This window comes from Salmo trutta, chromosome 34, assembly GCF_901001165.1.
Source record: "Salmo trutta chromosome 34, fSalTru1.1, whole genome shotgun sequence".
Lineage (NCBI taxonomy): Eukaryota > Metazoa > Chordata > Actinopteri > Salmoniformes > Salmonidae > Salmo > Salmo trutta.
The window spans coordinates 4,064,123-4,126,761 of record NC_042990.1 but is presented as its reverse complement, the minus strand read 5'-3'; the positions used below and the strand labels follow the sequence as shown (position 1 = coordinate 4,126,761).

Genomic DNA, 62,639 nt, shown 5'->3' with positions numbered 1-62,639 from the left:
TTGATGCGGTGAAGTTGTCCTGTCCCCTTAGCAGAAAAACACCCCCAAAGCATAATGTTTCCACCTCCATGTTTGAAGGTGGGGATGGTGCTCTTGGGGTCATAGGCAGCATTCCTCCTCCTCCAAACACGGCGAGTTGAGTTGATGCCAAAGAGCTCCATTTTGGTCTCATCTGACCACAACACTTTCACCCAGTTGTCCTCTGAATCATTCAGATGTTCATTGGCAAACTTCAGACGGGCATGTATATGTGCTTTCTTGAGCAGGGGGACCTTGCGGGCGCTGCAGGATTTCAGTCCTTCACGGCGTAGTGTGTTACCAATTGTTTTCTTGGTGACTATGGTCCCAGCTGCCTTGAGATCATTGACAAGATCCTCCTGTGTAGTTCTGGGCTGATTCCTCACCGTTCTCATGATCATTGCAACTCCACGAGGTGAGATCTTGCATGGAGCCCCAGGCCGAGGGAGATTGACAGTTCTTTTGTGTTTCTTCCATTTGCGAATAATCGCACCAACTGTTGTCACATTCTCACCAAGCTGCTTGACGATGGTCTTGTAGCCCATTCCAGCCTTGTGTAGGTCTACAATCTTGTCCCTGACATCCTTGGAGAGCTCTTTGGTCTTGGCCATGGTGGAGAGTTTGGAATCTGATTGATTGATTGCTTCTGTGGACAGGTGTCTTTTATACAGGTAACAAGGTGAGATTAGGAGCACTCCCTTTAAGAGTGTGCTCCTAATCTCAGCTCGTTACCTGTATAAAAGACACCTGGTAGCCAGAAATCGTTCTGACTGAGAGGGGGTCAAATACTTATTTCCCTATTTAAAATGCAAATCAATTTATAACATTTTTGACATGCGTTTTTCTGGATATTTTTGTTGTTATTCTGTATCTCACTGTTCAAATAAACCTACTATTAAAATTATAGACTGATCATTTCTTTGTCAGTGGGCAAACGTACAAAATCAGCAGGGGATCAAATACTTTTTCCCCTCACTGTATAGGTTTGTCTTATTCCAGAATACACCCATAATTGTTATCCACACAGTAGGGTTCTATGTTTTCCACTCTGTGATTAAAAGTAGTTCTCAGAATAGAGCATTTTTGAATTGCTAATTATGTTTGTTATTATGTAATATAAGGGGCATGCATCAAGATCTAAAGCATGGCAGATTGAGCTGCTGTGGAGTGTTGTGCTACTTGGGCCTCTAGTTCCTATGCAGGCTACAACATGTTACCAGAAGAATACGTTCAGGAAATGTAGTATTCTTATATTTTATAGAGTACATTTACAGTGCAAAACCAGTGGCATGTCGTCAGTAAAGATTGAAAAAGGTAAGGGGCCTAAACAGCTACCCTGGGAAATTCCTGATTCTACCTTGATTATGTTTGAGAGGCTTCCATTAAAGAACACCCTCTGTTTTATGTTAGACAAGTAACTGTTTATCCACATTATAGCATGAGTGGCTTTGTTTCTACCATAAAGGCCTGATTGGTGGAGTGCTGTAGAGATGGTTGTCCTTCTGGAAGGTTCTCACACCTCCACAGAGGAAGTCCGGATCTCAGAGTGACCATCAGGTTCTTGGTCACCTCTCAGACCAAAGCCCTTCTCCCCCAATTGCTCAGTTTGGCCTGGCGGCCAGCTCTAGGAAGAGTCTTGGTGGTTCCAAACTTCTTCCGTTTAAGAATGATGGAGGCCATTGTGTTCTTGGGGACCTTCAATATTGCAGAAATGTTTTGGTACCCTTCACCAGATCTGTGCCTTGACACAATCATGTCTCTGAGCTCTACGGACAATTCCTTCGACTTCATGGCTTGGTTTTTGCTCTGACATACACTCTCAACTGCTGGAGCTTATATATTCAACATACAGAAAACATCTCAGAGGGTTGATCTAGCTGCAGATAGCTAATTCTCCTCTATGTGTTTTCCCCTTGCTGCTAATAAGCTCTTATCAATCTAAGTAAATTAATAGAGAACATCTGGTTATCTGACGGTCTATGCAGCAACTATTGTATTAGAGACAAGCTCTGGTTATTTGATTTATTTTACAAGACAAGTTGTTAAGAACAAATTCTTATTTACAGTGGCAGCCTAGGAACAGTGGGTTAACTGCCTTGTTCAGGGGCAGAACAACAGATTTTTACCTTGTCAGCTCAGGGATTTGATCTAGCAACCTCTCGGTTGCTGCTCTAACCACAAGGCTATCTGCCGCCCCAAGTCCTGCCAACTCAAAAACTGCACAATAAATGTGTAACCAAGGGGGAACTAGTGCATTTCTCTGAGAAAAGCTGCTTCGGTGCTACCAATCATCCAAAACACTTGAAACTCTTGTAAAATAATTTGCATTTATTTGATCAAATAGACTTTGAAAGGGTAGACATGCAGAAATTCCTCTTGTCAAAACACTTGCTGTTACAAAAGTAGTTCTTCATGCAGCGTAACAGGTTACAGGTTCTTCTTGGTGAAGCGCCTGAATGGCTTCATCATTGCTGAAAAGACCCTGACAATCAAGGATTGTTTTTTGATAGGCTGAGATATGGAGGGAGAAACCTCTCCAGCTGGAGATTCAGCACCATGAGCCTCAATGTGTGGAGCTAGAAACACAAGAGAAATGGATGGGGAGAGAGAGAGAGAGAGAGAGAGAGAGAGAGAGAGAGAGAGAGAAATACAGTATAATAACTTTGATAAATAACAGTGCAATGAGTTTGGTAGGCATACTCTATGTTTCTAACACACACCTAAACAAAACTACAAGCTATAGCAGAGCTCTAAAACATCCTTACCTATGCAATGTCCATCAGTAGAGGTAATCTCAGTCTGTTCCTGGACTGAATGGCAGTCCTTTTTGTTTCCTCTCTTGGAACGCTAACAGGAGAAAGGTAAAGAAAATGGTACAGAGAATATATAAAGAAATGGAACACTTCTGAATCCAAGGCAACAATTTAATGATGAATAAAAACATATTTATCTCATATATTTGTCTTATCATAGCCACATCAATAACATCAGCACCTAACTGGAACAAAAAACAAATGCTAACTCCCTGCTATACCTTGAAGTTGATCCTGAGTTTGGTCATTGAAAAGCAAAGGAAGCTCCTTCTTGCTTTCTGCTCAGCCCCCCTCTCTGTCTCAGCCTGGTCTGCTGGGTTTGTTGCAGCAGAAGCTGGTCTTGACGCCTCCTTGCGTCCCTGTACCAGCTGCTGGGTCAAGGACTTTACCAGGACTCTGTCAAATGCAGGGTCCTGGGAGGAAATAGCTGCTTGCAGGGTGTTATAAGAGCCAAACTCCTCCATCAAGTTTTTATGTACACCTCTGAACACCCTGTGGATGTGCAGGTTCTGGGAATATTCCTGTGTCCTGGAGAATCTGGATGCAGCACAGAACTCAGACAGGACTTGTCTGATGAGTTGCTGAGATGTTTCTGTCATGTCTGGTGCCTGTTGGAAGGGTCCATCTAGGGCTGAGGGTCTGATCTTCGATAGCAACCTTATCACCAGTACGGTGACCAAACAGATGACATCATCTTTGCTGGAGTCCATCAAGTACTGCAGTGGGAATGCAGTGGCACTGCTGATGTCTGGGCTGATTAAGAGCTCCCTCAGATGGCCAGAGCTGCTGGGGATGCTCACCTCCTTCTCTTCAATGTCAATCCCATCTCCCTTTGGTACCAAAGAGGTTCCCTTGCTGGTGAAAGATGGAGTAGTGGAGGATCGAAAAGAGGCTTTAGCACTCGGTGGTCGGCTGCTGTCAGTCATTGGACTGTTACGATGCAGGGGTTCATCTGTGTGTGCCATCATCTTTGTCCTTAGGTCACTTGTAGAAATCTCTGGCATTTTAGAGTCCCTGGTGTCGATGCAGGAGCTCCTGACGATGGGGCAGGTCAGATCAAAAGGCACTTCGTCAGGGATGGGAGTGCCAGGGAGGTTGATCTCTAACTCACACTCTGACCTAGGACCCTTTGAAGAGCTAGACAAGGAACTACGACCCTTTAAAGAAGTGGACAAAGATGAACAGGTTCTAGGGATGTCTTGGCAGACTTGTTCACTGTCATCCTCACTTTTCTCAACCTCCTTCAGCATAGTTCCTACCATATCGTTGATCTGAAGGAGCTCCCTGGAATCCTTAATTCGCCCTAAGTTTGAGATTTCACTCTGGATAGCAACCAGGATTTCCCCAAGGGTCTCTTTGGAAGAAGCATTTTCTGTCCTTTCGGATCCGGATGGCTTCAGCCCTGTGAAGAAATCCTTAAGTATGTTCTTCATATTGACGCAGATGGTCTTAGCTGTTGACCAAAGCTTCTCTTCTGATATTTGAACACTCAATTCAGTATCATCCAGTTGGGAGCCCCCGTGGGAGCACTGCAAAACTCTCCCACTTCTTTCCAGGAGCACAGTGTCAGTGGACTCATTTTTCTGGAAAATAGTCGCCATTCCTTTGACAAAGGTTTCCACTAATCCAGGGGCTGTATTCTGAGAGGACATGGAGGCAATCTCTGATGGCGAGCTAGATGATAAGCCAGCCTGCAGACTTTTCTGAAGACCAGTATGGCTGATCTGTGTGATAAAGGAATGACTGGATCTCATCAGCACTTTACTCACTGCCTCTTCTGCCTGAGTCTGAAAGTCATTGCTAGAGAGCTTCTTAATGCTCTGAATCAGACTAGTAGAGGACTGTGTGATTCTGACACTCTCTTCTGAGCTCAGTTGAGAACATTGAGTACTCACACTCAAGTCTTCATTGGGTGAGGGTGACTGGGAAATAGTATAGTCATCAAGCTTTGATAGGACACCATCAACAAGCCAACAAGCATCTAGGGACTCATCAGATGAACTGACAACGGCCAAGCATTTACTCTCCACTTTTGATAACTCTGACTTGTAGATGGAAAAAACACTGCTAAGAACTTCTTGAGTGCTGTTATCCAGATTGGAGAGACAGAGAGCTGGTATTGGTTGGCTCTCACTGGGAACTCTACTAAGTTTGGTGCTGGGTAACTGGACCTCAACAGTTGAAACAGTTGCCTTTTCCAGGGTGTCTGAAGACTCCTGAAGAGAAGCATCCTTAGCCACACCTTCTTCTCGAGCGGATAGAGTTAAAAGGTCCCTCAGCTTTGCTCGTATAAGGCCATAGAGTGTGCGGGCTGGAGAGAAGGTTATCTTCTGTGAAAACCCTGTTTTGTGGTCATTTACAGGAACTGGCCAATCAATTGCTTCACATTTGCCTTCAAATGATGCTATCGTCTCCATGCCTCCCACAAATGCCTTAACAATCACTGCGGCAGTGGAGCTTACAGATGTCAGGGCTGTGCAGCTGGTATTCAGGGGAGCTTCAGTAAGGCTAGGAGCAGCACTAGAAGGCCTAGAGGAAGGAGCCACGCCAGAAGAGCTGCTGACTTTCCTTGTAAGGATGGTGCTCACCGCCTTGAGGGCTTTAGACTGAAAGTCGGGGCTAGAGAGGGTCTGAAGCTTTCTGGACACCACACTGCTAGAGGATCCAGTCTCTTTGAGAGAGTGAGTGGTCCCTTCTTTCCCAGATGGACACTCAACATCAAGGTCACATTGAAGATTGGTCAGAAATTTAGACCCCAAGATTGTCATCTTCTTGGCCAGATCCAATAGGATGTTGTAGTCCTGTGCCATTTTGTCCATTGTGCCGACAATGGCATTCAGCACATCATCGGTCACAGGGTCCATGAGGGGCTCGATAAACCCTACCCACTCTGGCTCAGACGTTTGGCTCTGTAGCTCGGCCAGGATCTGCACCGAGGCTACCCGAATGACCTCCTTGCCTGCTGCTATGTCCTGACTGTCCATAGGGGGGCAACTCCCCGAGCTGGCCTGAATGGCCACTGAGAGGCCAGAGTTAAGCTGGTGTACTACCTCCCCCGCGATAGCATAGCTCAACTCTGAAGAGCTGGAGGAGGTGGGGTTGGAGTGACCCTCAACCAGGGATATCAGGAGGCTCTCTTGCGTTACCCCAAAGAGAGCTTTCAGAGGCTCCTCCATGAGGGGAGCCTCTCTAGTTGCTGGCAAACTCTGCAATGAGGTCTGGGAACTTGAAGATAAACACACAATCACCACATATGCCATGAAAATGTGACCAGCCAGCTGGTATCTAATCTGGGTCATTAGTGAGCTTGAAAATCAAATGAGAGCAATGATGGTTTACTTCTCATACCACCGTAGTTCTAGAAGCCTAAAGCCAACTGACATGAGTTTTGCCAGATTTTGTTGTTTGTACGACATCAGAATATGATTAATTCTGAAAGGCATGTACCTACCTGATCTATGTATTCATAGATTACTTTACATTTACATTAGATTTAAGTCATTTAGCAGACGCTCTTTTCCAGAGCGACTTACAAATTGGATGAAAGGGAGATACCTATTCAGTTGTAAAGGGAAAGGGGGATACCTAGTCAGTTGTAAAGGGGGATACCTAGTCAGTTGTAAAGGGGGATACCTAGTCAGTTGTACAGGGAAAGGGGGATACCTAGTCAGTTGTACAGAGAAAGGGGGATACCTAGTCAGTTGTATAAGGAAAGGGGGATACCTAGTCAGCTGTAAAGGGAAAGGGGGATACCTAGTCAGTTGTACATTTACATTTAAGTCATTTAGCATTTATTTTACTTTATGGCTAACCCAGTTAAAAATTACTTTCACCTGGACCCACCCCCTCAGGGGCAACATTTCTGACCAGAACTTCAAACTACAAGGTATGAATTCCAAGTTAATAATTTATGATAAGTATGGGTCAGGTCTTGCAATTATTAAGTTGAAATATTGCTGTGAACATACCTCTTAGGCGACCAGCATGGTGATGAGGTTCTGCGAGTGGATTTTTGGCGGCACCCTGCACTGCCATTCCTCCTCCTCTCCTTAGTCCAGTAGTTCATCTCACTGATCAGCAGCCTTTTCTCTCGCTCATCCAGACTGCCTAAGGAATCCTCAGACCCTGTCAGAGAGCACTGGGATTCTGGGGAGGCTGCCCCACTCCTCAGGTCCACACCCATGATACGAGCTAGCGCTGGTAGGAGAATGCGGAGGGCTGTCTGGGTCACGACCTTAACAATCTTCAGACACAGCATGGAGAGCTGCTCGAATGTGAGCTATGGCCAACAAACAGAGTAATGTTTTTGTCAATCAAGCAATTCCATGACACCATTCCCTATATAGCGCACTACTTTTGACCAGAACCTTATGTGGAGAGACTTACGTTATTTTTCATGCCATGCTGAATCACTCTCCATTGGCTAGAGAAAAGAAAAGAAAGGAAACATATTTTAGCTGCACACTGGTGTTGAGTTAGTGGAGTCACTAGATAGCCATGTTAGGGAAAATAAAAGTGTATTTAATTAAGCTATTAGCAAGTACATGAGCCATTTTGTTCTTGATTTACAGGAAGAGTTAGGGGTGTGGTTACGGTGATGTTAGGGTTAGGTGTAGTGTTTGAAATCGCATTTGTGGTTAGAAGGTGCACTATGACTATAAATTCAGAGTTGTTGTATGTGAGGTTGGAGAAAGACATGGGACTTGCTCATCAGTTAGACTCCTCAGGAAGGAGAGGAGGATTGGGGCACAGCATGTCCCAATCTTGAGAGAAGGCATTAGAGTCCTCTGAGCCTCCTTCTCCAGCTGCTCAATGATAGATCCCCTTTCCCGGAAACCACACCCGGGTGTCTGAGAAGACTCTGGGAATCCGCAAAGAGAAATCTAAAGTTGAATCTGAACTTTATATCTAATTTCCTTCACCTTTAGTGATTTGATTGCACTGGACAGGTAAAAGCACATCTCTCTGCGGGCCTCCACTATATTGCTTTCACCTATATAGATACTATCTTCTCAGATCAGTGCTGATGAATTTGAACACAACCTGCACCCAACATGAAGTAATCTCGGACCTGCACCAATGCTGCTGTCCTCCTCCACGGAAGTCTTCTTGGCACTGCCACTGGACTTACGTTTAGCCTACATGACAACAGATTATAGGTCTCAAAGCAGATCTAAGGTCAGTGTAGCGTCTCCTCCTAATGCTTTAAGGTTAGGATTTAGTGATAGTAAACTAATCCTAGATCTGTGCCTAAGTAGGCAGAGGATGTGTAAAGGACAGCATATTTCTTACCTTGCCTCCAGTCCTGTTCTTGTTGTTCTCATGTGTCTCTGTTTCATCCTTCATATTCTCCACAACTTTATTTTGATCATCCGGGGAATCCTCCCATTTCACGCTCTGGTGGATAAATGAGAGGTCAATAGCAGTCTTAGGTTGTGACTTCATAAAACAACTTATTCGCTCCTATTTTAAACAAAATGGCAATAGTGGTCAGATTTCAGTCCATGGATCAAACCAGTGAGACCTATTGCTGTGGTAGTGACCTACTATACTGTTAGTAATTTCTCCTCTAAACTCAAAATAGGCTAAATGAACCATACCTTGCTGTTGTCTGACATGATGTGTAGCTTATTGTTGTAGGCTATTTATAGGCAATACTAATATCTCCTTTGAAAAAACGTCAGTGAACCATCGGCAGACAACTGAAGTGAATATGAACGTCCTTGAATTATGCCAAAGCATTGTTGAGTACTCGATTCCGATTGGCTGAAGCAAGGGCATTCCTCAAAGATGTCATACACACATGATGTCACAATTAGGCCTAAGTCTAATGTCTATATGAATTGTCAAATGTCATTAGAAAACAGATCATAGCTTGTCAAAGTTCTGCCAAACGAAAATATTTGTAAGTGCACGTTTTTGCGTTTAATTTATGGTTTATCAAGCATCCTCATTCATCACCATGCACAAAAACGTAACTCGCTGCAATCCATTAGCTATAATTCTGAGGTTGCAAAGCTGCAAAACTAGGACATGCAATAAATTATAACCACTTGCACTTAGAATAATTTAAAATCAATGACGTTCTAAGGGGCTTTAACTATTTCAGCATTATGGAGCTGTCCGCTGCATAGAGCTGACACCATTCTAGGCGTCAGGGGAACGTGCCATGGTGCTGAAATGTTTCGAGTCTGGGCAGCACCTGAGACCGCGACATGGTGCTGAAAGGGAGCAGGGCTTAGTTCTATGGGTATCTCATGTGGATTTTCCTGCAAATACTTATTTCCCTATACTTATTTCCCTCATTAAAATGCAAATCAATTTATAACATTTTTGACATGCGTTTTCCTGGATTTTTTGTTGTTGTTATTCTGTCTCTCACTGTTCAAATAAACCTACTATTAAAATTATAGACATAATTTCTTCATCAGTGGGCAGACATACAAAATCAGCAGGGGATCAAATCCTTTTTCCCTCACTGTAAATAGAGTTGGAGTCTAAGTGTGTGTGCACACAGCCACCTCTTTAACCACTCTTCAAAATATTTGGCAGCCTTTGAGATGGAGAGGCAGGAGAATGAGTGACAGAAGAAGAGTCTAATAAAAGCATGGCTTCTCTCCCACTCCTGCTCACAGCAGCAGTGCAGTGGAGTAGCTTCAACAGCCATAGGCCCAGGGATTTCACATCACATTCCATGATGCAATGCAGAATACGGCTTCACACAGAACAATCACCAAACCCATTAGATAACACTTCGCACATCACAGCCAAACATCATGTATCACATGAAGAGGCATGTGTGTTCTCCGGACGTGATACTTTGTCATGGACCTTCAGTTTCGATCTTCGCTCTCTCTCTCTCCGTCTCCCCCACCTCTCTCTCTCCCTCTCTCTCTCTCTCTACCAAACCTGCTGTCTCGACCTCTGAATGTTCGGCTATGAAAAGCCAACTGACATTTACTCCTGAGGTGCTGACCTGTTTTACCCTGTATAACCACATTATTATTTGACCCTGCTGGTCATCTATGAAGAACGTTTGAACTACAGTACTTGAAGAACAATCTGGCCTTAATGGCCATGTACCCTTATAATCTCCACCGGCACAGCCAGAAGAGGACTAGCCACCCCTCAGAGCCTGGTTCCTCTCTAGGTTTCTTCCTAGGTTCCTGCCTTTCTAGGGAGTTTTTCTAGCCACCGTGCTTCTATATCTGCATTGCATGCTATTTGGGGTTTTAGGCTGGGTGTCTAAATAAGCACTTTGTGACATCTGCTGATGTAAAAAGGGCTTTATAAATAAATTGTACTGATTGATTGACGATTGATTGTATGAAATGGAGTAGCATATATCCATCATGTAAAATGAACAATGAGCACTGTCTCCATGGAGTATAGCACTGCAGCCTTAGGCAATGTATATTTGTGTGGTGCATAACATTATCTCATATCACATGCATGGCAAGACATGATTGATGTAATTAGATGCTCTGGAGAGATCCCACCCTCCTTCCCCAACACATGTAGAATGCTTACAAACCACCAGAAACCTGTGAAATGGATCAACAGATGTTGTTTATCTCCTCAAGGTCTGTTGATTTACAGTATCTCAGAATCAGGAACTGTCATATCCCATGTGATATGAGATAATGTTATGCACCACGCAAATATACATTGCCTAAGGCTGCAGTGCTATACTCCATGGAGACAGTGCTCATTGTTCATTTAACATGATGGATATATGCTACTCCATTTCATACACAATCAATCAATCAATCAATCAGTACAATTTATTTATAAAGCCCTTTTTACATCAACACATGTCACAAAGTGCTTATTTAGACACCCAGCCTAAAACCCCAAATAGCATGCAATGCAGATTTAGAAGCACGGTGGCTAGGAAAAACTCCCTAGAAAAGCAGGAACCTAGGAAGAAACCTAGAGAGGAACCAGGCTCTGAGGGGTGGCTAGTCCTCTTCTGGCTGTGCCGGTGGAGATTACAAGGGTACATGGCCATTAACCCCTGGTCGGGGACGGACATCCAGCGAAAAATCCTATCGCCATTTGCATAACAAAATGTCTTTTTTTTTTTTTTCAAATATAGGACTATATTATATCGTTTTAGAGATAAACCTCTCCTGAATCGACCCACGTTGTCCGATTTCAAAAAGGCTTTACAGCAAAAGCACAACATTAGATTATGTTAGAGGAGTACATCGTAAAAGTATTCACATAGCCATTTTCCGACCAACCACATGCATCACAAATAACCAAAAAACAGCTAAATGCAGCACTAACCTTTGGCAATCTTCATCAGATGACACACCTAGGACATCATGTTACACAATACATGCATTCTTTTGTTCGATAAAGTTCATATTAATATATAATAACAGCATTTTACATCGGCGCGTGACGTTGACTAACTATTTTTCCTCAAATGCATCAGGTGAAACAGCGCTTCAATTTACTAAATTATTTGAAAACATTTTTAAAATGTAATATTGTCATTCTAAGATTTATAGATGAATATCTCTTGAAATCACCTGTAATGCCAGATTTAAAAATAACTTTACTGGGTAATCATACTTTGCGATGAAAGGGGGTGCGATACTCTGAAAAATAGGCTAACGTTACAGGTCAGCGTCATCTTGGAACAATCGCATATCAAATCTAGTCTTGTATATTTTTGAAAATATTTCCTTACCTTATTATCTTCATCAGAATGCACTTCCAGGAATCCCAGGTCCACAAGAAATGTATTTTTGTTCGAAAAAGTTATTCCTTTATGTCCCAATAGCTTGTTCTGGTTAGGGCGTCCTGAAGGCTGCAACAAAAGTACCGTTGTGCGCGAAACCTCTCTTACCAAAAGTGATTTTTTTTACATTTAGGTTCGTTCAAACATGTCAAACGTTGTATAACATAAATCTTTCGGGCCTTTTACAACCACAGATCCTATAACATTCAAGGGGGACAATTTCATTGTCTTTCAAAACGTTTCGAAAGGTGGGGGTAGCCAGGGGCGCTGGCGTCATAATGCGTTCCATAGCCTCTCTTTCAGGCATTTTTCACAGTAGGAGACCCAAACCACTTTGTAAAGACTGGGGACATCTAGTGGAAGCAATAGGAAGTGCTCAATGAACCATAGCTCACAGTGTGAGTTATAGGCACAGCGCTGAAGTTGAGTCCGCAATTCAGAATTCCACATCCTGTTACGATCGGTCTCGGGGTTTTGACTGCCATATGAGTTCTGTTATACTCACAGACACCATTCAAACAGTTTTAGAAACTTTAGGGTGTTTTCTATCCACATATATTAATTACATGCATATCCTAGCCTCTGAGTTTGAGTAGAGGCCGTTGAAAATGGTGTAGCGCCCCCTATCCTAGGCGACCGTCAAGAGGTTAAGGCCAGATTGTTCTTCAAGTACTGTAGTTCAAACGTTCTTCATAGATGACCAGCAGGGTCAAATAATAATGTGGTTATACAGGGTAAAACAGGTCAGCACCTCAGGAGTAAATGTCAGTTGGCTTTTCATAGCTGAACATTCAGAGGTAGAGAGGTAGAGAGGTAGAGAGAGAGAGGATCGAAACTGAAGGTCCATGACAAAGTATCACGTCCGGAGAAACACATGCCTCTTCATGTGATACATGATGTTTGGCTGTGATGTGCGAAGTGTTATCTAATGGTTTGGTGATTGTTCTGTGTGAAGCCGTATTCTGCATTGCATCATGGAATGTGATGTGAAATCCCTGGGCCTATGGCTGTTGAAGCTACTCCACTGCACTGCTGCTGTGAGCAGGAGTGGGAGAGAAGCCATGCTTTTATTAGACTCTTCTTCTGTGACTCATTCTCCTGCCTCTCCATCTCAAAGGCTGCCAAATATTTTGAAGAGTGGTTAAAGAGGTGGCTGTGTGCACACACACTTCGACTCCAACTCTATTTACAGTGAGGGAAAAAGTATTTGATCCCCTGCTGATTTTGTACGTTTGCCCACTGACAAAGAAATGATCGGTCTATAATTTTAATAGTAGGTTTATTTGAACAGTGAGAGACAGAAAAACAACAAAACTATCCAGAAAAACGCATGTCAAAAATGTTATAAATTGATTTGCATTTTAAATAGGGAAAATTACTCAGATCAAACAAATCAAACCGTTGTAATATAATGAAGTGTAATATTACCTGTGGAGCGAAGCGAAGTGCGACTGCTCGCTCCAACTAGCAACATGACAGTCAGTCACCTCTAAGCAGGACTCAGTAGAAACGCTATGTGTTGGATTTGTCCATGTCTCGCTAAATTAACCTAGCTACCATAACAGCTGTGGAGAATTTATTCTGCAGTTTTAAGGGATCTCTCTGAAGGTTTTAGATGATACAGTGGAACTTCGTCCTCTGGATGAAGAACTATACATCTCGGCTTGGCTTCATTGCATTATTGCTTGGGAAACGTTGACATGCCCTTTTTGTTGACGGATGGATGAAAATAATGTAATTATAGTATCGTTATACATAGGCTAGCAAGAAAATCCGCATGGGATACCCATAGAACTGAGCCCTGCTCCATTTCAGCACCAGGTGCTGCCCAGACTCGAAACATTTCAGCACCATGGCACGTTCCCCTGACGCCTAGAATGGTGTCAGCTCTATGCAGCGGACAGCTCCATAATGCTGAAATAGTTAAAGCCCCTTAGAACGTCATTGATTTTAAATTATTCTAAGTGCAAGTGGTTATAATTTATTGCATGTCCTAGTTTTGCAGCTTTGCAACCTCAGAATTATAGCTAATGGATTGCAGCGAGTTACGTTTTTGTGCATGGTGATGAATGAGGATGCTTGATAAACCATAAATTAAACGCAAAAACGTGCACTTACAAATATTTTCGTTTGGCAGAACTTTGACAAGCTATGATCTGTTTTCTAATGACATTTGACAATTCATATAGACATTAGACTTAGGCCTAATTGTGACATCATGTGGTATGACATCTTTGAGGAATGCCCTGCTTCAGCCAATCGGAATCGAGTACTTCAACACTGCTTTGGCATAATTCAAGGACGTTCATATTCACTTCAGTTGTTCTGCCGATGGTTCACTGACGTTTTTTCAAAGGAGATATTAGTATTACCTATAAATAGCCTACAACAATAAGCTACACATCATGTCAGACAACAGCAAGGTATGGTTCATTTAGCCGATTTTGAGTTTAGAGGAGAAATTACTAACAGTATAGTAGGTCACTACCACAAGCAATAGGTCTCACTGGTTTGATCCATGGACTGAAATCTGACCACTATTGCCATTTTGTTTAAAATAGGAGCGAATAAGTTGTTTTATGAAGTCACAACCTAAGACTGCTATTGACCTCTCATTTATCCACCAGAGCGTGAAATGGGAGGATTCCCCGGATGATCAAAATAAAGTTGTGGAGAATATGAAGGATGAAACAGAGACACATGAGAACAACAAGAACAGGACTGGAGGCAAGGTAAGAAATATGCTGTCCTTTACACATCCTCTGCCTACTTAGGCACAGATCTAGGATTAGTTTACTATCACTAAATCCTAACCTTAAAGCATTAGGAGGAGACGCTACACTGACCTTAGATCTGCTATGAGACCTATAATCTGTTGTCATGTAGGCTAAACGTAAGTCCAGTGGCAGTGCCAAGAAGACTTCCGTGGAGGAGGACAGCAGCATTGGTGCAGGTCCGAGATTACTTCATGTTGGGTGCAGGTTGTGTTCAAATTCATCAGCACTGATCTGAGAAGATAGTATCTATATAGGTGAAAGCAATATAGTGGAGGCCCGCAGAGAGATGTGCTTTTACCTGTCCAGTGCAATCAAATCACTAAAGGTGAAGGAAATTAGATATAAAGTTCAGATTCAACTTTAGATTTCTCTTTGCGGATTCCCAGAGTCTTCTCAGACACCCGGGTGTGGTTTCCGGGAAAGGGGATCTATCATTGAGCAGCTGGAGAAGGAGGCTCAGAGGACTCTAATGCCTTCTCTCAAGATTGGGACATGCTGTGCCCCAATCCTCCTCTCCTTCCTGAGGAGTCTAACTGATGAGCAAGTCCCATGTCTTTCTCCAACCTCACATACAACAACTCTGAATTTATAGTCATAGTGCACCTTCTAACCACAAATGCGATTTCAAACACTACACCTAACCCTAACATCACCGTAACCACACCCCTAACTCTTCCTGTAAATCAAGAACAAAATGGCTCATGTACTTGCTAATAGCTTAATTAAATACACTTTTATTTTCCCTAACATGGCTATCTAGTGACTCCACTAACTCAACACCAGTGTGCAGCTAAAATATGTTTCCTTTCTTATCTTTTCTCTAGCCAATGGAGAGTGATTCAGCATGGCATGAAAAATAACGTAAGTCTCTCCACATAAGGTTCTGGTCAAAAGTAGTGCGCTATATAGGGAATGGTGTCATGGAATTGCTTGATTGACAAAAACATTACTCTGTTTGTTGGCCATAGCTCACATTCGAGCAGCTCTCCATGCTGTGTCTGAAGATTGTTAAGGTCGTGACCCAGACAGCCCTCCGCATTCTCCTACCAGCGCTAGCTCGTATCATGGGTGTGGACCTGAGGAGTGGGGCAGCCTCCCCAGAATCCCAGTGCTCTCTGACAGGGTCTGAGGATTCCTTAGGCAGTCTGGATGAGCGAGAGAAAAGGCTGCTGATCAGTGAGATGAACTACTGGACTAAGGAGAGGAGGAGGAATGGCAGTGCAGGGTGCCTCCAAAAATCCACTCGCAGAACCTCATCACCATGCTGGTCGCCTAAGAGGTATGTTCACAGCAATATTTCAACTTAATAATTGCAAGACCTGACCCATACTTATCATAAATTATTAAACTTGGAATTCATACCTTGTAGTTTGAAGTTCTGGTCAGAAATGTTGCCCTTGAGGGGGTGGGTCCAGGTGAAAGTAATTTTTAACTGGGTTAGCCATAAAAGTAATCTATGAATAAATAGTGTCAGTTGGCTTTAGGCTTCTAGAACTACGGTGGTATGAGAAGTAAACCATCATTGCTCTCATTTGATTTTCAAGCTCACTAATGACCCAGATTAGATACCAGCTGGCTGGTCACATTTGCATGGCATAAGTGGTGATTGTGTGTTTATCTTCAAGTTCCCAGACCTCATTGCAGAGTTTGCCAGCAACTAGAGAGGCTCCCCTCATGGAGGAGCCTCTGAAAGCTCTCTTTGGGGTAACGGAAGAGAGCCTCCTGATATCCCTGGTTGAGGGTCACTCCAACCCCACCTCCTCCAGCTCTTCCGAGTTGAGCTATGCTATCGCGGGGGAGGTAGTACACCAGCTTAACTCTGGCCTCTCAGTGGCCATTCAGGCCAGCTCGGGGAGTTGCCCCCCTATGGACAGTCAAGACATAGCAGCAGGCAAGGAGGTCATTCGGGTAGCCTCGGTGCAGATCCTGGCCGAGCTACAGAGCCAAACGTCTGAGCCAGAGTGGGTAGGGTTTATCGAGCCCCTCATGGACCCTGTGACCGATGATGTGCTGAATGCCATTGTCGGCACAATGGACAAAATGGCACAGGACTACAACATCCTATTGGATCTGGCCAAGAAGATGACAATCTTGGGGTCTAAATTTCTGACCAATCTTCAATGTGACCTTGATGTTGAGTGTCCATCTGGGAAAGAAGGGACCACTCACTTTCTCAAAGAGACTGGATCCTCTAGCAGTGTGGTGTCCAGAAAGCTTCAGACCCTCTCTAGCCCCGACTTTCAGTCTAAAGCCCTCAAGGCGGTGAGCACCATCCTTACAAGGAAAGTCAGCAACTCTTCTGGCGTGGCTCCTTCCTCTAGGCCTTCTAGTGCTGCTCCTAGCCTTACTGAAGCTCCCCTGAATACCAGCTGCACAGCCCTGACATCTGTAAGCTCCACTGCCACAGTGATTGTTAAGGCATTTGTGGGAGGCATGGAGACGATAGCATCATTTGAAGGCAAATGTGAAGCAGTTGATTGGCCAGTTCCTGTAAATGACCACAAAACAGGGTTTTCACAGAAGATAACCTTCTCTCCAGCCCGCACACTCTATGGCCTTATACGAGCAAAGCTGAGGGACCTTTTAACTCTATCCGCTCGAGAAGAAGGTGTGGCTAAGGATGCTTCTCTTCAGGAGTCTTCAGACACCCTGGAAAAGGCAACTGTTTCAACTGTTGAGGTCCAGTTACCCAGCACCAAACTTAGTAGAGTTCCCAGTGAGAGCCAACCAATACCAGCTCTCTGTCTCTCCAATCTGGATAACAGCACTCAAGAAGTTCTTAGCAGTGTTTTTTCCATCTACAAGTCAGAGTTATCAAAAGTGGAGAGTAAATGCTTGGCCGTTGTCAGTTCATCTGATGAGTCCCTAGATGCTTGTTGGCTTGTTGATGGTGTCCTATCAAAGCTTGATGACTATACTATTTCCCAGTCACCCTCACCCAATGAAGACTTGAGTGTGAGTACTCAATGTTCTCAACTGAGCTCAGAAGAGAGTGTCAGAATCACACAGTCCTCTACTAGTCTGATTCAGAGCATTAAGAAGCTCTCTAGCAATGACTTTCAGACTCAGGCAGAAGAGGCAGTGAGTAAAGTGCTGATGAGATCCAGTCATTCCTTTATCACACAGATCAGCCATACTGGTCTTCAGAAAAGTCTGCAGGCTGGCTTATCATCTAGCTCGCCATCAGAGATTGCCTCCATGTCCTCTCAGAATACAGCCCCTGGATTAGTGGAAACCTTTGTCAAAGGAATGGCGACTATTTTCCAGAAAAATGAGTCCACTGACACTGTGCTCCTGGAAAGAAGTGGGAGAGTTTTGCAGTGCTCCCACGGGGGCTCCCAACTGGATGATACTGAATTGAGTGTTCAAATATCAGAAGAGAAGCTTTGGTCAACAGCTAAGACCATCTGCGTCAATATGAAGAACATACTTAAGGATTTCTTCACAGGGCTGAAGCCATCCGGATCCGAAAGGACAGAAAATGCTTCTTCCAAAGAGACCCTTGGGGAAATCCTGGTTGCTATCCAGAGTGAAATCTCAAACTTAGGGCGAATTAAGGATTCCAGGGAGCTCCTTCAGATCAACGATATGGTAGGAACTATGCTGAAGGAGGTTGAGAAAAGTGAGGATGACAGTGAACAAGTCTGCCAAGACATCCCTAGAACCTGTTCATCTTTGTCCACTTCTTTAAAGGGTCGTAGTTCCTTGTCTAGCTCTTCAAAGGGTCCTAGGTCAGAGTGTGAGTTAGAGATCAACCTCCCTGGCACTCCCATCCCTGACGAAGTGCCTTTTGATCTGACCTGCCCCATCGTCAGGAGCTCCTGCATCGACACCAGGGACTCTAAAATGCCAGAGATTTCTACAAGTGACCTAAGGACAAAGATGATGGCACACACAGATGAACCCCTGCATCGTAACAGTCCAATGACTGACAGCAGCCGACCACCGAGTGCTAAAGCCTCTTTTCGATCCTCCACTACTCCATCTTTCACCAGCAAGGGAACCTCTTTGGTACCAAAGGGAGATGGGATTGACATTGAAGAGAAGGAGGTGAGCATCCCCAGCAGCTCTGGCCATCTGAGGGAGCTCTTAATCAGCCCAGACATCAGCAGTGCCACTGCATTCCCACTGCAGTACTTGATGGACTCCAGCAAAGATGATGTCATCTGTTGGTCACCGTACTGGTGATAAGGTTGCTATCGAAGATCAGACCCTCAGCCCTAGATGGACCCTTCCAACAGGCACCAGACATGACAGAAACATCTCAGCAACTCATCAGACAAGTCCTGTCTGAGTTCTGTGCTGCATCCAGATTCTCCAGGACACAGGAATATTCCCAGAACCTGCACATCCACAGGGTGTTCAGAGGTGTACATAAAAACTTGATGGAGGAGTTTGGCTCTTATAACACCCTGCAAGCAGCTATTTCCTCCCAGGGCCCTGCATTTGACAGAGTCCTGGTAAAGTCCTTGACCCAGCAGCTGGTACAGGGACGCAAGGAGGCGTCAAGACCAGCTTCTGCTGCAACAAGCCCAGCAGACCAGGCTGAGACAGAGAGGGGGGCTGAGCAGAAAGCAAGAAGGAGCTTCCTTTGCTTTTCAATGACCAAACTCAGGATCAACTTCAAGGTATAGCAGGGAGTTAGCATTTGTTTTTTGTTCCAGTTAGGTGCTGATGTTATTGATGTGGCTATGATAAGACAAATATATGAGATAAATATGTTTTTATTCATCACTAAATTGATGCCTTGGATTCAGAAGTGTTCCATTTATTTATTTATTCATTCTCTGTACCATTCTCTTTACCTTTCTCCTGTTAGCGTTCCAAGAGAAGAAACAAAAAGGACTGCCATTCAGTCCAGGAACAGAATGAGATTCCTTCTACTGATGGACATTGCATAGGTAAGGATGTTTTAGAGCTCTGCTATAGCTTGTAGTTTTGTTTAGGTGTGTGCTAGAAACATAGACTATGCCTACCAAACTCATTGCACTGTTATTTATCAAAGTTATTGTACTGTATTTCTCTCTCTCTCTATCTCTCTCCCCATCCATTTCTCTTGTGTTTCTAGCTCCACACATTGAGGCTCATGGTGCTGAATCTCCAGTTGGAGAGGTTTCTCCCTCCATATCTCAGCCTATCAAAAAACAATCCTTGATTGTCAGGTCTTTTCAGCAATGATGAAGCCATTCAGGCGCTTCACCAAGAAGAACCTGTAACCTGTTACGCTGCATGAAGAACTACTTTTGTAACAGCAAGACTTTTGACAAGAGGAATTTCTGCATGTCTACCCTTTCAAAGTCTATTTGATCAAATAAATGCAAATTGTTTTACAAGTGTTTTGGATGATTGGTAGCACTGAAGCAGCTTTTCTCAGAGAAATGCACTAGTTCCCCCTTGGTTACACATTTATTGTGCAGTTTTTGAGTTGGCAGGACTTGGGGCGGCAGATAGCCTTGTGGTTAGAGTGTTGGGTTAGCAACCGAGAGGTTGCTAGATCAAATCCCTGAGCTGACAAGGTAAAAATCTGTTGTTCTGCCCCTGAACAAGGCAGTTAACCCGCTGTTCCTAGGCTACCACTGTAAATAAGAATTTGTTCTTAACAACTTGTCTTGTAAAATAAATCAAATAACCAGAGCTTGTCTCTAATACAATAGTTGCTGCATAGAATGTCAGATAACCAGATGTTCTCTATTAATTTAGTTAGATTGATAAGGGCTTATTAGCAGCAAGGGGAAAACACATAGAGGAGAATTAGCTATCTGCAGCTAGATCAACCCCCTGAGATGTTTTCTGTATGTTGAATATATAAGCTCCAGCAGTTGAGAGTGTATGTCAGAGCAAAAACCAAGCCATGAAGTCGAAGGAATTGTCCGTAGTGCTCAGAGACATGATTGTGTCAAGGCACAGATCTGGTGAAGGGAACCAAAACATTTCTGCAATATTGAAGGTCCCCAAGAATACAGTGGCCTCCATCATTCTTAATCGGAAGAAGTTTGGAACCACCAAGACTCTTCCTAGAGCTGGCCGCCATGCCAAACTGAGCAATTGGGGGAGAAGGGCTTTGGTCTGAGAGGTGACCAAGAACTTGATGGTCACTCTGAGCTCCGGACTTCCTCTGTGGAGGTGTGAGAACCTTCCAGAAGGACAACCATCTCTACAGCACTCCACCAATCAGGCCTTTATGGTAGAGCGGTCAAACAAAGCCACTCATGCTATAATGTGGATAAACAGTTACTTGTCTAACAGAAAACATAGGGTGTTCTTTAATGGAAGCCTCTCAAACATAATCAAGGTAGAATCAGGAATTTCCCAGGGTAGCTGTTTTGGCCCCTTACCTTTTTCAATCTTTACTGACGACATGCCACTGGCTTTGCACTGTAAATGTACTCTATAAAATATAAGAATACTACATTTCCTGAACGTATTCTTCTGGTAACATGTTGTAGCCTGCATAGGAACTAGAGGCCCAAGTAGCACAACACTCCACAGCAGCTCAATCTGCCATGCTTTAGATCTTGATGCATGCCCCTTATATTACATAATAACAAACATAATTAGCAATTCAAAAATGCTCTATTCTGAGAACTACTTTTAATCACATAGTGGAAAACATAGAACCCTACTGTGTGGATCACAATTATGGGTGTATTCTGGAATAAGACAAACCTATACAGTGAGGGGAAAAAGTATTTGATCCCCTGCTGATTTTGTACGTTTGCCCACTGACAAAGAAATGATCAGTCTATAATTTTAATAGTAGGTTTATTTGAACAGTGAGAGACAGAATAACAACAAAAATATCCAGGAAAACGCATGTCAAAAATTTTATAAATTGATTTGCATTTTAAATAGGGAAATAAGTATTTCACCCCCTCTCAGTCAGAAAGATTTCTGGCTATCAGGTGTCTTTTATACAGGTAACGAGCTGAGATTAGGAGCACACTCTTAAAGGGAGTGCTCCTAATCTCACCTTGTTACCTGTATAAAAGACACCTGTCCACAGAAGCAATCAATCAGATTCCAAACTCTCCACCATGGCCAAGACCAAAGAGCTCTCCAAGGATGTCAGGGACAAGATTGTAGACCTACACAAGGCTGGAATGGGCTACAAGACCATCGTCAAGCAGCTTGGTGAGAATGTGACAACAGTTGGTGCGATTATTCGCAAATGGAAGAAACACAAAAGAACTGTCAATCTCCTTCGGCCTGGGGCTCCATGCAAGATCTCACCTCGTGGAGTTGCAATGATCATGAGAACGGTGAGGAATCAGCCCAGAACTACACGGAAGGATCTTGTCAATGATCTCAAGGCAGCTGGGACCATAGTCACCAAGAAAACAATTGGTAACACACTACGCCGTGAAGGACTGAAATCCTGCAGCGCCCGCAAGGTCCCCCTGCTCAAGAAAGCACATATACATGCCCGTCTGAAGTTTGCCAATGAACATCTGAATGATTCAGAGGACAACTGGGTGAAAGTGTTGTGGTCAGATGAGACCAAAATGGAGCTCTTTGGCATCAACTCAACTCGCCGTGTTTGGAGGAGGAGGAATGCTGCCTATGACCCCAAGAACACCATCCCCACCATCAAACATGGAGGTGGAAACATTATGCTTTGGGGGTGTTTTTCTGCTAAGGGGACAGGACAACTTCACCGCATCAAAGGGACGATGGACGGGGCCACGTACCGCCAAATCTTGGGTGAGAACCTCCTTCCCTGAAAATAGTTTGTGGATGGGTATTCCAGCATGACAATGACCCAGAACACACGGCCAAGGCAACAAAGGAGTGGCTCAAGAAGAAGCACATTAAGGTCCTGGAGTGGCCTAGCCAGTCTCCAGACCTTAATCCCATAGAAAATCTGTGGAAGGAGCTGAAGGTCCGAGTTGCCAAACGTCAGCCTCGAAACCTTAATGACTTGGAGAAGATCTGCAAAGAGGAGTGGGACAAAATCCCTCCTGAGATGTGTGCAAACCTGGTGGCCAACTACAAGAAAGGTCTGACCTCTGTGATTGCCAACAAGGGTTTTGCCACCAAGTACTAAGTCATGTTTTGCAGAGGGGTCAAATACTTATTTCCCTCATTAAAATGCAAATCAATTTATAACATTTTTGACATGCGTTTTCCTGGATTTTTGTTGTTGTTGCTCTGTCTCTCACTGTTCAAATAAACCTACCATTAAAATTATAGACTGATCATTTCTTTGTCAGTGGGTAAACGTACAAAATCAGCAGGGGATCAAATCCTTTTCACTGTAAATAGAGTTGGAGTCTAAGTGTGTGTGCACACAGCCACCTCTTTAACCACTCTTCAAAATATTTGGCAGCCTTTGAGATGGAGAGCCAGGAGAATGAGTGACAGAAGAAGAGTCTAATAAAAGCATGGCTTCTCTCCCACTCCTGCTCACAGCAGCAGTGCAGTGGAGTAGCTTCAACAGCCATAGGCCCAGGGATTTCACATCACATTCCATGATGCAATGCAGAATACGACTTCACACAGAACAATCACCAAACCCATTAGATAACACTTCGCACATCACAGCCAAACATCATGTATCACATGAAGAGGCATGTGTGTTCTCCGGACGTGATACTTTGTCATGGACCTTCAGTTTCGATCTTCGCTCTCTCTCTCTCTCTCTCTCCCTCAGCTCTCTCTCCCTCTCCCCCACCTCTCTCTCTCTCTCTCCCACCTCTCTCTCTCTCTCTCTCTCTCCCACCTCTCTCTCTTTCTCTCCTCCACCTCTCTCTCTCTCTCCCTCTCCCCCACCTCTCTCTCTCTCTCTCTCTCTCTCTCTCTCTCTCTCTCTCTCTCTCTCTCTCTCTCTCTCTACAACACCTGCTGTCTCGACCTCTGAATGTTCGGCTATGAAAAGCCAACTGACATTTACTCCTGAGGTGCTGACCTGTTTCACCCTCTATAACCACATTATTATTTGACCCTGCTGGTCATCTATGAAGAACGTTTGAACTACAGTACTTGAAGAACAATCTGGCCTTAATGGTCACGTACGCTTATAATCTCCACCGGCACAGCCAGAAGAGGACTAGCCACCCCTCAGAGCCTGGTTCCTCTCTAGGTTTCTTCCTAGGTTCCTGCTTTTCTAGGGAGTTTTTCCTAGCCACCGTGCTTCTAAATCTGCATTGCATGCTATTTGGGGTTTTAGGCTGGGTGTCTAAATAAGCACTTTGTGACAACTGCTGATGTAAAAAGGACTTTATAAATAAATTGTACTGATTGATTGATGATTGATTGTATGAAATGGAGTAGCATATATCCATCATGTAAAATGAACAATGAGCACTGTCTCCATGGAGTATAGCACTGCAGCCTTAGGCAATATATATTTGTGTGGTGCATAACATTATCTCACATCACATGCATGGCAAGACATGATTGACGTAATTAGATGCTCTGGAGAGATCCCACCCTCCTTCCCCAACACATGTAGAATGCTTAGAAACCACCAGAAACCTGTGAAATGGATCAACAGATGTTGTTTTATCTCCTCTCAAGGTCTGTTGATTTACAGTATCTCAGAATCAGGAACTGTCATATCCCATGTGATATGTCAAAACAAGTTGATGCATGTATTATCATGGTGCATTGGGTTTGTATTTGTATTTATAATGGATCCCCTTTAGCTGCAGCAGCTACTCTTCATGGGGTCCAGTAAAATGAAGGCAGTTATACAATTGTAAAAACATTACTATACATTCACAAGAAACCAGAAACCAGTGAAATGGATCAACAGATGTGGTTTTATCTCCTCTCAAGGTCTGTCGATTTACAGTATCTCAGAATCAGGAACTGTCATCTAACTAAATTAATAGAGAACATCTGGTTATCTGACGGTCTATGCAGAAACTATTGTATTAGAGACAAGCTCTGGTTATTTTTCTTTTTTTACAAGACAAGTTGTTAAGAACAAATTCTTATTTACAGTGGCAGCCTAGGAACAGTGGGTTAACTGCCTTGTTCAGGGGCAGAACAACAGATTTTTACCTTGTTAGCTCAGGGATTTGATCTAGCAACCTCTCGGTTGCTGACCCAACGCTCTAACCACAAGGCTATCTGCCGCCCCAAGTCCTGCCAACTCAAAAACTGCACAATAAATGTGTAACCAAGGGGGAACTAGTGCATTTCTCTGAGAAAAGCTGCTTCGGTGCTACCAATCATCCAAAACACTTGAAACTCTTGTAAAATAATTTGCATTTATTTGATCAAATAGACTTTGAAAGGGTAGACATGCAGAAATTCCTCTTGTCAAAAGTCTTGCTGTTACAAAAGTAGTTCTTCATGCAGCGTAACAGGTTACAGGTTCTTCTTGGTGAAGCGCCTGAATGGCTTCATCATTGCTGAAAAGACCCTGACAATCAAGGATTGTTTTTTGATAGGCTGAGATATGGAGGGAGAAACCTCTCCAACTGGAGATTCAGCACCATGAGCCTCAATGTGTGGAGCTAGAAACACAAGAGAAATGGATGGGGAGAGAGAGAGAGAGAGAGAGAAATACAGTATAATAACTTTGATAAATAACTGTGCAATGAGTTTGGTAGGCATACTCTGTTTCTAACACACACCTAAACAAAACTACAAGCTATAGCAGAGCTCTAAAACATCCTTACCTATGCAATGTCCATCAGTAGAGGTAATCTCAGTCTGTTCCTGGACTGAATGGCAGTCCTTTTTGTTTCCTCTCTTGGAACGCTAACAGGAGAAAGGTAAAGAAAATGGTACAGAGAATATATAAAGAAATGGAACACTTCTGAATCCAAGGCAACAATTTAGTGATGAATAAAAACATATTTATCTCATATATTTGTCTTATCATAGCCACATCAATAACATCAGCACCTAACTGGAACAAAAAACAAATGCTAACTCCCTGCTATACCTTGAAGTTGATCCTGAGTTTGGTCATTGAAAAGCAAAGGAAGCTCCTTCTTGCTTTCTGCTCAGCCCCCCTCTCTGTCTCAGCCTGGTCTGCTGGGTTTGTTGCAGCAGAAGCTGGTCTTGACGCCTCCTTGCGTCCCTGTACCAGCTGCTGGGTCAAGGACTTTACCAGGACTCTGTCAAATGCAGGGTCCTGGGAGGAAATAGCTGCTTGCAGGGTGTTATAAGAGCCAAACTCCTCCATCAAGTTTTTATGTACACCTCTGAACACCCTGTGGATGTGCAGGTTCTGGGAATATTCCTGTGTCCTGGAGAATCTGGATGCAGCACAGAACTCAGACAGGACTTGTCTGATGAGTTGCTGAGATGTTTCTGTCATGTCTGGTGCCTGTTGGAAGGGTCCATCTAGGGCTGAGGGTCTGATCTTCGATAGCAACCTTATCACCAGTACGGTGACAAAACAGATGACATCATCTTTGCTGGAGTCCATCAAGTACTGCAGTGGGAATGCAGTGGCACTGCTGATGTCTGGGTTGATTAAGAGCTCCCTCAGATGGCCAGAGCTGCTGGGGATGCTCACCTCCTTCTCTTCAATGTCAATCCCATCTCCCTTTGGTACCAAAGAGGTTCCCTTGCTGGTGAAAGATGGAGTAGTGGAGGATCGAAAAGAGGCTTTAGCACTCGGTGGTCGGCTGCTGTCAGTCATTGGACTGTTACGATGCAGGGGTTCATCTGTGTGTGCCATCATCTTTGTCCTTAGGTCACTTGTAGAAATCTCTGGCATTTTAGAGTCCCTGGTGTCGATGCAGGAGCTCCTGATGATGGGGCAGGTCAGATCAAAAGGCACTCCGTCAGGGATGGGAGTGCCAGGGAGGTTGATCTCTAACTCACACTCTGACCTAGGACCCTTTGAAGAGCTAGACAAGGAACTACGACCCTTCAAAGAAGTGGACAAAGATGAACAGGTTCTAGGGATGTCTTGGCAGACTTGTTCACTGTCATCCTCACTTTTCTCAACCTCCTTCAGCATAGTTCCTACCATATCGTTGATCTGAAGGAGCTCCCTGGAATCCTTAATTCGCCCTAAGTTTGAGATTTCACTCTGGATAGCAACCAGGATTTCCCCAAGGGTCTCTTTGGAAGAAGCATTTTCTGTCCTTTCGGATCCGGATGGCTTCAGCCCTGTGAAGAAATCCTTAAGTATGTTCTTCATATTGACGCAGATGGTCTTAGCTGTTGACCAAAGCTTCTCTTCTGATATTTGAACACTCAATTCAGTATCATCCAGTTGGGAGCCCCCGTGGGAGCACTGCAAAACTCTCCCACTTCTTTCCAGGAGCACAGTGTCAGTGGACTCATTTTTCTGGAAAATAGTCACCATTCCTTTGACAAAGGTTTCCACTAATCCAGGGGCTGTATTCTGAGAGGACATGGAGGCAATCTCTGATGGCGAGCTAGATGATAAGCCAGCCTGCAGACTTTTCTGAAGACCAGTATGGCTGATCTGTGTGATAAAGGAATGACTGGATCTCATCAGCACTTTACTCACTGCCTCTTCTGCCTGAGTCTGAAAGTCATTGCTAGAGAGCTTCTTAATGCTCTGAATCAGACTAGTAGAGGACTGTGTGATTCTGACACTCTCTTCTGAGCTCAGTTGAGAACATTGAGTACTCACACTCAAGTCTTCATTGGGTGAGGGTGACTGGGAAATAGTATAGTCATCAAGCTTTGATAGGACACCATCAACAAGCCAACAAGCATCTAGGGACTCATCAGATGAACTGACAACGGCCAAGCATTTACTCTCTCTCTTTTGATAACTCTGACTTGTAGATGGAAAAAACACTGCTAAGAACTTCTTGAGTGCTGTTATCCAGATTGGAGAGACAGAGAGCTGGTATTGGTTGGCTCTCACTGGGAACTCTACTAAGTTTGGTGCTGGGTAACTGGACCTCAACAGTTGAAACAGTTGCCTTTTCCAGGGTGTCTGAAGACTCCTGAAGAGAAGCATCCTTAGCCACACCTTCCCTTCGAGCGGATAGAGTTAAAAGGTCCCTCAGCTTTGCTCGTATAAGGCCATAGAGTGTGCGGGCTGGAGAGAAGGTTATCTTCTGTGAAAACCCTGTTTTGTGGTCATTTACAGGAACTGGCCAATCAACTGCTTCACATTTGCCTTCAAATGATGCTATCGTCTCCATGCCTCCCACAAATGCCTTAACAATCACTGTGGCAGTGGAGCTTACAGATGTCAGGGCTGTGCAGCTGGTATTCAGGGGAGCTTCAGTAAGGCTAGGAGCAGCACTAGAAGGCCTAGAGGAAGGAGCCACGCCAGAAGAGCTGCTGACTTTCCTTGTAAGGATGGTGCTCACCGCCTTGAGGGCTTTAGACTGAAAGTCGGGGCTAGAGAGGGTCTGAAGCTTTCTGGACACCACACTGCTAGAGGATCCAGTCTCTTTGAGAAAGTGAGTGGTCCCTTCTTTCCCAGATGGACACTCAACATCAAGGTCACATTGAAGATTGGTCAGAAATTTAGACCCCAAGATTGTCATCTTCTTGGCCAGATCCAATAGGATGTTGTAGTCCTGTGCCATTTTGTCCATTGTGCCGACAATGGCATTCAGCACATCATCGGTCACAGGGTCCATGAGGGGCTCGATAAACCCTACCCACTCTGGCTCAGACGTTTGGCTCTGTAGCTCGGCCAGGATCTGCACCGAGGCTACCCGAATGACCTCCTTGCCTGCTGCTATGTCCTGACTGTCCATAGGGGGGCAACTCCCCGAGCTGGCCTGAATGGCCACTGAGAGGCCAGAGTTAAGCTGGTGTACTACCTCCCCCGCGATAGCATAGCTCAACTCGGAAGAGCTGGAGGAGGTGGGGTTGGAGTGACCCTCAACCAGGGATATCAGGAGGCTCTCTTGCGTTACCCCAAAGAGAGCTTTCAGAGGCTCCTCCATGAGGGGAGCCTCTCTAGTTGCTGGCAAACTCTGCAATGAGGTCTGGGAACTTGAAGATAAACACACAATCACCACTTATGCCATGCAAATGTGACCAGCCAGCTGGTATCTAATCTGGGTCATTAGTGAGCTTGAAAATCAAATGAGAGCAATGATGGTTTACTTCTCATACCACCGTAGTTCTAGAAGCCTAAAGCCAACTGACACGAGTTTTTGCCAGATTTTGATGTTTGTACGACATCAGAATATGATTAATTCTGAAAGGCATGTACCTGATCTATTTATTCATAGATTACTTTTTGGCTAACCCAGTTCAAAATTACTTTCACCTGGACCCACCCCCTCAGGGGCAACATTTCTGACCAGAACTTCAAACTACAAGGTATGAATTCCAAGTTAATAATTGATGATAAGTATGGGTCAGGTCTTGCAATTATTAAGTTGAAATATTGCTGTGAACATACCTCTTAGGCGACCAGCATGGTGATGAGGTTCTGCGAGTGGATTTTTGTCGGCACCCTGCACTGCCATTCCTCCTCCTCTCCTTAGTCCAGTAGTTCATCTCACTGATCAGCAGCCTTTTCTCTCGCTCATCCAGACTGCCTAAGGAATCCTCAGACCCTGTCAGAGAGCACTGGGATTCTGGGGAGGCTGCCCCACTCCTCAGGTCCACACCCATGATACGAGCTAGCGCTGGTAGGAGAATGCGGAGGGCTGTCTGGGTCACGACCTTAACAACCTTCAGACACAGCATGGAGAGCTGCTCGAATGTGAGCTATGGCCAACAAACATAGTAATGTTTTTGTCAATCAAGCAATTCCATGACACCATTCCCTATATAGCGCACTACTTTTGACCAGACCCTTATGTGGAGAGACTTACGTTATTTTTCATGACATGCTGAATCACTCTCCATTGGCTAGAGAAAAGAAAAGAAAGGAAACATCTTTTAGCTGCACACTGGTGTTGAGTTAGTGGAGTCACTAGATAGCCATGTTAGGGAAAATAAAAGTGTATTTAATTAAGCTATTAGCAAGTACATGAGCCATTTTGTTCTTGATTTACAGGAAGAGTTAGGGGTGTGGTTACGGTGATGTTAGGGTTAGGTGTAGTGTTTGAAATCGCATTTGTGGTTAGAAGGTGCACTATGACTATAAATTCAGAGTTGTTGTATGTGAGGTTGGAGAAAGACATGGGACTTGCTCATCAGTTAGACTCCTCAGGAAGGAGAGGAGGATTGGGGCACAGCATGTCCCAATCTTGAGAGAAGGCATTAGAGTCCTCTGAGCCTCCTTCTCCAGCTGCTCAATGATAGATCCCCTTTCCCGGAAACCACACCCGGGTGTCTGAGAAGACTCTGGGAATCCGCAAAGAGAAATCTAAAGTTGAATCTGAACTTTTTCTAATTTCCTTCACCTTCAGTGATTTGATTGCACTGTACAGGTAAAAGCACATCTCTCTGCGGGCCTCCACTATATTGCTTTCACCTATATAGATACTATCTTCTCAGATCAGTGCTGATGAATTTGAACACAACCTGCACCCAACATGAAGTAATCTCGGACCTGCACCAATGCTGCTGTCCTCCTCCACGGAAGTCTTCTTGGCACTGCCACTGGACTTACGTTTAGCCTACATGACAACAGATTATAGGTCTCATAGCAGATCTAAGGTCAGTGTAGCGTCTCCTCCTAATGCTTTAAGGTTAGGATTTAGTGATAGTAAACTAATCCTAGATCTGTGCCTAAGTAGGCAGAGGATGTGTAAAGGACAGCATATTTCTTACCTTGCCTCCAGTCCTGTTCTTGTTGTTCTCATGTGTCTCTGTTTCATCCTTCATATTCTCCACAACTTTATTTTAATCATCCGGGGAATCCTCCCATTTCACGCTCTGGTGGATAAATGAGAGGTCAATAGCAGTCTTAGGTTGTGACTTCATAAAACAACTTATTCGCTCCTATTTTAAACAAAATGGCAATAGTGGTCAGATTTCAGTCCATGGATCAAACCAGTGAGACCTATTGCTGTGGTAGTGACCTACTATACTGTTAGTAATTTCTCCTCTAAACTCAAAATAGGCTAAATGAACCATACCTTGCTGTTGTCTGACATGATGTGTAGCTTATTGTTGTAGGCTATTTATAGTTAATACTAATATCTCCTTTGAAAAAACGTCAGTGAACCATCGGCAGACAACGGAAGTGAATATGAACGTCCTTGAATTATGCCAAAGCATTGCTGAATACTCGATTCCGATTGGCTGAAGCAAGGGCATTCCTCAAAGATGTCATACACACATGATGTCACAATTAGGCCTAAGTCTAATGTCTATATGAATTGTCAATGTCATTAGAAAACAGATCATAGCTTGTCAAAGTTCTGCCAAAAGAAAATATTTGTAAGTGCACGTTTTTGCGTTTAATTTATGGTTTATCAAGCATCCTCATTCATCACCATGCACAAAAACGTAACTCGCTGCAATCCATTAGCTATAATTCTGAGGTTGCAAAGCTGCAAAACTAGGACATGCAATAAATTATAACCACTTGCACTTAGAATAATTTAAAATCAATGACGTTCTAGGGGGCTTTAACTATTTCAGCATTATGGAGCTGTCCGCTGCATAGAGCTGACACCATTCTTGGCGTCAGGGGAACGTGCCATGGTGCTGAAATGTTTCGAGTCTGGGCAGCACCTGAGACCGCAGCATGGTGCTGAAATGGAGCAGGGCTCAGTTCTATGGGTATCTCATGCGGATTTTCTTGCTAGCCTATGTATAACGATACTATAATTACATTATTTTCATCCATCCGTCAACAAAAAGGGCATGTCAACGTTTCCCAAGCAATAATGCAATGAAGCCAAGCCGAGATGTATAGTTCTTCATCCAGAGGACGAAGTTCCACTGTATCATCTAAAACCTTCAGAGAGATCCCTTAAAACTGCAGAATAAATTCTCCACAGCTGTTATGGTAGCTAGGTTAATTTAGCGAGACATGGACAAATCCAACACATAGCGTTTCTACTGAGTCCTGCTTAGAGGTGACTGACTGTCATGTTGCTAGTTGTAATGACGCTTTTAAAACAAGAATAGTTATTTGTAATTGCTCTGGGAGCTAATTATTGCAGAGTCCAGCTACACATCCTGCTCGCTGGGCTCATTATGGACAGCCAACGAGCAGCTCAGGTGAAAAAGTCAGCCAGATCTGATCCCTATAAAATACATGCTACTAGGCTACTGTAGCAACCTGCACAATCCTCCACGGCACTAATGTTACACGCGCAGTATGGTATGCTAACATCCCACAACAATTCCACAATTGGAATTACTTGCCTAAACGTCCAATCATACTTATTTTCTAATATCAACCATAGTTTCTGCACTTAAGGCAGACCTGCCATTAGAACAAGATGGAATTAGGAAAACTCTAACGCTCGTTAAACGTAGGCTAAAATGAACCTTACCTGGCTGTCGTCAGCCATTATGTGTAGCCCGTTAATTAAGGCTATGCGCCTCTGATACTGCAGCTGTTCTGATAGGCTACTGTAGCTGCTCTGTAACTGTTAAACTAGTCTAATCTAATCTTATCCGTTGAAAACCCGTCAGTGAACCGTCCTCGAACACAATGAACTGATGTCAATATGGACATTAACCTTCACATAAGATATCAAATACATGACGTCAGATATGCCTAGAGGTATTGTTGACTTAATCAGAAAACATATCATAGTGTCACAGTACGTGCTGTTGACAGCCTAGCCCCTGCAATCTGTTGTGAATGTATAGTAATGTTTTTACAATTGTATAACTGCCTTCATTTTACTGGACCCCATGAAGAGTAGCTGCTGCAGCTAAAGGGGATCCATTATAAATACAAATACAAACCCAATGCACCATGATAATACATGCATCAACTTGTTTTGACATATCACATGGGATATGACAGTTCCTGATTCTGAGATACTGTAAATCAACAGACCTTGAGAGGAGATAAAACAACATCTGTTGATCCATTTCACAGGTTTCTGGTGGTTTCTAAGCATTCTACATGTGTTGGGGAAGGAGGGTGGGATCTCTCCAGAGCATCTAATTACATCAATCATGTCTTGCCATGCATGTGATATGAGATAATGTTATGCACCACGCAAATATACATTGCCTAAGGCTGCAGTGCTATACTCCATGGAGACAGTGCTCATTGTTCATTTTACATGATGGATATATGCTACTCCATTTCATACAATCAATCGTCAATCAATCAGTACAATTTATTTATAAAGCCCTTTTTACATCAGCACATGTCACAAAGTGCTTATTTAGACACCCAGCCTAAAACCCCAAATAGCATGCAATGCAGATTTAGAAGCACGGTGGCTAGGAAAAACTCCCTAGAAAAGCAGGAACCTAGGAAGAAACCTAGAGAGGAACCAGGCTCTGAGGGGTGGCTAGTCCTCTTCTGGCTGTGCCGGTGGAGATTACAAGGGTACATGGCCATTAACCCCTGGTCGGGGACGGACATCCAGTGAAAATTCCTATCGCCATTTGCATAACAAAATGTCATTTTTTTTTTCAAATATAGGACTATATTATATCGTTTTAGAGATACACCTCTCCTGAATCGACCCACGTTGTCCGATTTCAAAAAGGCTTTACAGCAAAAGCACAACATTAGATTATGTTAGAGGAGTACATCGTAAAAGTATTCACATAGCCATTTTCCGACCAACCACATGCATCACAAATAACCAAAAAACAGCTAAATGCAGCACTAACCTTTGACAATCTTCATCAGATGACACACCTAGGACATCATGTTACACAATACATGCATTCTTTTGTTCGATAAAGTTCATATTAATATATAAAAACAACATTTTACATCGGCGCGTGACGTTGACTAACTATTTTTCCTCAAATGCTTCAGGTGAAACAGCGCTACAATTTACTAAATTATTATTCGAAAACATTTTTAAAATGTAATATTGTCATTCTAAGATTTATAGATGAATATCTCTTGAAAGCACCTGTAATGCCAGATTTAAAAATAACTTTACTGGGTAATCATACTTTGCGATGAAAGGGGACGCAATACTCTGAAAAATAGGCTAACGTTACAGGTCAGCGCCATCTTGGAACAATCGCATATCAAATCTAGTCTTGTATATTTTTTTAAATATTTCCTTACCTTTGATTATCTTCATCAGAATGCACTTCCAGGAATCCCAGGTCCACAAGAAATGTATTTTTGTTCGAAAAAGTTATTCCTTTATGTCCCAATAGCTTGTTCTGGTTAGGGCGTCCTGAAGGCTGCAACAAAAGTACCGTTGTGCGTGCGAAACCTCTTACCAAAAGTGATTTTTTTTTACATTTAGGTTCGTTCAAACATGTCAAACGTTGTATAACATAAATCTTTCGGGCCTTTTACAACCACAGATCCTATAACATTCAAGGGGGACGATTTCATTGTCTTTCAAAACGTTTTGAAAGGTGGGGGTAGCCAGGGGCGCCGGCGTCATAATGCGTTCCATAGCCTCTCTTTCAGGCATTTTTCACAGTAGGAGACCCAAACCACTTTGTAAAGACTGGGGACATCTAGTGGAAGCAATAGGAAGTGCTCAATGAACCATAGCTCACAGTGTGAGTGATAGGCACAGCGCTGAAGTTGAGTCCGCAATTCAGAATTCCACATCCTGTTACGATCGGTCTCGGGGTTTTGACTGCCATATGAGTTCTGTTATACTCACAGACACCATTCAAACAGTTTGAGGAACTTTAGGGTGTTTTCTATCCACATATATTAATTACATGCATATCCTAGCCTCTGAGTTTGAGTAGGAGGCCGTTGAAAATGGTGTAGCGCCCCCTATCCTAGGCGACCGTCAAGAGGTTAAGGCCAGATTGTTCTTCATCTACGTAACATTGCAAAAATCAGAAACTTTCTGTCCAAAAATGACGCAGAAAAATTAATCCATGCTTTTGTTACTTCTAGGCTGGACTACTGCAATGCTCTACTTTCCGGCTACCCGGATAAAGCACTAAACAAACTTCAGTTAGTGCTAAATACGGCTGCTAGAATCCTGACTAGAACCAAAAAATTTGATCATATTACTCCAGTGCTAGCCTCCCTACACTGGCTTCCTGTTAAGGCAAGGGCTGATTTCAAGGTTTTACTGCTAACCTACAAAGCATTACATGGGCTTGCTCCTAACTATCTTTCCGATTTGGTCCTGCCGTACATACCTATACGTACGCTACGGTCACAAGACGCAGGCCTCCTAATTGTCCCTAGAATTTCTAAGCAAACGGCTGGAGGTAGGGCTTTCTCCTATAGAGCTCCATTTTTATGGAATAGTCTGCCTACCCATGTGAGAGACGCAGACTCAGTCTCAACCTTTAAGTCTTTACTGAAGACTTATCTCTTCAGTAGGTCCTATGATTAAGTGTAGTCTGGCCCAGGAGTGTGAAGGTGAACGGAAAGGCTGGAGCAACGAACCGCCCTTGCTGTCTCTGCCTTGCCGGTTCCCCTCTTTCCACTGGGATTCTCTGCCTCTAACCCTATTACAGGGGCTGAGTCACTGACTTACTGGTGTTCTTCCATGCCGTCCATGGGAGGGGTGCGTCACTTGAGTGGGTTGAGTCACTGACGTGGTCTTCCTGTCTGGGTTGGCGCCCCCCCTTGGGTTATGCCATGGCGGAGATTTTGTGGGCTATACTCGGCCTTGTCTTCGGACGGTAAGTTGGTGGTTGTAGACATCCCTCTAGTGGTGTGGGGGCTGTGCTTTGGCAAAGTGGGTGGGGTTATATCCTTCCTGTTTGGCCCTGTCCGGGGGTATCATCGGATGGGGCCACAGTGTCTTCTGATCCCTCCTGTCTCAGCCTCCAGTATTTATGCTGCAGTAGTTTATGTGCCGGGGGGCTAGGGTCAGTCTGTTTCATCTGGAGTATTCTCTTGTCTTATCCGGTGTCCTGTGTGAATTTAAATATGCTCTCTCTAATTCTCTCTTTCTCTCTTTCTTTCTTTCTCTCGGAGGACCTGAGCCCTAGGACCATGCCTCGGGACTACCTGGCATGATGACTCCTTGCTGTCCCCAGTCCACCTGGCCATGCTGCTGCTCCAGTTTCAACTGTTCTGCCTGCGGCTACGGAACCCTGACCTGTTCACCGGACGTGCTTGTTGCACCCTCGACAACTACAATGATTATTATTATTTGACCATGCTGGTCATTTATGAACATTTTAACATCTTGACCATGTTCTGTTATAATATCCACCCGGCACAGCCAGAAGAGGACTGGCCACCCCTCATAGCCTGGTTCCTCTCTAGGTTTCTTCCTAGGTTTTTGGCCTTTCTCGGGAGTTTTTCCTAGGGAGTTTTTCCTAGCCACCGTGCCTCTTTCACATGCATTGCTTGCTGTTTGGGGTTTTAGGCTGGGTTTCTGTACAGCACTTTGAGATTTCAGCTGATATACGAAGGGCTATATAAATAAATTTGATTTGAAGTACTGTAGTTCAAACATTCTTCATAGATGACCAGCAGGGTCAAATAATAATGTGGTTATACAGGGTAAAACAGGTCAGCACCTCAGGAGTAAATGTCAGTTGGCTTTTCATAGCTGAACATTCAGAGGTAGAGAGGTAGAGAGGTAGAGAGAGAGAGGATCGAAACTGAAGGTCCATGACAAAGTATCACGTCCGGAGAACACACATGCCTCTTCATGTGATACATGATGTTTGGCTGTGATGTGCAAAGTGTTATCTAATGGGTTTGGTGATTGTTCTGTGTGAAGCCGTATTCTGCATTGCATCATGGAATGTGATGTGAAATCCCTGGGCCTATGGCTGTTGAAGCTACTCCACTGCACTGCTGCTGTGAGCAGGAGTGGGAGAGAAGCCATGCTTTTATTAGACTCTTCTTCTGTGACTAATTCTCCTGCCTCTCCATCTCAAAGGCTGCCAAATATTTTGAAGAGTGGTTAAAGAGGTGGCTGTGTGCACACACACTTCTACTCCAACTCTATTTACAGTGAGGGAAAAAGTATTTGATCCCCTGCTGATTTTGTACGTTTGCCCACTGACAAAGAAATGATCGGTCTATAATTTTAATAGTAGGTTTATTTGAACAGTGAGAGACAGAAAAACAACAAAAATATCCAGAAAAACGCATGTCAAAAATGTTATAAATTGATTTGCATTTTAAATAGGGAAAATTACTCAGATCAAACAAATCAAACCGTTGTAATATAATGAAGTGTAATATTACCTGTGGAGAGAAGCGAAGTGCGACTGCTCGCTCCAACTAGCAACATGACAGTCAGTCACCTCTAAGCAGGACTCAGTAGAAACGCTATGTGTTGGATTTGTCCATGTCTCGCTAAATTAACCTAGCTACCATAACAGCTGTGGAGAATTTATTCTGCAGTTTTAAGGGATCTCTCTGAAGGTTTTAGATGATACAGTGGAACTTCGTCCTCTGGATGAAGAACTATACATCTCGGCTTGGCTTCATTGCATTATTGCTTGGGAAACGTTGACATGCCCTTTTTGTTGACGGATGGATGAAAATAATGTAATTATAGTATCGTTATACATAGGCTAGCAAGAAAATCCGCATGAGATACCCATAGAACTGAGCCCTGCTCCATTTCAGCACCAGGTGCTGCACAGGCTCGAAACATTTCAGCACCATGGCACGTTCCCCTGACGCCAAGAATGGTGTCAGCTCTATGCAGCGGACAGCTCCATAATGCTGAAATAGTTAAAGCCCCCTAGAACGTCATTGATTTTAAGTTATTCTAAGTGCAAGTGGTTATAATTTATTGCATGTCCTAGTTTTGCAGCTTTGCAACCTCAGAATTATAGCTAATGGATTGCAGCGAGTTACGTTTTTGTGCATGGTGATGAATGAGGATGCTTGATAAACCATAAATTAAATGCAAAAACGTGCTCTTACAATATTTTCGTTTGGCAGAACTTTGACAAGCTATGATCTGTTTTCTAATGACATTGACAATTCATATAGACATTAGACTTAGGCCTAATTGTGACATCATGTGTGTATGACATCTTTGAGGAATGCCCTTGCTTCAGCCAATCGGAATCGAGTATTCAACAATGCTTTGGCATAATTCAAGGACGTTCATATTCACTTCAGTTGTCTGCCGATGGTTCACTGACGTTTTTTCAAAGGAGATATTAGGATTACCTCTAAATAGCCTACAACAATAAGCTACACATCATGTCAGACAACAGCAAGGTATGGTTCATTTAGCCTATTTTGAGTTTAGTGGAGAAATTACTAACAGTATAGTAGGTCACTACCACAGCAATAGGTCTCACTGGTTTGATCCATGGACTGAAATCTGACCACTATTGCCATTTTGTTTAAAATAGGAGCGAATAAGTTGTTTTATGAAGTCACAACCTAAGACTGCTATTGACCTCTCATTTATCCACCAGAGCGTGAAATGGGAGGATTCCCCGGATGATCAAAATAAAGTTGTGGAGAATATGAAGGATGAAACAGAGACACATGAGAACAACAAGAACAGGACTGGAGGCAAGGTAAGAAATATGCTGTCCTTTACACATCCTCTGCCTACTTAGGCACAGATCTAGGATTAGTTTACTATCACTAAATCCTAACCTTAAAGCATTAGGAGGAGACGCTACACTGACCTTAGATCTGCTATGAGACCTATAATCTGTTGTCATGTAGGCTAAACGTAAGTCCAGTGGCAGTGCCAAGAAGACTTCCGTGGAGGAGGACAGCAGAAGTGGTGCAGGTCCGAGATTACTTCATGTTGGGTGCAGGTTGTGTTCAAATTCATCAGCACTGATCTGAGAAGATAGTATCTATATAGGTGAAAGCAATATAGTGGAGGCCCGCAGAGAGATGTGCTTTTACCTGTCCAGTGCAATCAAATCACTAAAGGTGAAGGAAATTAGATATAAAGTTCAGATTCAACTTTCGATTTCTCTTTGCGGATTCCCAGAGTCTTCTCAGACACCCGGGTGTGGTTTCCGGGAAAGGGGATCTATCATTGAGCAGCTGGAGAAGGAGGCTCAGAGGACTCTAATGCCTTCTCTCAAGATTGGGACATGCTGTGCCCCAATCCTCCTCTCCTTCCTGAGGAGTCTAACTGATGAGCAAGTCCCATGTCTTTCTCCAACCTCACATACAACAACTCTGAATTTATAGTCATAGTGCACCTTCTAACCACAAATGCGATTTCAAACACTACACCTAACCCTAACATCACCGTAACCACACCCCTAACTCTTCCTGTAAATCAAGAACAAAATGGCTCATGTACTTGCTAATAGCTTAATTAAATACACTTTTATTTTCCCTAACATGGCTATCTAGTGACTCCACTAACTCAACACCAGTGTGCAGCTAAAATATGTTTCCTTTCTTTTCTTTTCTCTAGCCAATGGAGAGTGATTCAGCATGGCATGAAAAATAACGTAAGTCTCTCCACATAAGGGTCTGGTCAAAAGTAGTGCGCTATATAGGGAATGGTGTCATGGAATTGCTTGATTGACAAAAACATTACTCTGTTTGTTGGCCATAGCTCACATTCCAGCAGCTCTCCATGCTGTGTCTGAAGATTGTTAAGGTCGTGACCCAGACAGCCCTCCGCATTCTCCTACCAGCGCTAGCTCGTATCATGGGTGTGGACCTGAGGAGTGGGGCAGCCTCCCCAGAATCCCAGTGCTCTCTGACAGGGTCTGAGGATTCCTTAGGCAGTCTGGATGAGCGAGAGAAAAGGCTGCTGATCAGTGAGATGAACTACTGGACTAAGGAGAGGAGGAGGAATGGCAGTGCAGGGTGCCTCCAAAAATCCACTCGCAGAACCTCATCACCATGCTGGTCGCCTAAGAGGTATTGTGGTGGCTAATTTCCGCATTACCAAATGAAGATTTACAAACACACCAGTCCGAGTTAAAACTACATCTTTAATACTTAAGATACTTTTGCAAAAGTTTTTGACCCCACCAATGCATTCTCTCGATTGAATCATTTAATGAGGTGCTTACAGAATGGCTCAGGGATCTTTTATAGCAACGATACAGCCCCTTCAACGTACATTGACAAACCACAGATACTTAGTAACAGTTCACAAAGGTTACGTTTTGTATGACAGATATCCATAAAACACATCAGACAGTAACTGCTATGTCAACCTGGTTCATTATATAGCCCAGTATCTGGTCTCCTTAGAACTGTCCCTCCCAGGTACGGTATAGAACGAAAACACCATTTCATCCAATGGCATATATCAATTGTCAACTCTAGATACTCCCATCTCAAGCAAACCCCCTCTTGACCCCACTCCTGGACAGGCTCACTGGAGGGAGTGAGCCTCTAGGCCATATATTATCACAGGATAAGTGTGAGATCTAAGAGACCATGGTCCCAGCCACTGCCATAAACCTCCCCACAATAAGGAAAAGGAGGGTGTGACTTGCTCACAGACATTGTGGAGACAAGTCATTGGTTCCCCAGTAATCACGCCATCCCTTCACATGGTTTAAGCATAGGTAAAGACACATTCCCATGACGACAAGTCTGACCTCTCTTCTCTCTGGGCCCCAAGTGTCTGAGCCCCAGCTAAGGTAGACGTGCAACTGAAAAGACACCAGAGTCCAATGGACACTTTCTAATGACAAGTACCTCAAATAAGCATATTATACTAATAAAACATCTTAATTATCTATGTTACCCAACTAATTCTGATTCGTCCACGACATTCCCCTCTCAAGGGACTCCGTCCCTTCTAGAGAATCAGAACAGTAACGTTACAGCGGAACCAGTGTCTAAACGCAGGCTTCATAACAACAGAAAAGACAGTCATCCCTCTGTGTCCCCTCTCAACTTAAAAGAAAATCACCAGATTTAAGAACATTCATTCACATAGAACATACATATATTCTACATCAACCAAAAATCACAAAACAATAACTCATTGCATGGGGTTCCTGCACATTATTACCATCCCCCAACATTTGCTAAACACTCTAGCAATTTGTCTGGGAAGGTTATGATACACAGTCACCTGCACGAACCCATGAAGAAAAACAAAAAATGCATACAGTTTATGAGAGTCAAAGCTATATTTTCCATAGACAGTGAAAAGCACACAATGAATGCATAATGCAGTGCATGCACCAATGGAGTTTAATACAATAATCTTTAGTTATCTATCACACTCCAATGGATCAGCATAGTGTGTTGGAAATGACTATTTCCATCCCAGAAACTATAATTAGCATATCTTGTTGTACAAATCCAGGTAGTGACTCCTAGTTAAAATAAAATGTATCCCCTTGGTGCCTAATGAACATGACCCAAGACAAACATCATGATTCCACTATTTATAAGGCAATGCCTATAGATCCAATAGATTAGGATCATTTTCACTATCCAGACCAGAGTTCACCCATGTCATTCACCCATGGCATGCTTATAATAACCTCAACATCCTTAGATTGTTTTGATTGTTGTTATGAACTATCTCTAATACATTCATTTCTTCACCCATTTAGATATTAACATATTCAACTCAAATCAATCCTTCAGTTTTAAAATTCATTCAATTTCCAAATAAAATCATAATTAGAACTCAGTTAATTATCCATCCAAAATTTCAAAATGACATTGCTCAGTGATTCAAATTTGTCTTATCACTCAAAGTAAAAACTAAATTTAAACACACATCAATATTAGCAGAATGTCCATTCATTTTAACATCCAGTATAATTATCCCATAATTTCTACTATTAACAATTTTATCACGATTATTCTACAGATCAGTATCTCAATGCATTCTTAATCTAAATTACTATAATTTTACGTGGTGTAGACCTCTACAATCAACCTGATACCCCAAAAGCCTAAACAGTTTTGTGCACAGTTGACCAAACCCCTCTCTCTAGGCACTGATTCTTCTGGCGTCCTCTTCGTTCTTCTTCAGATAACTTTAAAGTTCAAAGTGAATGACCCATTATAATGTCCCAATGTCAATGTTTCACCTTAGATGCCCATTATGTCCTGTCCATTCGTCAACCAATATACCAGCAACATAAGAAAAGTTTAGAACAGCACCTTTCCCCATGCTCACTCCACGTGGACTCCTCTTACACTCCTGAGAGAAACATGAGAGAAAAGCAGTTGATAGCTTAGATCGGATACTGTACACCGGTTGCTGGCTTGGCCATTCCTCTCAGTAGAAATGGTTCGGACAGGGCCATATTCAACGCCTTCGTCACTCCTTCTTCAGCCAATTAGAGGGGGTTTGAGGTACACACACTTTTCGGTCCAATTATCTCTTCCATGCATTAAGATACCGTCTGATGTCACTTTTCATGATAACCTCGAAAGAACAGATCAGAACAACAGTTTAGTTCAGTTCATTAACTACATGATAAATTATTACTTTTACCAATTATTCTTAATACAAATGTCTAAATATTATTCAAAGAGAATAACAACAAATTCTATTGAAATTATTCTTTCACATTGGCTAATACTTCCCATCACAATTTCAACTCCATCGCAGAGACACAGAATCAGGAAGTTAGACCTATAACCCATCGGGAATTGAACAGAACAGACAACACAACAATACACTCCTTCACATATCACTCAAGGTGTGTAAACTTCAATCCAAATTTCAAAGAACTGAATCCAAACCCTCAAAGAACTGTATCCTCCCCCATTTTTTAACACATAACTCTCCATGAGAGTAATGTATAAAAAAACACTACTACAAATCAAAAGATAAAACAAAATGTCAAATAACATAACCAAATGAAAATCACAACTCTGAAAATCTCCACAAAGAAAAAATATTTACCCATATGGTTATAGGAAAACAGACTTCGAGCAGCCTACCCTTAGTGAAAGGCAATGCCCTATATCTCATAGGTGCAAATTACAAATATGTCTAAAAACTTTAAATTCCATCATAATTATACATTTCACGAATTACCTTGAAATCAGTATAACAAATGACCTAAAATGTATTATCCAAATGGCTTTCCCATGAGGCTGATCAGACCACACAGGAAAACCCAGACAAAGGTCATAAGTCAAACTACCCCTTCACAGAAATGTTTCTTACTATCCTAGACAAAAAAATAATCAAAATCAAACATTTTCTACATGTTGTATCACAGGTTACCCAGGACATTTCATTAACAAAAGAATCCACATCTTTAATTAAAATTCAGGGGAAAAAAACTTCAAAAAATTCCATGTGTATACCCCTTTAAGATATCTTAGCACTAAGTCATATGGAAAACTCACCAATCCCACAGGAAAGAGAAAAACAAATCAAACATACTATTTTAAGAACACCAACAAATAGTAATAACAAATGTGTTGTGTGTGGGTATTGGCAAACCCTAAAGTAAAAACAAACAAAAATGTCCAGGCCTCTTCCATTTTGGTAGTTTACAGCCTCAATCTCACTCACCCAAGATTATAGCCCCATGAAACATTCCAAAGAGAGACAATGAAATCCCCATTTTCCCAAAGAAAAACACAAAACACTTCTTTAGCAGTCATTATACTACACCAATTCAGAAACCCAAAAGTTAACTACAAACAAAACCTAATGATAATTCCACTGTACTCCCTCATCATTAGTTTTAATCTGCATCAATGTATATGCATGCTTAATTGACCCTTCGATACAATTATCCTGGTATCATTACTAGACCAATGTCCAACAAATATGTGATAGCTTTTTCCACCTTTGTATTGTTTCTGTTACCCCACTAAATGAAAAAAAAAGTGTTGCAAATGTAGTACATTTCTCAGCGTAAGAAATCAGCAATATTTAATTCCAGTCATTTAATAAAATGTAGTTTGAGACGTGTTCTCTCATGTCGCCTTTATCATACATACTTCAGTTGACTTTCATCCGTCCTGGAGGAAAGAATCCTACTCAAACACATCAGATAATACAATGTTTAATTAAGTGAAAACAACACCAAAAATAAACAATAAACAGTAAACAATAAACAAACCCATAACCTCTTTCCAGCAATCAAATCATTTCAACCTGTTGCATACATTTAGTAAAAACAAACCTTGTCGTTTAACAAATCTAAAACCTTAAAAAAGTGTGCCGTCTCATCAGCATAAGAATCAAAACTAACTTTTTTCCACTCATAATACACAATGTTTTAATTCCCCAAAGGTCAATACTGTTCAGCTCATACATGAATGATCTTCCTTCTGTCTGTACAGAGTCTGAAGTTCCAATGTATGCAGATGATACAGTGATAAATGCATGCAATTAACAAACAACCTACACAAGAACTCACTACTGTAATGGTTCAGGTGACAAAGTTGCTCAGAGACTCATGTTTGCATCTCAATAAAATTAAAATAAAACACCAAACACAGTCTGCATGTTCCTCACAAAGAAAACACTGATGCCCCTGAGACAGATGTCTATGTATCAGGGAAAAAGTTCCACTGCATCATACTTGATTCCAACCTCTCTTTTAAAAGCAAATGAAAAAGGTAATTCAAATAACCAAATGCAACCTAGCTAATTTCCAAAACATATGAAATTGTTTTACTACAGAAGTAACAAAACTATGCTTCAAGGTCTCAGAGCGAGTAACGTCACCGATTGAAACGCTATTTGCACACCACCTCGGTTACACTCACCCCCCTTACAAAGCTCGTCCTTGCGCTATCTTGCGACTCTACGTCTTACAGGAACGCGCACGCCGGCCAAGCACACGCACAACTGTGATGAATTCGCACTGTCCCTGTAAAATAAAATTAACTCAACCTGCAATTCACTGTACTGTCCTGACATTGTTCCACGTAATGGAAACAGAGTATAATGTTTAAATACATAAACTTCCTTCTCTAATTCACTGGTGTTACCTAAACATTCAAACCAAGAATCAATAACCAGCTTCACATCACAAAATCCTTCCTTCCAGCCAAACATAGCCCAAGCATAGCTCAGCGCACATAACCAATTCTTCTCATCTTTTGCTTTACCCGTAAGCAAAAAAATATAACCCACTACTCAACCAACGTTCTGCCTTACCTCTATAGTAAGATTAAACCCAAACTTCACAACTTCCTCTTCTCTTTCAGCTTTACACTTATGAAATATCCAAGACTTTAAAAGTAACATGTAAATCGCCATACTTATAACAATAACATCATTCAACTCTTTCTCTGTACGTCAGTTCCAGCAACAGACAACGTATTGTAATGAAACAGCAGGGAGCAGGTCTCGAACCCTCGACCTTCTAGCCCGAAGTCCGGCGCGCTATGGACTGTGCCACAAAAGCATGCTCGCCCGGTAGGGTTGATTTCCGCGCTTATAAACCCAGGGTCGTTACAGTATCATATCAAAATTCCCTCGATATTATTTTCTAATGAATTAGTCTTTCAATTTAAACTAATCAAGCTATCAAAACGTTACATTTATATCTTACACAAACGCTAGCAACCGTATCTCTCCAGGCAAAACATACCAATAGCTGAATTAACATTTAGTTCCCTGGTGGATGGGCTAGGATAACCCTGGCCTCCTGCGTGGCAGGCGACAATTCTACCCCTGTACCACCAATGCTATTTCATTGAACAAGACTCCCAGCAAATAAACCCATTCACAATTGTCTGTCGTCGTAAAATCAGGCACATATTACCGAGACAATTCCCAGAAAATAGCCCTCTTAAAAAATCCAAGATTTACACCAGCGATGATTCTCACATACCAAATGAATAGATTAGCAGTCAAAGAGTAAAATCAACATTCATAGACTAGGAAACAGATCTTGCGCCTTTTAATAAAAGTAGATTATGTTTTCTCAACGTATTTCAATTACTTTACTTCATCATATTAAAATCAGCCAATGATAATTAGTTTGATGGATACCCTAGGCTTTGTCCGACTTTATCAATAATGTCGAGATTCCATCTTAATTCGCTCTAACTTTATGGAAAACGGTTTATTCAATAACTCCTCTCATACTGGGAGGAAAAATAAAACCGTTTCAGACCTTAGACCTTAAGGGCATTTTTATTTCAACTGTTGTACCCAGATGGGGATAATACAATAAGCATTTATAGTTACATCGTTAGGGTAAGAACCAAAAGCGGACACACGCCAATCAGTTTCTAGAGCACAATTTCCCAAACATTGTAGACAGTTTAATAACGCTTAAAACCTCATCTTTATTAAATTATCCATTAAAGATACCAACTCAAAACCTACGTACGTCTACGAATGGATGGTTTAAATTGTATCTAATTATATTCTCACCATTACTTTATCAAATCTCTAGTAATCGATTATACACACATACAATTTATCATATTTTCACAGAATCCATATAAAACGTTAGAAATGTTTATGTACTCACACAGAACTTTAAGGATCACCCACACAGGATTGGCCCGATACTCACACAGAACTGGTCCGATGTTCACACAGAACATCAGAACATAATTGAAAGGTTACTCACACAGAGTAAACCTACTCACGCTCACACAGAACGCTCCTACAAAGATTACCTAGTGGTAACTTTAACAAAATACTCACATAGAGTAACCCAGGGCATACCTGGCTAGCACATTTAAAATAATTGGAATTCACCACCTCTGAGGGTCACTTAGACAGTCACACAGACATTCTCAGAACTAGGTCCTTATTCCAATAGGGCTTCACCAAGTACCATGTTTCACACAGAACACACAGTCACCCTGGCCCCTCACCCCCACAGACCGCACCAATCCCCACTGTGATCAATTCAGTGTCAGGACGGCTCTAGGTCGCCCGCAACCGACCAGTGGCAGAGTATCATTGAGTCCGCAAACTCTCAGTTTTCTCTCCTCTGACTCGGCCCTGTTTACGCCTCCAAGGTGCCCCCCTCACAAAGGAATACACACTCAGAGCTCACGTAACAGAGGCTAATTTCTAAAAACTCGACTTCAAGTGTGTTTTGCTCACCTCTTTCTTTTAAAAAAACTAAGTTTGAAATGTGGTATCCACTCGGCTCGCTGCCTCTCAGATCAAAGGTGGGTCCATCTGCTTCGTTCCCGAAGTGTGGTTTCCCTGAGATCCCAAGTTTGAGGGATCCCTCGTGCACGATTTAAATAGGTCGTCAGGAGCGATCACCAAGTGAAGATTCACATCACATCCTCGTCGCCAAATGTGGTGGCTAATTTCCGCATTACCAAATGAGGATTTACAAACACACCAGTCCGAGTTAAAACTACATCTTTAATACTTAAGATACTTTTGCAAAAGTTCTTGACCCCACCAATGCATTCTCTCGAATGAATCATTTAATGAGGTGCTTACAGAATGGCTCAGGGATCTTTTATAGCAACGATACAGCCCCTTCAACGTACATTGACAAACCACAGATACTTAGTAACAGTTCACAAAGGTTACGTTTTGTATGACAGATATCCATAAAACACATCAGACAGTAACTACTATGTCAACCTGGTTCATTATATAGCCCAGTATCTGGTCTCCTTAGAACTGTCCCTCCCAGGTACGGTATAGAACAGAACTATTTCATCCAATGGCATATATCAATTGTCAACTCTAGATACTCCCATCTCAAGCAAACCCCCTCTTGACCCCACTCCTGGACAGGCTCACTGGAGGGAGTGAGCCTCTAGGCCATATATTATCACAGGATAAGTGTGAGATCTAAGAGACCATGGTCCCAGCCACTGCCATAAACCTCCCCACAATAAGGAAAAGGAGGGTGTGACTTGCTCACAGACATTGTGGAGACAAGTCATTGGTTCCCCAGTAATCACACCATCCCTTCACATGGTTTAAGCATAGGTAAAGACACATTCCCATGACGACAAGTCTGACCTCTCCTCTCTCTGGGCCCCAAGTGTCTGAGCCCCAGCTAAGGTAGACGTGCAACTGAAAAGACACCAGAGTCCAATGGACACTTTCTAATGACAAGTACCTCAAATAAGCATATTATACTAATAAAACATCTTAATTATCTATGTTACCCAACTAATTCTCATTCGTCCACGACAGTATGTTCACAGCAATATTTCAACTTAATAATTGCAAGACCTGACCCATACTTATCATAAATTATTAACTTGGAATTCATACCTTGTAGTTTGAAGTTCTGGTCAGAAATGTTGCCCCTGAGGGGGTGGGTCCAGGTGAAAGTAATTTTTAACTGGGTTAGCCATAAAGTAATCTATGAATAAATAGATCAGGTACATGCCTTTCAGAATTAATCATATTCTGATGTCGTACAAACATCAAAATCTGGCAAAAACTCGTGTCAGTTGGCTTTAGGCTTCTAGAACTACGGTGGTATGAGAAGTAAACCATCATTGCTCTCATTTGATTTTCAAGCTCACTAATGACCCAGATTAGATACCAGCTGGCTGGTCACATTTGCATGGCATAAGTGGTGATTGTGTGTTTATCTTCAAGTTCCCAGACCTCATTGCAGAGTTTGCCAGCAACTAGAGAGGCTCCCCTCATGGAGGAGCCTCTGAAAGCTCTCTTTGGGGTAACGGAAGAGAGCCTCCTGATATCCCTGGTTGAGGGTCACTCCAACCCCACCTCCTCCAGCTCTTCCGAGTTGAGCTATGCTATCGCGGGGGAGGTAGTACACCAGCTTAACTCTGGCCTCTCAGTGGCCATTCAGGCCAGCTCGGGGAGTTGCCCCCCTATGGACAGTCAGGACATAGCAGCAGGCAAGGAGGTCATTCGGGTAGCTTCGGTGCAGATCCTGGCCGAGCTACAGAGCCAAACGTCTGAGCCAGAGTGGGTAGGGTTTATCGAGCCCCTCATGGACCCTGTGACCGATGATGTGCTGAATGCCATTGCCGGCACAATGGACAAAATGGCACAGGACTACAACATCCTATTGGATCTGGCCAAGAAGATGACAATCTTGGGGTCTAAATTTCTGACCAATCTTCAATGTGACCTTGATGTTGAGTGTCCATCTGGGAAAGAAGGGACCACTCACTTTCTCAAAGAGACTGGATCCTCTAGCAGTGTGGTGTCCAGAAAGCTTCAGACCCTTCTCTAGCCCCGACTTTCAGTCTAAAGCCCTCAAGGCGGTGAGCACCATCCTTACAAGGAAAGTCAGCAGCTCTTCTGGCGTGGCTCCTTCCTCTAGGCCTTCTAGTGCTGCTCCTAGCCTTACTGAAGCTCCCCTGAATACCAGCTGCACAGCCCTGACATCTGTAAGCTCCACTGCCACAGTGATTGTTAAGGCATTTGTGGGAGGCATGGAGACGATAGCATCATTTGAAGGCAAATGTGAAGCAGTTGATTGGCCAGTTCCTGTAAATGACCACAAAACAGGGTTTTCACAGAAGATAACCTTCTCTCCAGCCCGCACACTCTATGGCCTTATACGAGCAAAGCTGAGGGACCTTTTAACTCTATCCGCTCGAGAAGAAGGTGTGGCTAAGGATGCTTCTCTTCAGGAGTCTTCAGACACCCTGGAAAAGGCAACTGTTTCAACTGTTGAGGTCCAGTTACCCAGCACCAAACTTAGTAGAGTTCCCAGTGAGAGCCAACCAATGCCAGCTCTCTGTCTCTCCAATCTGGATAACAGCACTCAAGAAGTTCTTAGCAGTGTTTTTTCCATCTACAAGTCAGAGTTATCAAAAGTGGAGAGTAAATGCTTGGCCGTTGTCAGTTCATCTGATGAGTCCCTAGATGCTTGTTGGCTTGTTGATGGTGTCCTATCAAAGCTTGATGACTATACTATTTCCCAGTCACCCTCACCCAATGAAGACTTGAGTGTGAGTACTCAATGTTCTCAACTGAGCTCAGAAGAGAGTGTCAGAATCACACAGTCCTCTACTAGTCTGATTCAGAGCATTAAGAAGCTCTCTAGCAATGACTTTCAGACTCAGGCAGAAGAGGCAGTGAGTAAAGTGCTGATGAGATCCAGTCATTCCTTTATCACACAGATCAGCCATACTGGTCTTCAGAAAAGTCTGCAGGCTGGCTTATCATCTAGCTCGCCATCAGAGATTGCCTCCATGTCCTCTCAGAATACAGCCCCTGGATTAGTGGAAACCTTTGTCAAAGGAATGGCGACTATTTTCCAGAAAAATGAGTCCACTGACACTGTGCTCCTGGAAAGAAGTGGGAGAGTTTTGCAGTGCTCCCACGGGGGCTCCCAACTGGATGATACTGAATTGAGTGTTCAAATATCAGAAGAGAAGCTTTGGTCAACAGCTAAGACCATCTGCGTCAATATGAAGAACATACTTAAGGATTTCTTCACAGGGCTGAAGCCATCCGGATCCGAAAGGACAGAAAATGCTTCTTCCAAAGAGACCCTTGGGGAAATCCTGGTTGCTATCCAGAGTGAAATCTCAAACTTAGGGCGAATTAAGGATTCCAGGGAGCTCCTTCAGATCAACGATATGGTAGGAACTATGCTGAAGGAGGTTGAGAAAAGTGAGGATGACAGTGAACAAGTCTGCCAAGACATCCCTAGAACCTGTTCATCTTTGTCCACTTCTTTAAAGGGTCGTAGTTCCTTGTCTAGCTCTTCAAAGGGTCCTAGGTCAGAGTGTGAGTTAGAGATCAACCTCCCTGGCACTCCCATCCCTGACGAAGTGCCTTTTGATCTGACCTGCCCCATCGTCAGGAGCTCCTGCATCGACACCAGGGACTCTAAAATGCCAGAGATTTCTACAAGTGACCTAAGGACAAAGATGATGGCACACACAGATGAACCCCTGCATCGTAACAGTCCAATGACTGACAGCAGCCGACCACCGAGTGCTAAAGCCTCTTTTCGATCCTCCACTACTCCATCTTTCACCAGCAAGGGAACCTCTTTGGTACCAAAGGGAGATGGGATTGACATTGAAGAGAAGGAGGTGAGCATCCCCAGCAGCTCTGGCCATCTGAGGGAGCTCTTAATCAGCCCAGACATCAGCAGTGCCACTGCATTCCCACTGCAGTACTTGATGGACTCCAGCAAAGATGATGTCATCTGTTTGGTCACCGTACTGGTGATAAGGTTGCTATCGAAGATCAGACCCTCAGCCCTAGATGGACCCTTCCAACAGGCACCAGACATGACAGAAACATCTCAGCAACTCATCAGACAAGTCCTGTCTGAGTTCTGTGCTGCATCCAGATTCTCCAGGACACAGGAATATTCCCAGAACCTGCACATCCACAGGGTGTTCAGAGGTGTACATAAAAACTTGATGGAGGAGTTTGGCTCTTATAACACCCTGCAAGCAGCTATTTCCTCCCAGGACCCTGCATTTGACAGAGTCCTGGTAAAGTCCTTGACCCAGCAGCTGGTACAGGGACGCAAGGAGGCGTCAAGACCAGCTTCTGCTGCAACAAACCCAGCAGACCAGGCTGAGACAGAGAGGGGGGCTGAGCAGAAAGCAAGAAGGAGCTTCCTTTGCTTTTCAATGACCAAACTCAGGATCAACTTCAAGGTATAGCAGGGAGTTAGCATTTGTTTTTTGTTCCAGTTAGGTGCTGATGTTATTGATGTGGCTATGATAAGACAAATATATGAGATAAATATGTTTTTATTCATCACTAAATTGTTGCCTTGGATTCAGAAGTGTTCCATTTCTTTATTTATTCTCTGTACCATTTTCTTTACCTTTCTCCTGTTAGCGTTCCAAGAGAGGAAACAAAAAGGACTGCCATTCAGTCCAGGAACAGACTGAGATTACCTCTACTGATGGACATTGCATAGGTAAGGATATTTTAGAGCTCTGCTATAGCTTGTAGTTTTGTTTAGGTGTGTGTTAGAAACAGAGTATGCCTACCAAACTCATTGCACTGTTATTTATCAAAGTTATTATACTGTATTTCTCTCTCTCTCCCCCTCTCTCCCCATCCATTTCTCTTGTGTTTCTAGCTCCACACATTGAGGCTCATGGTGCTGAATCTCCAGCTGGAGAGGTTTCTCCCTCCATATCTCAGCCTATCAAAAAACAATTCTTGATTGTCAGGGTCTTTTCAGCAATGATGAAGCCATTCAGGCGCTTCACCAAGAAGAACCTGTAACCTGTTACGCTGCATGAAGAACTACTTTTGTAACAGCAAGACTTTTGACAAGAGGAATTTCTGCATGTCTACCCTTTCAAAGTCTATTTGATCAAATAAATGCAAATTATTTTACAAGAGTTTCAAGTGTTTTGGATGATTGGTAGCACCGAAGCAGCTTTTCTCAGAGAAATGCACTAGTTCCCCCTTGGTTACACATTTATTGTGCAGTTTTTGAGTTGGCAGGACTTGGGGCGGCAGATAGCCTTGTGGTTAGAGCGTTGGGTCAGCAACCGCGAGGTTGCTATATCAAATCCCTGAGCTGACAAGGTAAAAATCTGTTGTTCTGCCCCTGAACAAGGCAGTTAACCCACTGTTCCTAGGCTGCCACTGTAAATAAGAATTTGTTCTTAACAACTTGTCTTGTAAAATAAATCAAATAACCAGAGCTTGTCTCTAATACAATAGTTGCTGCATAGACCGTCAGATAACCAGATGTTCTCTATTAATTTAGTTAGATTGATAAGAGCTTATTAGCAGCAAGGGAAAACGCATAGAGGAGAATTAGCAATCTGCAACTAGATCAACCCTCTGAGATGTTTTCTGTATGTTGAATATATAAGCTCCAGCAGTTGAGAGTGTATGTCAGAGCAAAAACCAAGCCATGAAGTCGAAGGAATTGTCCGTAGAGCTCAGAGACATGATTGTGTCAAGGCACAGATCTGGTGAAGGGTACCAAAACATTTCTGCAATATTGAATGTCCCCAAGAACACAGTGGCCTCCATCATTCTTAAACGGAAGAAGTTAAACGGAAGAAGTAACAAACATAATTAGCAATTCAAAAATGCTCTATTCTGAGAACTACTTTTAATCACAGAGTGGAAAACATAGAACCCTACTGTGTGGATCACAATTATGGGTGTATTCTGGAATAAGACAAATCTATACAGTGAGGGGGAAAAGTATTTGATCCCCTGCTGACTTTGTACGTTTGCCCACTGACAAAGAAATGATCAGTCTATAATTTTAATTTTTGAACAGTGAGAGACAGAATAACAAGAGAACTGTCAATCTCCCTCGTCCTGGGGCTCCATGCAAGATCTCACCTCGTGGAGTTGCAATGATCATGAGAACGGTGAGGAATCAGCCCAGAACTACACGGGAGGATCTTGTCAATGATCTCAAGGCAGCTGGGACCATAGTCACCAAGAAAAAAATTGGTAACACACCACGCCGTGAAGGACTGAAATCCTGCAGCGCCCGCAAGGTCCCCCTGCTCAAGAAAGCACATATACATGCCCGTCTGAAGTTTGCCAATGAACATCTGAATGATTCAGAGGACAACTGGGTGAAAGTGTTGTGGTCAGATGAGACCAAAATGGAGCTCTTTGGCATCAACTCAACTCGCCGTGTTTGGAGGAGGAGGAATGCTGCCTATGACCCCAAGAACACCATCCCCACCATCAAACATGGAGGTGGAAACATTATGCTTTGGGGGTGTTTTTCTGCTAAGGGGACAGGACAACTTCACCGCATCAAAGGGACGATGGACGGGGCCACGTACCGCCAAATCTTGGGTGAGAACCTCCTTCCCTGAAAATAGGTCGTGGATGGGTATTCCAGCATGACAATGACCCAGAACACACGGCCAAGGCAACAAAGGAGTGGCTCAAGAAGAAGCACATTAAGGTCCTGGAGTGGCCTAGCCAGTCTCCAGACCTTAATCCCATAGAAAATCTGTGGAAGGAGCTGAAGGTTCGAGTTGCCAAACGTCAGCCTCGAAACCTTAATGACTTGGAGAAGATCTGCAAAGAGGAGTGGGACAAAATCCCTCCTGAGATGTGTGCAAACCTGGTGGCCAACTACAAGAAAGGTCTGACCTCTGTGATTGCCAACAAGGGTTTTGCCACCAAGTACTAAGTCATGTTTTGCAGAGGGGTCAAATACTTATTTCCCTCATTAAAATGCAAATCAATTTATAACATTTTTGACATGCGTTTTCCTGGATTTTTGTTGTTGTTGCTCTGTCTCTCACTGTTCAAATAAACCTACCATTAAAATTATAGACTGATCATTTCTTTGTCAGTGGGCAAACGTACAAAATCAGCAGGGGATCAAATCCTTTTCACTGTAAATAGAGTTGGAGTCTAAGTGTGTATGCACAAAGCCACCTCTTTAACCACTCTTCAAAATATTTGGCAGCCTTTGAGATGGAGAGCCAGGAGAATGAGTGACAGAAGAAGAGTCTAATAAAAGCATGGCTTCTCTCCCACTCCTGCTCACAGCAGCAGTGCAGTGGAGTAGCTTCAACAGCCATAGGCCCAGGGATTTCACATCACATTCCATGATGCAATGCAGAATACGGCTTCACACAGAACAATCACCAAACCCATTAGATAACACTTCGCACATCACAGCCAAACATCATGTATCACATGAAGAGGCATGTGTGTTCTCCGGACGTGATACTTTGTCATGGACCTTCAGTTTCGATCCTCTCTCTACCTCTCTACCTCTCTACCTCTGAATGTTCAGCTTTGAAAAGCCAACTGACATTTACTCCTGAGGTGCTGACCTGTTTTACCCTGTATAACCACATTATTATTTGACCCTGCTGGTCATCTATGAAGAACGTTTGAACTACAGTACTTGAAGAACAATCTGGCCTTAACCTCTTGACGGTCGCCTAGGATAGGGGGCGCTACACCATTTTCAACGGCCTCCTACTCAAACTCAGAGGCTAGGATATGCATGTAATTAATATATGTGGATAGAAAACACCCTAAAGTTCCTCAAACTGTTTGAATGGTGTCTGTGAGTATAACAGAACTCATATGGCAGTCAAAACCCCGAGACCGATCGTAACAGGATGTGGAATTCTGAATTGCGGACTCAACTTCAGCGCTGTGCCTATAACTCACACTGTGAGCTATGGTTCATTGAGCACTTCCTATTGCTTCCACTAGATGTCCCCAGTCTTTACAAAGTGGTTTGTGTCTCCTACTGTGAAAAATGCCTGAAAGAGAGGCTATGGAACGCATTATGACGCCGGCGCCCCTGGCTACCCCCACCTTTCGAAACGTTTTGAAAGACAATGAAATCGTCCCCCTTGAATGTTATAGGATCTGTGGTTGTAAAAGGCCCGAAAGATTTATGTTATACAATGTTTGAACGAACCTAAATGTAAAAAAAATCACTTTTGGTAAGAGAGGTTTCGCGCGCACAACAGTACTTTTGTTGCAGCCTTCAGGACGCCCTAACCAGAACAAGCTATTGGGACATAAAGGAATAACTTTTTCGAACGAAAATACATTTCTTGTGGACCTGGGATACCTGGAAGTGCATTCTGATGAAGATAATCAAAGGTAAGGAAATATTTTCAAAAATATACAAGACTAGATTTGATATGCGATTGTTCCAAGATGGCGCTGACCTGTAACGTTAGCCTATTTTTCAGAGTATCGCATCCCCTTTCATCGCAAAGTATGATTACCCAGTAAAGTTATTTTTAAATCTGGCATTACAGGTGCTTTCAAGAGATATTCATCTATAAATCTTAGAATGACAATATTACATTTTAAAAATGTTTTCGAATAGTAATTTAGTAAATTGTAGCGCTGTTTCACCTGATGCATTTGAGGAAAAATAGTTAGTCAACGTCACGCGCCGATGTAAAATGCTGTTTTTATATATTAATATGAACTTTATCGAACAAAAGAATGCATGTATTGTGTAACATGATGTCCTAGGTGTGTCATCTGATGAAGATTGTCAAATGTTAGTGCTGCATTTAGCTGTTTTTTGGTTATTTGTGATGCATGTGGTTGGTCGGAAAATGGCTATGTGAATACTTTTACGATGTACTCCTCTAACATAATCTAATGTTGTGCTTTTGCTGTAAAGCCTTTTTGAAATCGGACAACGTGGGTCGATTCAGGAGAGGTGTATCTCTAAAACGATATAATATAGTCCTATATTTGAAAAAATAAATATATGACATTTTGTTATGCAAATGGCGATAGGATTTTTCGCTGGATGTCCGTCCCCGACCAGGGGTTAATGGCCATGTACCCTTGTAATCTCCACCGGCACAGCCAGAAGAGGACTAGCCACCCCTCAGAGCCTGGTTCCTCTCTTGGTTTCTTCCTACACAGCAAAAATTGGAGTGTTGAAATTTCAGGGTTAAACATTTCCGAGTTGATTTTCACTCCCAGAGTGTAATTTTAACACATTCTGATTTAAATGGTGTTCAGTGTTGGAGTTATTTGACAGAGTTGATCCGGTCCGATACATCGTAAAAGTGTTCACATAGCCATTTTCCGACCAACCACATGCATCACAAATAACCAAAAAACAGCTAAATGCAGCACTAACCTTTGGCAATCTTCATCAGATGACACACCTAGGACATCATGTTACACAATACATGCATTCTTTTGTTCGATAAAGTTCATATTAATATATAATAACAGCATTTTACATCGGCGCGTGACGTTGACTAACTATTTTTCCTCAAATGCATCAGGTGAAACAGCGCTTCAATTTACTAAATTATTTGAAAACATTTTTAAAATGTAATATTGTCATTCTAAGATTTATAGATGAATATCTCTTGAAATCACCTGTAATGCCAGATTTAAAAATAACTTTACTGGGTAATCATACTTTGCGATGAAAGGGGGTGCGATACTCTGAAAAATAGGCTAACGTTACAGGTCAGCGTCATCTTGGAACAATCGCATATCAAATCTAGTCTTGTATATTTTTGAAAATATTTCCTTACCTTCTATTATCTTCATCAGAATGCACTTCCAGGAATCCCAGGTCCACAAGAAATGTATTTTTGTTCGAAAAAGTTATTCCTTTATGTCCCAATAGCTTGTTCTGGTTAGGGCGTCCTGAAGGCTGCAACAAAAGTACCGTTGTGCGCGCGAAACCTCTTACCAAAAGTGATTTTTTTTACATTTAGGTTCGTTCAAACATGTCAAACGTTGTATAACATAAATCTTTCGGGCCTTTTACAACCACAGATCCTATAACATTCAAGGGGGACAATTTCATTGTCTTTCAAAACGTTTCGAAAGGTGGGGGTAGCCAGGGGCGCTGGCGTCATAATGCGTTCCATAGCCTCTCTTTCAGGCATTTTTCACAGTAGGAGACCCAAACCACTTTGTAAAGACTGGGGACATCTAGTGGAAGCAATAGGAAGTGCTCAATGAACCATAGCTCACAGTGTGAGTTATAGGCACAGCGCTGAAGTTGAGTCCGCAATTCAGAATTCCACATCCTGTTACGATCGGTCTCGGGGTTTTGACTGCCATATGAGTTCTGTTATACTCACAGACACCATTCAAACAGTTTTAGAAACTTTAGGGTGTTTTCTATCCACATATATTAATTACATGCATATCCTAGCCTCTGAGTTTGAGTAGAAGGCCGTTGAAAATGGTGTAGCGCCCCCTATCCTAGGCGACCGTCAAGAGGTTAAGGCCAGATTGTTCTTCAAGTACTGTAGTTCAAACGTTCTTCATAGATGACCAGCAGGGTCAAATAATAATGTGGTTATATAGGGTAAAACAGGTCAGCACCTCAGGAGTAAATGTCAGTTGGCTTTTCATAGCTGAACATTCAGAGGTAGAGAGGTAGAGAGAGAGAGGATCGAAACTGAAGGTCCATGACAAAGTATCACGTCCGGAGAACACACATGCCTCTTCATGTGATACATGATGTTTGGCTGTGATGTGCGAAGTGTTATCTAATGGGTTTGGTGATTGTTCTGTGTGAAGCCGTATTCTGCATTGCATCATGGAATGTGATGTGAAATCCCTGGGCCTATGGCTGTTGAAGCTACTCCACTGCACTGCTGCTGTGAGCAGGAGTGGGAGAGAAGCCATGCTTTTATTAGACTCTTCTTCTGTGACTCATTCTCCTGCCTCTCCATCTCAAAGGCTGCCAAATATTTTGAAGAGTGGTTAAAGAGGTGGCTGTGTGCACACACACTTCGACTCCAACTCTATTTACAGTGAGGGAAAAAGTATTTGATCCCCTGCTGATTTTGTACGTTTGCCCACTGACAAAGAAATGATCGGTCTATAATTTTAATAGTAGGTTTATTTGAACAGTGAGAGACAGAAAAACAACAAAACTATCCAGAAAAACGCATGTCAAAAATGTTATAAATTGATTTGCATTTTAAATAGGGAAAATTACTCAGATCAAACAAATCAAACCGTTGTAATATAATGAAGTGTAATATTACCTGTGGAGCGAAGCGAAGTGCGACTGCTCGCTCCAACTAGCAACATGACAGTCAGTCACCTCTAAGCAGGACTCAGTAGAAACGCTATGTGTTGGATTTGTCCATGTCTCGCTAAATTAACCTAGCTACCATAACAGCTGTGGAGAATTTATTCTGCAGTTTTAAGGGATCTCTCTGAAGGTTTTAGATGATACAGTGGAACTTCGTCCTCTGGATGAAGAACTATACATCTCGGCTTGGCTTCATTGCATTATTGCTTGGGAAACGTTGACATGCCCTTTTTGTTGACGGATGGATGAAAATAATGTAATTATAGTATCGTTATACATAGGCTAGCAAGAAAATCCGCATGGGATACCCATAGAACTGAGCCCTGCTCCATTTCAGCACCAGGTGCTGCACAGGCTCGAAACATTTCAGCACCATGGCACGTTCCCCTGACGCCTAGAAACGTGTCAGCTCTATGCAGCGGACAGCTCCATAATGCTGAAATAGTTAAAGCCCCCTAGAACGTCATTGATTGTAAATTATTCTAAGTGCAAGTGGTTATAATTTATTGCATGTCCTAGTTTTGCAGCTTTGCAACCTCAGAATTATAGCTAATGGATTGCAGCGAGTTACGTTTTTGTGCATGGTGATGAATGAGGATGCTTGATAAACCATAAATTAAACGCAAAAACGTGCACTTACAAATATTTTCGTTTGGCAGAACTTTGACAAGCTATGATCTGTTTTCTAATGACATTGACAATTCATATAGACATTAGACTTAGGCCTAATTGTGACATCATGTGTGTATGACATCTTTGAGGAATGCCCTTGCTTCAGCCAATCGGAATCGAGTATTCAACAATGCTTTGGCATAATTCAAGGACGTTCATATTCACTTCAGTTGTCTGCCGATGGTTCACTGACGTTTTTTCAAAGGAGATATTAGTATTACCTATAAATAGCCTACAACAATAAGCTACACATCATGTCAGACAACAGCAAGGTATGGTTCATTTAGCCTATTTTGAGTTTAGAGGAGAAATTACTAACAGTATAGTAGGTCACTACCACAGCAATAGGTCTCACTGGTTTGATCCATGGACTGAAATCTGACCACTATTGCCATTTTGTTTAAAATAGGAGCGAATAAGTTGTTTTATGAAGTCACAACCTAAGACTGCTATTGACCTCTCATTTATCCACCAGAGCGTGAAATGGGAGGATTCCCCGGATGATCAAAATAAAGTTGTGGAGAATATGAAGGATGAAACAGAGACACATGAGAACAACAAGAACAGGACTGGAGGCAAGGTAAGAAATATGCTGTCCTTTACACATCCTCTGCCTACTTAGGCACAGATCTAGGATTAGTTTACTATCACTAAATCCTAACCTTAAAGCATTAGGAGGAGACGCTACACTGACCTTAGATCTGCTATGAGACCTATAATCTGTTGTCATGTAGGCTAAACGTAAGTCCAGTGGCAGTGCCAAGAAGACTTCCGTGGAGGAGGACAGCAGCATTGGTGCAGGTCCGAGATTACTTCATGTTGGGTGCAGGTTGTGTTCAAATTCATCAGCACTGATCTGAGAAGATAGTATCTATATAGGTGAAAGCAATATAGTGGAGGCCCGCAGAGAGATGTGCTTTTACCTGTCCAGTGCAATCAAATCACTAAAGGTGAAGGAAATTAGATATAAAGTTCAGATTCAACTTTAGATTTCTCTTTGCGGATTCCCAGAGTCTTCTCAGACACCCGGGTGTGGTTTCCGGGAAAGGGGATCTATCATTGAGCAGCTGGAGAAGGAGGCTCAGAGGACTCTAATGCCTTCTCTCAAGATTGGGACATGCTGTGCCCCAATCCTCCTCTCCTTCCTGAGGAGTCTAACTGATGAGCAAGTCCCATGTCTTTCTCCAACCTCACATACAACAACTCTGAATTTATAGTCATAGTGCACCTTCTAACCACAAATGCGATTTCAAACACTACACCTAACCCTAACATCACCGTAACCACACCCCTAACTCTTCCTGTAAATCAAGAACAAAATGGCTCATGTACTTGCTAATAGCTTAATTAAATACACTTTTATTTTCCCTAACATGGCTATCTAGTGACTCCACTAACTCAACACCAGTGTGCAGCTAAAATATGTTTCCTTTCTTTTCTTTTCTCTAGCCAATGGAGAGTGATTCAGCATGGCATGAAAAATAACGTAAGTCTCTCCACATAAGGTTCTGGTCAAAAGTAGTGCGCTATATAGGGAATGGTGTCATGGAATTGATTGATTGACAAAAACATTACTCTGTTTGTTGGCCATAGCTCACATTCGAGCAGCTCTCCATGCTGTGTCTGAAGATTGTTAAGGTCGTGACCCAGACAGCCCTCCGCATTCTCCTACCAGCGCTAGCTCGTATCATGGGTGTGGACCTGAGGAGTGGGGCAGCCTCCCCAGAATCCCAGTGCTCTCTGACAGGGTCTGAGGATTCCTTAGGCAGTCTGGATGAGCGAGAGAAAAGGCTGCTGATCAGTGAGATGAAGTACTGGACTAAGGAGAGGAGGAGGAATGGCAGTGCAGGGTGCCGCCAAAAATCCACTCGCAGAACCTCATCACCATGCTGGTCGCCTAAGAGGTATGTTCACAGCAATATTTCAACTTAATAATTGCAAGACCTGACCCATACTTATCATAAATTATTAACTTGGAATTCATACCTTGTAGTTTGAAGTTCTGGTCAGAAATGTTGCCACTGAGGGGGTGGGTCCAGTTGAAGGTAATTTTTAACTGGGTTAGCCATGAAGTAAAATAAATGCTAAATGACTTAAATGTAAATGTACAACTGACTAGGTATCCCCCTTTCCCTTTACAGCTGACTAGGTATCCCCCTTTCCTTATACAACTGACTAGGTATCCCCCTTTCCCTGTACAACTGACTAGGTATCCCCCTTTCCCTGTACAACTGACTAGGTATCCCCCTTTACAACTGACTAGGTATCCCCCTTTACAACTGACTAGGTATCCCCCTTTCCCTTTACAACTGACTAGGTATCCCCATTTCCTCCAATTTGTAAGTCGCTCTGGATAAGAGCGTCTGCTAAATGACTTAAATCTAATGTAAATGTAAAGTAATCTATGAATACATAGATCAGGTAGGTACATGCCTTTCAGAATTAATCATATTCTGATGTCATACAAACAACAAAATCTGGCAAAACTCGTGTCAGTTGGCTTTAGGCTTCTAGAACTACGGTGGTATGAGAAGTAAACCATCATTGCTCTCATTTGATTTTCAAGCTCACTAATGACCCAGATTAGATACCAGCTGGCTGGTCACATTTGCATGGCATAAGTGGTGATTGTGTGTTTATCTTCAAGTTCCCAGACCTCATTGCAGAGTTTGCCAGCAACTAGAGAGGCTCCCCTCATGGAGGAGCGTCTGAAAGCTCTCTTTGGGGTAACGGAAGAGAGCCTCCTGATATCCATGGTTGAGGGTCACTCCAACCCCAACTCCTCCAGCTCTTCCGAGTTGAGCTATGCTATCGCGGGGGAGGTAGTACACCAGCTTAACTCTGGCCTCTCAGTGGCCATTCAGGCCAGCTCGGGGAGTTGCCCCCCTATGGACAGTCAGGACATAGCAGCAGGCAAGGAGGTCATTCGGGTAGCCTCGGTGCAGATCCTGGCCGAGCTACAGAGCCAAACGTCTGAGCCAGAGTGGGTAGGGTTTATCGAGCCCCTCATGGACCCTGTGACCGATGATGTGCTGAATGCCATTGTCGGCACAATGGACAAAATGGCACAGGACTACAACATCCTATTGGATCTGGCCAAAGAAGATGACAATCTTGGGGTCTAAATTTCTGACCAATCTTCAATGTGACCTTGATGTTGAGTGTCCATCTGGGAAAGAAGGGACCACTCACTTTCTCAAAGAGACTGGATCCTCTAGCAGTGTGGTGTCCAGAAAGCTTCAGACCCTCTCTAGCCCCGACTTTCAGTCTAAAGCCCTCAAGGCGGTGAGCACCATCCTTACAAGGAAAGTCAGCAGCTCTTCTGGCGTGGCTCCTTCCTCTAGGCCTTCTAGTGCTGCTCCTAGCCTTACTGAAGCTCCCCTGAATACCAGCTGCACAGCCCTGACATCTGTAAGCTCCACTGCCACAGTGATTGTTAAGGCATTTGTGGGAGGCATGGAGACGATACCATCATTTGAAGGCAAATGTGAAGCAGTTGATTGGCCAGTTCCTGTAAATGACCACAAAACAGGGTTTTCACAGAAGATAACCTTCTCTCCAGCCCGCACACTCTATGGCCTTATACGAGCAAAGCTGAGGGACCTTTTAACTCTATCCGCTCGAGAAGAAGGTGTGGCTAAGGATGCTTCTCTTCAGGAGTCTTCAGACACCCTGGAAAAGGCAACTGTTTCAACTGTTGAGGTCCAGTTACCCAGCACCAAACTTAGTAGAGTTCCCAGTGAGAGCCAACCAATACCAGCTCTCTGTCTCTCCAATCTGGATAACAGCACTCAAGAAGTTCTTAGCAGTGTTTTTTCCATCTACAAGTCAGAGTTATCAAAAGTGGAGAGTAAATGCTTGGCCGTTGTCAGTTCATCTGATGAGTCCCTAGATGCTTGTTGGCTTGTTGATGGTGTCCTATCAAAGCTTGATGACTATACTATTTCCCAGTCACCCTCACCCAATGAAGACTTGAGTGTGAGTACTCAATGTTCTCAACTGAGCTCAGAAGAGAGTGTCAGAATCACACAGTCCTCTACTAGTCTGATTCAGAGCATTAAGAAGCTCTCTAGCAATGACTTTCAGACTCAGGCAGAAGAGGCAGTGAGTAAAGTGCTGATGAGATCCAGTCATTCCTTTATCACACAGATCAGCCATACTGGTCTTCAGAAAAGTCTGCAGGCTGGCTTATCATCTAGCTCGCCATCAGAGATTGCCTCCATGTCCTCTCAGAATACAGCCCCCGGATTAGTGGAAACCTTTGTCAAAGGAATGGCGACTATTTTCCAGAAAAATGAGTCCACTGACACTGTGCTCCTGGAAAGAAGTGGGAGAGTTTTGCAGTGCTCCCACGGGGGCTCCCAACTGGATGATACTGAATTGAGTGTTAAAATATCAGAA

At 43.1% G+C, this 62,639-nt stretch overlaps 5 protein-coding genes and 1 long non-coding RNA gene across 10 annotated transcripts; 4 read left to right on the top strand and 2 right to left on the bottom strand.

Moving 5' to 3' along the window:
* Window positions 1-2,326: 2,326 nt before the first annotated feature.
* LOC115173347 (uncharacterized) lies at window positions 2,327-31,824 on the bottom strand. 5 transcript variants are annotated; one of them, XM_029731345.1, is made up of 8 exons: window positions 31,679-31,824; window positions 8,124-8,228; window positions 7,903-7,969; window positions 7,539-7,692; window positions 7,218-7,254; window positions 6,800-7,110; window positions 2,784-2,865; window positions 2,327-2,594 (listed from the first exon to the last, which is right to left on the bottom strand). In XM_029731345.1, exons 1-7 carry the CDS (start codon window positions 31,694-31,696, stop codon window positions 2,784-2,786), a joined length of 774 nt encoding a protein of 257 aa, XP_029587205.1. In that variant the 5' UTR covers window positions 31,697-31,824; the 3' UTR covers window positions 2,327-2,594. The 5 variants fall into 5 exon arrangements, with proteins under 5 accessions (XP_029587205.1, XP_029587206.1, XP_029587203.1 ...); XM_029731346.1 differs by lacking the exon at window positions 31,679-31,824 and adding an exon at window positions 8,432-8,476; XM_029731343.1 differs by lacking the exon at window positions 31,679-31,824 and having other exon boundaries at window positions 8,124-8,476.
* LOC115173349 (uncharacterized) lies at window positions 14,083-35,278 on the top strand. Its single transcript, XM_029731348.1, has 6 exons — window positions 14,083-14,315; window positions 14,470-14,536; window positions 14,747-14,900; window positions 15,185-15,221; window positions 15,329-15,639; window positions 35,245-35,278. The coding sequence occupies exons 1-6, from the start codon at window positions 14,163-14,165 to the stop codon at window positions 35,249-35,251; spliced, it is 729 nt and encodes a 242-aa protein (XP_029587208.1). The 5' UTR covers window positions 14,083-14,162; the 3' UTR covers window positions 35,252-35,278.
* On the top strand, window positions 18,899-19,517 carry LOC115173350 (uncharacterized). Its single transcript, XR_003871590.1, has 3 exons — window positions 18,899-18,988; window positions 19,180-19,261; window positions 19,429-19,517. It is a non-coding gene; the product is annotated as an uncharacterized LOC115173350 (long non-coding RNA).
* Window positions 24,556-27,056, bottom strand: LOC115173348 (uncharacterized). Its single transcript, XM_029731347.1, has 3 exons — window positions 25,258-27,056; window positions 24,989-25,070; window positions 24,556-24,823 (listed from the first exon to the last, which is right to left on the bottom strand). The coding sequence occupies exons 1-3, from the start codon at window positions 26,788-26,790 to the stop codon at window positions 24,675-24,677; spliced, it is 1,764 nt and encodes a 587-aa protein (XP_029587207.1). The 5' UTR covers window positions 26,791-27,056; the 3' UTR covers window positions 24,556-24,674.
* Window positions 35,279-48,804: 13,526 nt separating the features above from the next.
* On the top strand, window positions 48,805-51,277 carry LOC115173128 (uncharacterized). Its single transcript, XM_029731063.1, has 3 exons — window positions 48,805-50,694; window positions 50,882-50,963; window positions 51,129-51,277. Exons 1-3 carry the CDS (start codon window positions 49,162-49,164, stop codon window positions 51,275-51,277), a joined length of 1,764 nt encoding a protein of 587 aa, XP_029586923.1. The 5' UTR covers window positions 48,805-49,161.
* Window positions 51,278-57,557: 6,280 nt separating this feature from the next.
* Window positions 57,558-61,363, top strand: LOC115173127 (uncharacterized). The gene is made up of 6 exons (XM_029731062.1): window positions 57,558-58,818; window positions 58,973-59,039; window positions 59,250-59,403; window positions 59,688-59,724; window positions 59,832-60,142; window positions 60,886-61,363. Exons 1-6 carry the CDS (start codon window positions 58,666-58,668, stop codon window positions 61,361-61,363), a joined length of 1,200 nt encoding a protein of 399 aa, XP_029586922.1. The 5' UTR covers window positions 57,558-58,665.
* The last annotated feature ends 1,276 nt before the right edge of the window (window positions 61,364-62,639 follow it).

What these genes read in the sequence shown, in the direction of transcription:
- LOC115173348 (XM_029731347.1), bottom strand. Translation starts at nt 26,790, where the DNA reads ATGAGATCCAGTCATTCCTTTATCACACAGATCAGCCATACTGGTCTT. An exon ending in AACTCAGGATCAACTTCAAG is followed by an intron (nt 25,071 to 25,257) that starts GTATAGCAGGGA and finishes TTCTCCTGTTAG; the next exon opens with CGTTCCAAGAGAGGAAACAA. An exon ending in TACTGATGGACATTGCATAG is followed by an intron (nt 24,824 to 24,988) that starts GTAAGGATGTTT and finishes TTGTGTTTCTAG; the next exon opens with CTCCACACATTGAGGCTCAT.
- LOC115173128 (XM_029731063.1), top strand. Translation starts at nt 49,162, where the DNA reads ATGAGATCCAGTCATTCCTTTATCACACAGATCAGCCATACTGGTCTT. An exon ending in AACTCAGGATCAACTTCAAG is followed by an intron (nt 50,695 to 50,881) that starts GTATAGCAGGGA and finishes TTCTCCTGTTAG; the next exon opens with CGTTCCAAGAGAGGAAACAA. An exon ending in TACTGATGGACATTGCATAG is followed by an intron (nt 50,964 to 51,128) that starts GTAAGGATATTT and finishes TTGTGTTTCTAG; the next exon opens with CTCCACACATTGAGGCTCAT.
- LOC115173127 (XM_029731062.1), top strand. Translation starts at nt 58,666, where the DNA reads ATGAAGTCACAACCTAAGACTGCTATTGACCTCTCATTTATCCACCAG. An exon ending in GGACAGCAGCATTGGTGCAG is followed by an intron (nt 59,040 to 59,249) that starts GTCCGAGATTAC and finishes GCGGATTCCCAG; the next exon opens with AGTCTTCTCAGACACCCGGG. An exon ending in CCATGCTGGTCGCCTAAGAG is followed by an intron (nt 60,143 to 60,885) that starts GTATGTTCACAG and finishes TTTATCTTCAAG; the next exon opens with TTCCCAGACCTCATTGCAGA.
- LOC115173347 (XM_029731341.1), bottom strand. Translation starts at nt 4,585, where the DNA reads ATGAGATCCAGTCATTCCTTTATCACACAGATCAGCCATACTGGTCTT. An exon ending in AACTCAGGATCAACTTCAAG is followed by an intron (nt 2,866 to 3,052) that starts GTATAGCAGGGA and finishes TTCTCCTGTTAG; the next exon opens with CGTTCCAAGAGAGGAAACAA. An exon ending in TACTGATGGACATTGCATAG is followed by an intron (nt 2,595 to 2,783) that starts GTAAGGATGTTT and finishes TTGTGTTTCTAG; the next exon opens with CTCCACACATTGAGGCTCAT.
- LOC115173349 (XM_029731348.1), top strand. Translation starts at nt 14,163, where the DNA reads ATGAAGTCACAACCTAAGACTGCTATTGACCTCTCATTTATCCACCAG. An exon ending in GGACAGCAGCATTGGTGCAG is followed by an intron (nt 14,537 to 14,746) that starts GTCCGAGATTAC and finishes GCGGATTCCCAG; the next exon opens with AGTCTTCTCAGACACCCGGG. An exon ending in CTGAGGAGTCTAACTGATGA is followed by an intron (nt 14,901 to 15,184) that starts GCAAGTCCCATG and finishes TCTTTTCTCTAG; the next exon opens with CCAATGGAGAGTGATTCAGC.